The 72,089-nt window shown below is 40.7% G+C and overlaps 1 protein-coding gene across 1 annotated transcript; it reads left to right on the top strand.

Moving 5' to 3' along the window:
- Positions 1-20,142: 20,142 nt before the first annotated feature.
- On the top strand, positions 20,143-52,002 carry LOC125367023 (zinc finger protein 260-like). The gene is made up of 3 exons (XM_048367667.1): positions 20,143-21,861; positions 51,208-51,289; positions 51,719-52,002. Exons 1-3 carry the CDS (start codon positions 20,143-20,145, stop codon positions 52,000-52,002), a joined length of 2,085 nt encoding a protein of 694 aa, XP_048223624.1.
- Positions 52,003-72,089: the final 20,087 nt, after the last annotated feature.

The following is a 72,089-nucleotide window of genomic DNA, read 5'->3' as shown; positions in this document are numbered from 1 at the left end:
TGGCCCAAGTGTTAAAACACCATGCTTGCCTAGAAAAAAACAAAGAACAAGAGAAAAGCATGAGGCTGGATGGAGGAGGCAATGGAGAGTTCAGTATGTGGGGCATGCCCGCCCCTATGCCTTGCATCATTAAGAGGCAGTTCTAGCTGGCCCCACCTCCCAGCCTTGGGACCACGTGTAGCCAAGATGGCACCAGGTGATGAACCCGGAGGCAGTCCTGTGGGCCGTGACATAGAATTAGGCCACCCCTTAGGGAGGTCCCTCGGAGCTCCCCCCTGATGGACAGCTCAGGCATCAAATCCCAGCCCCTACTTAGGTGCAGGTACCCTTCCCCTTCTGCTGCCCTCTGGCCCCTTTAAAAGAACAGCTCATTGCCGCCATTAAACGAGTCTTAGTGCTGACTGGATCCCGCACTGTCTGTGTGTCCTCTGTCGAGAGGGGGGCTGGGTGGCAGTCTGTCAGCCCCCTATATCCTCTTCCTGGACCCATTCGCGTGGGGTGTGCTATCCCATCCCTCCTGCAGGACAGGAGAGCATGGGAGGCTAAAAACCCCTGGCATCAGTGCACTGAAGGACAGTCCTGTAACAAGGCAAAAATGCAATAACACCAACTAAGTATTAATATATTTTAGTGCAGAACAGCAGAAAAGAATTTACCCCCGAGAAACAGCTGAAAATTTCCCTTTCAGACAGATCAAGGAACTGATCCATGTTAGCGCCTGGTTAAACCAGGGACTTGCTTTACACTAGTATGAAAGCAATAAGCTGCACTCCACAACGCTACCAAAATCCCTGTGCCCTGTGCCCAGCTGTAGGTTTGTTACTGTGTTTTGTTTGGAGAAGGAAGGGGAATGTTTTTCCTCACACCTTGAAGAACAAAATATCACCGCCGACATAATGGGTTTTTCCCCACTCATTTAAAAAATTACATTTTTAATTCAAGCAGGTGGCAACCCTGTATTGAGTCTAGGAAGCAACTTTACAAGGGCACCTGCAACTCCCTTTATGAAACAAACCTCTGATAGTTTATATGGACTGAATGTAAGTATAAGAAGCATTAAATGATCCCCCAAATTCTGGGGTGTTCTCCAGATGATGCCTTGACATGTGACCCCTGACTGAATCTGGCCCCTGCATCTCTTGCTGTTTCATCCATCTCATGGAACAGAGAGTAAAGTAATCGAGTGAACATCAGAGTAGACCTTAAAAGCCTGTCTGATGTACATGGGACCGAAGAGGAGTTGTCCTGGGTGTCATGGCTCATGTCTATAATCCTAGCTACTCAGGGGGCTGAGATCTAAGGATCAAGGGTGGAAGCCAGCCAGGGCACGAAAGTCTGTGAGACTCTCATCACCGATTAACCACCAATAAACCGGAAGTGGAGATGTGGCTCTAGTAGTAGAGTATTGAGCCTTGAACACAAAAGCTCTGAGTTCAAGCCCCCAAGATTATTGAAGCTTCACTCAGTAGGGGATGTTGAGAAATCTACAGTTATACAGACATTTGAATTTTTATTTTATGGGAATAAATGCAACTAGTTTAAAGAGATATTAGTCAGTCTCTACAATGTAACCAGGGAACTTTAAAAATCAGAAATGTTTGACTTCAAAGGGAGCTCTCCCTGCTCTGTTCAAACTCTCCAGCACACAGTGAGCCCACTAGATGCTAATTTATTCCAAAGCTCTCTGCACCCAGTCAGTACTTTGCTAGCGTGATACCCGATACTCTGTTTTTGTTGAGCATCATCATTATACATAATTGTTGACACGTCATTTAAAATAGTTCCAAATTTTCTCTGGCACTTAAAAGCTTGGCCTGACAAATAAGAGAACAAGTTAAAGCCAGCCCAATCAAGTTAGTCCATGGTACTTGTTAGCGGCTAGCAATAGTATATCATCCCAAAAACCTATGCCCTTTCAGGACGGAGTAGCCTTATCTCCACCTGCATCATTTGGGGACCTGCCAAATTCATGCACTAATGCTAACTAAAATGATAGGTTGGTTCAAAGAGTTACTATGAAGCAGACTGTAACTCCATTGGCCACCTGCCTGTGACCTGACTTGACTATGCAGTTTCTCTATAAGTGTTCTAACCTCATTGGCCACCTCCATGTGACCAGGCTAGACCATGTGGTATTTCCCAATATAAGCCAACCATGAGCCTGGCCCAGGTTGCTTCTCCCCAGCTCCCGAGTTTGAGCTGTGACCCTGGCTGGCTATTCTGCTTTATATTTCCCCAATAAACCCATCTTTGTACTTATGACTGTCTGTGAGTGCTGGACTGTTGGAGGGATGGATGAGTCCCCACACTCGGACCCCATTTCAATAGCAAACACAAATTTGTCAATGCTTAGCAGTGGATACTAGTGGAGTTGTATTTCTGTGTCAGGCACACTAATAGTATCATTGTTTGTGTTGGGAATACGGCCTATTGCAGGGCACTTGCCTCATATACATGGGTTCCACTCCTCAGCCTCACATATATAGAAAAAGCAGAAGTGGCTCATTGGCTCAAGTGGTAGAGTGCCAGCCCTGAGCAAAAAGAAACCAAGGGAAAATAAAGAGGCCAAGGGACACTGCTCAGATCCTGAGTTCAAGCCCCAGGACTGGAAATAAAACCACTGTTATGCCTTTTGAAATTTAGAAACAGAACATAATGAAACCCTAGTACACAAAGAATTACATGAAAAAGTCTATGGAACAATATTTTTGTTCCTTTCCAACCAGAGACAGTCGTGTGTGTGTGTGTGTGTGTGTGTGTGTGTGTGTGTGTGTGTGTGATATTTGTATGCCCATTGGTTCTTTCTTTTTGTTACTATAAAGATGATACCCTGAAAATCTGCATAGAGACCCTTTGGCTCTATACAAGTAAATAATGACACTACAAATTACTATGCCAGGAAGGAGAGAAGAGGAGCCATAAAGAAAGCCAAGTCAAAAGGCATAGAACTGAATTGTGATGGTACCCTGGCACTGTTCAACTTGGGAACTTGTCACCAGCTTTCAAGCCACTGTCAGCTAGAAAGGAATGGAGGACGAGAAGTCCACAGCCCTCATCAATGCGAAGATCGACAAAAAGGAACCTGAAGACAGACAGCTGGCTACCAAAAGCTATGTAATAAATGGTATAAGACAAAGAAAGCAAGTCAGTTAAGATCCTGAAATCACTCATAGTCTAGATCACACAGTGCCAGAAGACATTATAACGGGGGGCGTCGGTTTGGAATGTGCATCTCGAGGTCCTGAACCTCTTCCACATGTACAGTGAGAGCTTTCAAAGACACCACAATCAAGCTTTCCCCCACATTAGGCCAGGCATATCACAGATGCCTTGAAGTCTTCTAATAGACACAGCCATAAGAGAAAAACATGCCATTCTCCACCTCAGAGCACGTTTGGTGATCATTCAGATGCTGCAAAGAAGCACAGAAAGGAAAAGGACCATCACAGGGACAGGTGCCAGTGATCTTCTCCTTCCTCTGCTCCCATAAAGGCAAGCACTATAACAGCAGCCGCTCAGGACATGGTAGACAGGGGCAGTGACTAACATGGTATTTTTACTACCTACAGCCATGTGTGTCCAGTCACTCAAAAGTAATTCTGACTTGATTTCTTCAAAGTGGGAATCCAGAAATTCTTAGGACATGTTCTTCTCAAAAGAACTATATTAAACTTTTTGACAAATTAAAATAATTGAAGTGTCTAACTGATAACCATGGCCTGCTTCCATTGTACTTTATTACAGTTGTGTGTTGTTTGTAGCAATAAGAACTGGAGAATGAACTCTTAAAAAATGTATCTTATGGGGTTGGGAATGTGGCTTACTGGTAGAGTGCTTGCCTAGCACACAGGAAGCCTTCGGTTTCCATTCCTCAGCACCACATAAACAAAAAAGGCCAGGAGTGGTTCTGTGAGAGAACACACCTGGGACACCTGAATGCAGGTGGAGGAATTTCCTTATTGTGTTATTCAAAGTGCTCTGGTTTGAAGATGTCACATAAAACACGTGCAATGGCAGTTTACTCTCCAATGCATAAAACGTTTATGCTGTCTCTTTTTAAATATTTAATGATACTACAGAGAGGACTAGCGAAAGGCTCGTTTTGAGGAACAAGATTTTGTCTAGAGGTAGGTGACTTGGGTAGCATGCTTGAAGCCCTGGTTGATTCCTCAGTAGCACATTTATAGAAAAAGACAGAAGTGGTGTTGTGGCTCAAGTGGTAGAGTGCTAGGCATGAGCAAAACGGAGTCAGCACAGTACCTAGGAACGTAGTTCAAGCCCCAGAACTGGCAAAAATGAAAAAAAAAAAAGTCTCTCTCTGGATTCTGCCATGGCGAATACTATCCTGCAAGTCATAACTAAGGCATATCTCAGAATCAGAGGGTATCCCTTGTAAAATACCAGCTATTTGACCCTTAACTGCCCAAGTGTGGCAGGATCTATGTGCTCTTATGACGAAGGGTTAAGCCAACTCCGAAGCCTAAATAAGGCCAACTTCCCCTAGGGTGCAGATTGCATTCTGGGAACTGTAGTCCACAGTGCATAAACCCCAAGGAAGTGCCTAACTGGGCTCCTTGTGAGCATGCGCCTGCCCGCCCACTGAGGCTGTTTCCAGTCTGTAAATTCTGGTTCCTCTCACTTTACCTGGCTTCTGGGAAGTGCTGTGAAGTATGCGTTTGCATTCCCACGGTTGGAGCCACCGAGTGAGGGCCCAGCCTGTGTTCAGTGGGCCGTGGGACTGTGACCTGAAGGGATCCCAGGGAGGGAAGGTGTCAGGTAAGAAGCGCGGGCGGGACTCGAGACCGGAGTCTGCCCTCTGCGCGCTCCTCCAGTTGGGCTTCCCGAGTGGGCGCGCCTTCAGCCCGTGCGGCTTCCGAGGCCCAACCTGGCCGCTGGAGCTCTGCTCACAGGTTGGGTGTTTTCCGGAGCCGGAGAGCCAGGAGGTGCGCGGGCACACTCCCCCACTGCGGTTCCGCCGAGCACCCGGGTGAAGGCGTCCACTTTGGCCTGTGGGACCACGAGCATGGGGAAAGTTGCAGTGAAAATGAAATGTGCACAGGCCCTGAGGCTTGCCATATAGCAGTTGTGTTTTCGGGTTCTGGGTGGTTGATTCTGGGTTGTTTTTCTGATCTGCTCGTGCTTTCTTAGTCTTCATAGCAGATCAGCTTTGTCTTCACCCAGGTTTCTTTCTAGAGACTAATCCACACGGTATAATGGAGTACTGTGTGATCGTCGTGTGTTTATAGAATGAAGCCTATTGGTGTTGGAAGGAGGGCAACCTGTGATAGCAATGTCCCTGCTGAAGGAAGAGATCTTGTGAAGTCTGGAAAGCCCAAAAAGTAGAGGGTGAAAAGGATGGGAAGGAAATGATCTATTTATGTTCCTTGCCTTAAGCAAGAGTCAGTTCTACTTTGCACAAGATTCATGAGGTTCTAGATCCTGTAACACTCTCAATCACTTTCTGTTAGAAGCTTTAGACCAACTTTTAGGGAGAGAGATGAGGTGTACTAATAAATCAGATCCTGGATATTAAATGGACTTAAGGCTGTAGTTTGGGTGGAAAGGTAAGATTTACAACTACAAGTATGCATGTAATAATACCCTAACCATCTTCATTTTAATTTAGAGCCTCCTATTCCCATAATCATTTCTAGTATGTAATCTTTCAAACTCATCCTAAAGGTCCTAGGAAGGGATGTACTGATGCTAGCTCTAACTTGTTTGTTTTTCTGTCAGTTCAGAAAGTCTTTCTAACTGTGTTTTGGCCTTAGAAGAAAAATAAGAAGAGTAAACTTATGGCAATGCACTTTTCCCAAGGTTGTTTGATTTGAAGATACCACATTTCCTGAAGGTTTAACTAGGGTTACTCATTATGTCCCTGTTATATGGAGAGGGTTGTAGGGACTAACTCCCACGCAAAGATGTTAGAGGGTCCCAGCAAAAGTGAGTCCAGCACATGAACAAAGTCAGGAGAACTCAAGCTTTTTTTTACAAGCACAGAAGCTGACCGGCCAGGAACGTGGTGCAGTATAGGGAGCTAACATTGTGACACTGAACAGTTCACAGGGAGCTTTCTTTCTTTCTTTCTTTCTTTCTTTCTTTCTTTCTTTCTTTCTTTCTTTCTTTCTTTCTTTCTTTCTTTCTTTCTTCTTCCTTCCTCCTCTTCTCTTCTCTTCTTCTTCTTTTCTTTTTCTTTCTTTCTTTCTTTCTTTCTTTCTTTCTTTCTTTCTTTCTTCTTTCCTCATTCCTGGGGCTTAGACTCCAAGGCTGAGCAGTGTCCCTGGATTTGTTTTTGCTTAAGGCTAGCACTTTACCACTTGAGTCACAGCTCCATTTCCTGCTCTTTCTATTTAAATGGTGCTGAGGAATGGACCCTAGGCCTTCATGCATGCAAGGGGAGCAGTCAACTGCTAAACCACAATCCCAGGAAAATCCACACGCAGGTGGTTATAGATGGCTTGGCAGAGTAGGTTGCAGTTACTAAGCAGTATAAAGCAGGAAAATATGTGGCAAATTCCCAATAGTTCCTTTGCTGACTACCACATTGCCTTTTTTCCCAGCCTTGCTTCCAGAATCTTTTGTTCATTGTGAATAGGAACAGAATGGAGGGATATCAGGTGAGTGCTTTTGGTTTCTCACCCAGTGTTACATTCCATTTTATGAACTTAATGGAGGTCCCTGGTTTAAAATGGAAAAGTAGATTGAGCTTAAGGAAAAAGTACCTAAATAAGACATAGACGTATTGTACATTTTCCAGCTGATAAAAATCTTACATTTTGTCTACATCACCTGCAGATTTGCTTCGATTGGTCTCACACTTTGTAAAATTTTGTTTCTTTGATTTGCCAGTCCTGTAGTTTGAACTCAATGCTTGGGCTCTGTCCCTGAGCCTCTCTGTTCTCAAGGCTAGCACTTGAGCCACTGCACCATGTCAGCTTTTTTCTGTTTATGTGGTGCTGAGGGATGGACCCCAGGGATTCATGTATGCTAAGCAAGTAGTACAGCTGATCACCATTTCCAACCCTCCAGGTTTTGTTTTGTTTTGTTTTATGTGAGACAAAAGTATCACACCTGTTATGTGACTCAATCACCCCCAGGAAGTCACTTCTCTGGGAAAGTAAAGATTTGCTGGCAACTAATCAGAAATCACATCTTCACTAATAATATTAACCTGTTTTAATGATGTTTTACTGGAGTAAGTGAAATAGTGTAGTTACAAATACCTTCAAATGTTCTATAGGAATGAGTAAGCCATAAGTATTTAAAGTACTCTGAGAACATATTTCTTGTTGGTGCCCATTTCCGTATTAAAAGCAGTAGATTTTAGAGTTATATTTCTTCAAATGCTCATCAGTTAAATACCATGACTGCTTTGTGGTTTTTGTTTACTTGAAACTTTAACCTGAACCATACCTGCAACCTGGGATTAGAAATGGATTTAGGGAAGAAATGAAACACAGGAGTTAAAATCACCTGGGAGATGAAGTAGAACTCCATCAATCTTTAGGAACTCTTTTATTTTTCCTTTTTTGTTTCTCATTTTATTTTAATTTTTTTAATTTATTTATTAATTAAAGAAAAAAAATTTGACAAGGTGTTGTGCAAAAGGGTACAGTTACATAGTAGGGCAGTGTTTACATTTCTTGTGATATCTTACACCCTCATTTTTCTTTCCCTTCCCTAGGTCGGTAGACATATATACAATATACAATGTACCAAGAACATATACAATAGCCACGTGGCCTATGCCAAAAAAATTCACCTAGAGCTTTAAATGTAATGTCAACAATAGACAATATGTCGACAGTAGTCTTATATGAACATACATACATAGGATTTGAGCTATTGTGATCCACTGAGAGGTCAATTTTTGACCTTTATATGTTGAACAGTTGTTTGGTTTTAGTTACATAGTGTAGGGTCACTGACCCAAACCTGTGGGAAATACCATTTGACAAGAAGTTTTTGGTTTCACAGACCTGGTCTCTACTGTCTCCCCCCCCCCCACATACCTTAACAGTCATATATCAGGGAGATCATGCCCCTTTGTTTTCTGTGTTCTAGGCTTGCCTCACTCAACATTATTTGTTCAAGTTCTGACCATTTCCCTGCGAATGCCAATATTTCACCATTTCTAATCGCTATGTAGTATTCCATTGTGTATAGGTACCATAATTTTTGGATCCATTCATCTGTGGAGGGGCATCTGGGTTGTTTCCATATTTTGGCTATTGTGAATTGTGCAGCGATAAACATGGAAGTGCAGATGTCTTTTTGATATCTTGGGACCTGTTGTTTAGGATAGATGCCTAGGAGTGGTATGGCTGGGTTATAGGGTAGGTCTATGTTGAGATTTTTAGGAACCTCTATACTGTTCTCCAAAGTGATTGTACTAACTTGGACTCCCACCAACAATGGAGGAGGGTTCCTCTTTCCCCGCACCCCCTCCAGCATTTGTTGTTGCCTGAGTTCAGAGTATAGGCCATTCTAACTGGAGTGAGGTGGTATGTCAGGGTTGTTTTTATTTGCATTTTCTTTACTGCCAGGGATGTTGAACATTTCCTTCTATTTTTTTTTTTTTTTGCCATTTTTATCTCTTCTCTTGTAAAGTGTCTCTTTAGCTCCTTTGCCCATTTCCTAATTGGTTTACTGGGCTTGGAAGGGCTTAGTTTTTTGAGTTCTCAGTAGATGACAGATATTAGTCCTTTGTCTGTTGCTGTGCTGGGAGATTCTTTCCCATATGGTTGGCTGTCTTTCTAGTTTGGTGGCTATGTCCTTAGCTGTGCAGAAACTTTTTAATTTGTAGTAGTCCCATTTGTCGAGTCTCTCCCCTATTTGTTGTGCCCCTGGGACTCTATTCAGGAAGTTCCTTCCTGTGCCTATAAGTCCTAGCATCTTTCCTACTTTATCCTTCAATAGTTTCAAAGATTCAGGCCTTATATTGAGGTCTTTGATCCATTTTGACTTGATCTTGGTCCATGGTGATAGGATTGGGTCTACTTTGAGTTTTCTGCATATGGCTTCCCAGTTCTCCCAGTACCAGTAGTTGATGAGACTCTGTTTATTGCATTGCATGTCTTTAGCTCCTTTGTCGAATATCAGCTGACTGTAAGAGTGCGGTTTTATTTCTGGGTCTTCAATTCTATTCCATTGGTCTTCAGGTCTGTTTTTATACCAATAACAGGCTGTTTTTATACCAATACCAGGCTGTTGTTTTTTTTTTTTTATGACGGCTTTATAGTAAAGCTTGAAATCTGGTATTGTGATACCTCCTGCACTGCTTTTGTGCCTAGAATTGCTTTAGCTATTCTAGGTCTTTTGCTGTTCCATATGAATTTATGGGTTGCTTTCTCTTTTTCAGTGATGAATGTAGCTGGAATTTTGATGAGGATTGCATTGAATTTGTTTAACAATTTGGGCAATATTTCCATTTTCACTATATTGATTCTGCCCACACATGAGCATGGGAGGTCTTTCCGTCTCCTTGTGTCTTCTTTGATATCCTTTATTAGATTTTTATAGTTATCATTTAATAGGTCCGTCACATCTTTGGTTAGGTTGATCTCTAGGTACTTTATGCTTTTTTTGGCTACTGTAAAAGGAATTATTTCCATAATTTCCTTTTCTGCTGGTATATTGGTGGTGTACAGAAAAGATGCTGACTTTTGTGGATTTATTTTGTAGCCTGCTACTTTGCCAAAATGGTTTATTAAGTGTAGGAGTTTGGGTACTGAGTTTTTTGAGTCCTTTAGGTATAAGATTATGTCATCTGCGAATAGGAACAGCTTGATTTCTTTCTTGCTGATGTGGATCCCTTTGGTGTCCTCCTCTTGTCTTATTGCTATGTCTAGGGATTCCAGAACTATATTGAAAAGAAGTGGGGAGAGTTGGCATCCTTGTCTTGTTCCTGAGTTTAAGGGGAATGGTTTTAGTTTCTCCCCATTTAATACAATGTTAGCAGTTGTTCTGTTGTATATGGCTTTTATTGTTTTGAGGAGTGTTCCATCTATTCCTGTTCTCTCCAGAGCTTTTAGTAGGTATGGATATTGTATTTTGTCAAAGGCTTTTTGGGCATCGACAGAGAAAACAATGTGATTCTTCATCTTAGCTCTGTTTATGTGGTGAATTACATTGATTGATTTATGGATGTTGAACCATCCTTGTGACTGTGGGATGAAAGCCTATTTGGTCATGATGTATAATTTTCTTGATCAGTTTCTGGATTCTGTTAGCTTATATTTTATTCAGGCCCTTTGTGTCTGTTTTCATTAGTGATATTGGTCTGTAGTTCTCTTTTTTTGTTGGGTCTTTGCCTGGTTTGGGGATGAGTATAATATTAGCGTCATAGAATGAGTTTGGGATTTCTCCCTGTGTTTTCTATTTCGTGGAAGAGTTTGAGGCGTATTGGTATTAGCTCCTCACTAAATGTTTTATAGAATTCATTGGTGAAAAAGCTGTAGACTTTAGACTTGTATTTCTTCAAAAGCTCATCAGTTAAATTCCATGACTGCTTTGTGGTGTTTCTTTTACTTGAACTTTTACCTGAACCATGCCTGCAACCTGTTTATTAGCTACTTAATTTGAGTTTTCTGCCCAGTCTTGCCTCCAGACCTCAGCCTCCTTTGTACCTGGAGTAGGATAAGATTCTAGGGCCAGAATTCTAGGTGTTTTTGTTTCTTTTTAGTTTTTTTCAATTAATTTATTTATTGTCAAAGTGATGTACATAGGGGCTATAGTTTCGCATGTAAGGTAGTGAGTACATTTCTTTTTTTTTTTCCTTTGTGTTTGCCAGTCCTGGGGCTTGGACTCAGGGCCTGATCACTCTCCCAGGCTTCTTTTTGCCCAAGGCCAGCACTCTAGCACTTGAGCCCCAGTGCCACTTCTAGCTTTTTCTATTTATGTGGTGCTGAGGAAAAGATCCTAGGGCTTTATATATGCGAGTCAAGCACTCTACTACTAGGCCATAATCCCAGCTCCTCTCACTTTGTTTTACATATCATTTTTTGAACTTAATGGGTGTCCAAGATTGAAAATGGAAATCTAGATTCAGCTTTAGCAAAACATTCCTAAGTAAGACAAAGATATATTGTAGATTTTGTGGCTTACAAAATATTACATTCTAAGTTGAGTACAGATTTGCTTCAGTTTCTCTGTAGATTTGTTTATTTATTTATTTTACTGTGCCTAAATCAATCCCTGAGTCTTGTACCTGATCCTCTCTCTAGGCTCAAGGCTAGTAGCCTACGACTTGAGCTACAGCATCCCTTTTGGGTTTTTCTGCTTATATGGTCCTGAGGAATCAAACCAAGGGCTATGTGCATGCCAGGCAAGCAGTCTACCGCTGAGCCACATCCCAGTTCTGTTTCTAGATTTTTGGATGTGAGAAAGAATTGGTCACATTGTTGAGTGATTCAGTGAAGGTACTTGAAGTAAAGTCCATATCGTTCTTGTTAGTGTACATTACCAATAGAAATGCAGTAAACTTTAGAGTTGTGTTTTTTCAAAAGCACAATATTTAAATCCTATGACTGCTTCATTGTGTTTGTTTTACTTGAAATTTAGGCTATATTTCACTCTGTCATGTTTCTACACATCAATCCTGTTTGGCTGCATTAAACATTCTCAACTATGCCATTTACTGATAGTACATGTTGCTTCATTTTGGGCTCCCAAGTCTGCCATCCATTTAGAACATTTCTCATCTTTCATGTGAGAAGCAGTGGAGTCATTGAATATGCAGCTCCTGTTCCTCTCTATTCCATTCTCCAGAACCATCATTCTTTTTGGCCTATGAGTTTGTTGATCCTGGAAAACTCAAGAAGAGACACTATGCCATGGCTGGTCCTTTTTAATTGGTATATTTTACTTAGGTGATTGTATTCAAGACTCATACCTGCTATAATGAGTAGTAATATTTTCTTTTCAGTGCATTTATCTAATGTTTTATGTGTTCCTATCTTTTGTTGGTGAGTAATTGTGAAGTGTTTCTCCAAATAGTTGTTGTAGTCCTTGCTTTCCTTCTGTTGTATAGAAACCTAGAAAAAGAAATCCTGGATTATATGCCAGTGTGTTTCTATGTTTAATTTACTTTATGGTTGTCTATACCATCTTTGACTGTTTTACATTCCTGGCAGATGTGCAACAAAGATCACACTATTTTCACCCCCTTCCCAGAACTTACTAGATTTTAGGGGTTGTTGGGTTGTGTGTTTTTTTTAAAGTATTAGCATATTGACATGTATAAAGTAGTTATTTTATTGTGATTTTGATTGTCCTAAGTTGTGAAGTCATTCTCCAAATACTTGTTTTATCCCCTGCTTTCACTGTTCTTTTGTACTAATCTTTTCTATTTTTCTTTTCTCTGACTTCCTTGTTGGCAGTCTTGGGGCTTGAACTCAGTGCCTGACACTGTACTCAAGGTGCTCTTGCTCAAGACAAGCACTGTACCATTTGGACCACAATGCCACACCTAGCCACAGTCCTAGCCTTTAAAGGGTTTTACATTAGTATTCATAGAAAAATAACAGTTTGATTAAAGTTGTCTACTAATATAGGTGCTGTTTTTCTGCAAGTATCTTGATTGTATGTTTGGTACAATCTGTGGCATTCATAAATATGCAAGGGCTCATATATTCCTTTCAAACACCGATTATGTATTAGCTCTTAACTCCACTGGTAGTTTGACCATTATGTTAATAAAGAAGTAACCAGATATTCATGTATAGAAAAAAAGCCATCCATATGCTGAAGCAGGGCCCTTTAGAAGAAGTGGAACCTACAGAAAAATTGTTATGCTGATATTTAGTAAACTTTATCAAAATAACCTACACATACTATTCCAGGCATCTACTTATACTTAATATTGTCATGTCAGATTAGTAGCACCTGGGAATTTTCATCCTGTTTCTGGTGCTAGCGAAGGGAAATATCCTGATGTAATAGGGGCATTGTGTATTTGTTATTGTATTCCTAGTTATCTAGTTAATATAGAGCCAATATTACTACTATGATATTTCTTCTTTCTACTTTATAGATAATGGAGCAAGCTCCCAAATATTTTGTAAGAAAAACACATTTGTAGAAGAATAAAATTCCATACTTGGTCTTCTCCTGACTCAGAGCTAATTTCTTGATGAAAATGTGCCATTACAGAAGACTGTGTCCTTTGAAGATGTGGCTATGGATTTCAGCTGGGAGGAGTGGCAGGACCTGGACATTGCTCAGAGGACCCTGTATAGAGATGTAATGCTGGAGACCTACAGCAACTTGTTGTCCTTGGGTAAGCAAAAGGTACATTAATTTACAGGGTCAGGTGCTTTGTTTTTAGTAGATCTATGAGTCTTTTTCAAAGGTGCAATGATATTTAGGTATAAGATTACAGAATATGGGAAGTAGTGCATCTTTCCAAGAAAATCCTCTCCTTGATTATATTACCACAGAGGCAATTTTATTCTCATTCTTCAAGAAGTCAAGTTAGCATCAGTTAGGCAACAGTTCTAAGACATGATCTATTACCAGGGGAGTTTCTTATGAAACTTTTGGCCATTGCGATAGATGGATATATAATCTAGAGTAGAATGTATATTTGTACTCAATGTAAAATCTAAAAATCAGTGATTGAAAGTGGGCATTTAAAATCTAAAGCTTCTACGGGGCACTCCTCTTCATACTTGTAATCCTAGGTATGGAAATCCAAACCAGCCAAATGAGAAGATTCTCCAGGAGAATCCTTTCTTCAATGAAAAATAAAAATCCATTTAAAGTGGTAGAACTGTGGTCTTCAGCAAAAGAACTCAGGGGACTCGGCCATTTCTGGAGTTCAAGGGAAAACACTGAGAAAAAAAAAATCCAAACCTTGTATTTCTATGCAAAGTCAACCATGAAGCTATTGAGAAATGAGAAAGTAGAGTTTGGAGAAGTCAGGTTTTTAGCCTCCCGCACTCTCCTGTCCTGCTGTGGAGACGGGAAAGCACACTCCACAAAGATGGGCCCAGGAAGAGGATATAGGGGGCTGACAGACCACCACCCAGCCCTTTTATCCACAGAGGACAAACAGGCAGCCTGGAAGCAGGTCGAGCCAACTAGTTTATTCAGGAAATGATCTGTTCTTTTACACAGGTTGGAGGGCGGTGGAACGGGAGGGGTACATGCACCTACATAGGCTGTGGAAGGACACCTGACCTGCTCATCAGGGTGAAGCTCCAAGGGACCTCCTTAAGGGGTGGCTCATATCTATGTCAGGGCCCTCAGAACTGCCTCGTAATGATGCAAGGCATCTGGGTGGGTGTGCCCCATAGGAGTAACCTGTGTACCAGCACGTCTGAGATCATTATAGCACAGATATCCAGAATCTCCATGAACAATAGTTCTCCACTGTTTCTTCGTAACAGGGCACTGTGTTTCTAAACCCAAGTTGATTATCAAGCTGGAGGAAAGTGCAGAAACATGGATGGGAGAAGCCTCAGGCAAGAATTTCCAAGGTGAGTGAATTCATCCTACACAATGCTGTTGGAGACAGAGCTCAGGTGGTAAGTTCACTTCTTTTTGTTTGTTTTGTTTTTTAATTTCTTTATTAATTAAATTTTGTTGACAAGGTGTTATGCAAAAGGGGTACAGTTACATAATAGGGCAGTGTGTACATTTCTTGTGATATCTTACACCCTCATTTTTCTTTCCCTTCCCTAGATCAGGTAGGCATGTATACAATACACAGGGTACCAAAAACATATACAGTAGCCACGTGGCATACGCCAAAGGAAATTCACTTAGAACTTTAAATATAATGTCAACAATAGAGTTTGCTTGTCCTTGTCTTATATGACCATTCATACATAGCTTTTGAGCTATTGTAATCCACTGAGAGGTCTACTTTAGACCTTTTTATGTTTAGTAGTTGTTTGGATTTAGTTACAAAATGTAAGGTCGCTGACCCAAACCTGTGGGAAATACCATTTGACAAGAAGTTTTTTGTTTCTCAGACCTGGTCTCTACTGTCTCCCACTCCACCCACCTTAACAGTATATATCAAGGAGATCATGCCCGTTTGTTTTCTTTGTTCTAGGCTTGTCTCACTCAACATTATTTGTTCAAGTTCTGACCATTTCCCTGCGAATACCAATATTTCATCGTTTCTAATCACTATGTAGTATTCCATTGTATATAGGTACCACATTTTTTTGATCCATTCATCTGTAGAGGGGCATCAGGGTTGTTTCCATATTTTGGCTATTGTGAATTGTGCAGGAATAAACATGGAAATGCTGATGTCTTTTTGATATCCTGAGACCTGTTGTTTAGGATAGATGCCTAGGAGTGGTATGGCTGGGTCATAGGGTAGGTCTATGTTGAGATTTTTTCGGAACCTCCATACTGTTCTCCAAAGTGGTTGTACTAATTTGCACTCCCACCAACAATGGAGGAGGGTTCCTCTTTCCCCGCATCCCCTCCAGCATTTGTTGTTGCCTGAGTTCAGAGTATAGGCCATTCTAACTGGAGTGAAGTGGTATGTCAGGGTTGTTTTTATTTGCATTTTCTTTACTGCCAGGGATGTTGAACATTTCCTTCTATTTTTTTTTTTTTTTTGCCATTTTTATCTCTTCTCTTGTAAAGTGTCTCTTTAGCTCCTTTGCCCATTTAACATTGGCTTACTGGGCTTGGAGGGGGTTAGTTTTTTGAGTTCTCTGTAGATGACGGATATTAGGCCTTTGTCTTTTGTTGTGCTGGTAAAGATCCTTTCCCATATGGTTGGCTGCCTTTCTACTTTGGTCTCTATGTCTTTAGCTGTGCAGAACCTTTTCATTTTGTAGTAGTCCCATTTGTCGAGACTCTCCCCTATCTGTTGTGCCCCTGGGACTCTATTCCGGAAGTTCCTTTCTGTGCCTATAAGTTCTAGCGTCTTTCCTACTCTGTCCTTCAGTAGTTTCAAAGATTCAGGTCTGATGTTGAGGTCCTTGATCCATTTTGAGTTGATCTTGGTACATGGTGATAGGCTAGGGACTACTTTGAGTTTTCTACATATGGCTTCCCAGTTTTCCCAGCACCAGTAGTTTAAGAGGCTATGTTTTTTCCATTGTATGTCTTTAGCTCCTTTTTCAAATATCAGCTGACTGTAAGAGTGCGGTTTCATTTCTGGGTCTTCAATCCTATTCCATTGTTCTTCAGGTCTGTTTTTATACCAATACCTGGCTGATTTTGTTATGATTGCTCTATAATAGAGCTTGAAGTCTGATATTGTGATACCTCCTTCACTGCTTTTTTTTCCTAGAATTGCTTTGGCTATTCAAGGTCTTTTGCTGTTCCATATGAATTTATGGGTTGCTTTCTCTGTGTTAGTGATGAATGTAGCTGGGATCTTGATGAGGATTGCATTGAATTTGTATAACAATTTGAGCAATATTTCCATTTTCACTATATTGATTCTGCCTACCCATGAGCACTGGAGGTCTTTCCATCTCATTGTATCACCTTCGATTTCCCTTTTTAGGTTTTTATACTTCTCATTAAATAGGTCATTCACGTCTTTAGTTAGGTTGATCCCTAGGTAATTTATTCTATTTTAGCCATTGTAAATGGTATTATTTCCACAATTTCCTTTTCTGCTTGTACATTGGTGGTGTACAAAAAAGAAGCTGACTTTTGTGGATTGATTTTGTAGCCTACTACTTTGCCAAAATGGTTTATTAGGGTAGGAGTTTGGGGACTGAGTTTTTTGGGTCCTTCAGATATGAGACCATGTCATCTGCAAATAGGGATAGTTTGATTTCTTCTTTGCCGATGTGGATCCCTTTTTTGCCCTCCTCTTGCCTTATTGCTATGGGTAGGGATTGCAGCACTATGTTGAAAAGAAGTGGGGAGAGTGGGCATCCTTATCATATTTCTGAGTTTAGGGGAATGGTTTTAGTTTCTATCCATTTAATACGATATTAGCAGTTGGTCTGTTGTATATGGCTTTCATTGTTTTAAAGAATGTTCCATCCATTCCTGTTCTCTCCAGAGCTTTTAACAAGTATGGATCTTGTGTTTTGTCAAAGGCTTTCTGGGCATCGACTGAGATAAAAATGTGAGTCTTGGTTTTTAGCTCTGTTTATGTCATGAATTACATTAATAGATTTATGGATGTTGAACCATTCTTGTGTCTGTAGGATGAAGCCTGTTTGATCATGACATATAATTTTCTTGATCAGTTTCTGGATCCTGTTAGCTAATATTTTATTGAGGAGCTTTTTGTCTGTGTTCATTAGTGATATTTGTCTGTAGTTCTTTTTTTCTTGTTGGGTCTTTGACTGGTTTGGGAATGAGTATAATATTAGCTTCATAGAATGAGTTTGGGATTTCTCCCTCTGTTTCTATTTCGTGGATAAGTTTGAGGAGTATTGGTATTAGCTCCTCACTAAATGTTTTATAGAATTCATTGGTGAATCCATCCAGGCTTGGGCTTTTCTTTGTTGGGAGGCTCTTGATTACCCCCTGTATCTCGCTGTAAGTTATTGGTTTATTTAGTTCATTTATTTCTTCTTGATTCAGTTTGGGCAGTTTATACTTCTATAAGTATTGATCCATTTCTGTAAAATTATTGTTCTTTAGTGAGGAGAAGTTCTGGAAATAGTTCCTTATGATTGTTTGAATATCGTGTGTATTTCTTGTAATTTTTCCAGTAGAGTCCCTGATCTTATGGATATGAGTCTCTTCTCTGCTTTTTTTTTGTAAGTCTTGCAAGGGGTCTGTCAATTTCATTTACTTTCTCAAAGAACCAGCTTTTAGTTGTATTTATTTGTTGAATGGTCCTTCTATTTTCAATCAGATTTATCTCTATTTTAATCTTTGTAATCTCTCTCCTAGTCATTTTAGGTTTGATTATTTCTTGTTCCTCCAGGTGTTTCAGTTTCATAGTGAGGTTATTCACCTGCTCTGATTCCATTCTTTTAATGTGAGTTCTGAGGTCCTCAGCAATGTCTTCGCTGTATCCCATAGGTTTCTTTGTGATGTATTTTCATTGTTGTTGTGGCTAATGAATTTGTTAATTTCATCCTTAGTTTGTTCTGTGACCCAAGTGTTAGATAACAGTGAGGGGGTTTAGCCTCTAAGAATTTGTATAGCCTCTATGGTATCCTTTGTTATTGAGGGTTACCTTGATTCCACTGTGATCAGATATTGTACATGGTATGATGTCAATACTCTTGTATTTGCTGAGGTTCTTTGTGTGGGCTATGACATCTATTTTGAAGTATGTTCCATGGGCTGCTGAGAAGAATGAGTATTGGGTCTTGGTGGGGTGCAAGACTCTGTACAGATTTGTCAGATCCATTTGGCATATGGTATTACTAATGTCTTCGGCTCCCTTGCTAATCCTCTGTGTGTTGGATTTGTCCGTTGGAGAGAGTGGAGTATTAAAGTCTCCCACTATGATTGTGTTTGGGTCTATCTTGTTCTGTAGTTCTTTACGAATTTATTTGTCATATGTAGGGCCTCTTGTTCAGTGTGTATACATTCATCACTGTGATGTCTTGATTCTGGATTTTTCCTTGTATTAATATGTAGTGTCCTTCTTTGTCTTTTTGAGTTGACTTTAATGAGAAGTCCAGCTTGTCTGAAATCAGGATGGCTACCCCTGCTGTTTTGGTAGGTGTGTTTGCTTGGAAGTTCTTGCTCCATCCTTTCATTCGGAGCCTGTTTTTGTCCCTTGCTGTAAGATGGGTCTCTTGAAGACCAAAGATAGCAACTTTTTGTTTATGGATCCATTCTGTCAGTCTGCTCATCTTTGTCGGAGAGTTAATACCATTTATATCAAAATATCTCTCACCTGCACTTGAGAGCTCGAACACAGTTCTGTAATCTCCTATGGATCAATTATCAAGTTCCTGGATCCGGACACCAGTTGTTGGACCTGGGTAACTGCAATTGTAGTCAGGACAAGGGGGATGCAGAGGTGAGGGGACCAATGCACACTTTATTTTAGGAGGGCCAGGGTTTATATAGGGTTAGAAATCAATTCACAACTTTAGTATATTTTTTTTCCAAGTTCTTCCATTTCCTTATGAATGTGGTGATGACATTCTTTCTGATAGAGGCATAAAATTCCATTGTGTATATGTACCATATTTTCCTGATCCATTTGTCTACTGAAGAGCATCTGGGTTGGTTCCATATTTTACCTATGACAAATTGTGCTGCGATGAATGTTGCTGTGATGGTCACTTTAGTGTGTTCTTGTTTGTGGTCTTTTGGGTAGATGCCCCAAAGTGGGGCTACAGGGTTATCAGGGAGCTGTATGTTTAAACTTCCTGAAGAATCTCCATACTGCGTTCCAGAGTGACTGAACCAGTTTACATTCCCACCAATAATGAAGTAGTGTTCCCTTTTGGTCACATCCCCTCCAATATTTGTTACTTTTTTTTTTTCTTCATAATGGACATTCTTAATGGGTCGAGGTGGAATCTCAATGTTGTTTGATTTCCATTTATTTTATCGCCAGTGACGCAGAGCACTTTTTCTTATGTCTCTTGGCCAGTCTCATTTCCTCATCAGATAAGTCTCTTTAAGTCTTTAGCTCACTTGTTGAGGGGGCTCTTGGTTCTTTTAGGTTTTGTTTTGCAGGAATTTAATTTTTTTAGTTCTGATTATATTTTAGATATGAGGCCTTTGTCCATTGTAGGGCTGGTAAAGATCTTTTCCCAATCTGTGGGCTTTCTGTTTACCTTTGCAGCTATGTCTTTAGCTCAGCAGAAGCTCTGGAGTTTGATGCAGTCCCATTTACCCAAGCTTTCTTTGATTTTTAGCATTTCTGGACCTTTATTAATGAAGTTTCCTCCTGTGCCAAGAAGCCCAAGTGTTTCTCCTACTCATTCTTGTAGTATTTTCAGGGTATCTGTTTTTATTTTAATGTCTTTGATCCTCATGTTTATTTGTTTATTTCTTTGATGAATCATTTTAGATGTCCTGGAAATTGATGACTTGATTAAGAGTTGCAAGAAAAGTCCAAAAGAATGGCCATGTGAAGTAGAAATCACCAAAAGCAACCCTGTGGATGAAAGAGTGAGATTAGTGAGAACTTTTCATTTGAGCTCTAAACACATGCCAGAGCTGCATAGGAATAGTAGGAAATCCTTAGGACTGAGGACTGAGGCATCCGTTGCATATCAAAATATGGTTGTCCATTTGGAGCCTGAAGAGATGCATGCTGGATCCAGGCCTGGTGTCTCTCATGTAGATGAAAAATCCCTTAGCAACATGGAGACTTTTAATCAACGTTCAGAAATTCCCAGTGAGCAGCATTATTTCACAGATGGTGGAGAAGGGACGGTATTAACCTCAAAGACCATATACTTTAAAAATAATTGTGCTTCTGTGGGAGAAAATCATTATGAATGCAACAGATATGGAAAGGCCCTCAAACACATGTCAGCTCTAAGAACACATAATAGAATACATATTACTGAGAAAACTTATGAATGTAATATATGTGAAAATTCCTTCAGGAGCAAGAAAATTCTTAGAAGACCTAGCAAAATTGACTCAGGTGAGAGACCTCATATATTTAACAAATGTGGAAAATCTTTCAGCTTGAGGACAATTTTAAATGCACATAATAGAATCCACACAGGTGGGAAACCATATGAATGTAACCAATGTGAGAAGTCCTTCACCTGGAAAACTCAACTCAGTATTCATCAGATAACTCATACGGGAGAGAAACCTTATAAATGTAATACATGTAAAACGTGTTTCATGTGGAAAGTGCCACTACTAATGCATCAGAGAACTCATACAGGAGAGAAACCTTATAAACTTAACATATGTGGAAAGTCATTTCCCCAGAAATCACACATCAGTGTTCATGAGAGAACAAATTCAGGAGAGAATCCTTATAAATGTAAGACATGTGGAAGGTCTTTTGCCCAGAAGTCATACCTAAGTTATCATGAGAGAACACATACAGGAGAGAAACCTTATAAATGTAAGACATGTGGAAAGTCTTTTGCCCAGAATTCATACCTAAGTGATCATGAGAGAACACATACAGGAGAGAAACCTTATAAATGTAACACATGTGGAAAGTCTTTTGCCTCGAAATCACACCTACGTCTTCATGAGAGAACACACACAGGAGAGAAACCTTATAAATGTAAGACATGTGGAAGGTCTTTTGCCCAGAAGTCATACCTAAGTGATCATGAGAAAACACATACAGGAGAGAAACCTTATAAATGTAACACATGTGGAAAGTCTTTTACCAAGAAATCACACCTAAGTCGTCATGAGAGAACACATACTGGAGAGAAACCTTATAAATGTAAGACATGTGGAAGGTCTTTTGCCCGGAAGTCATACCTAAGTGATCATGAGAAAACACATACAGGAGAGAAACCTTATAAATGTAACACATGTGGAAAGTCTTTTACCAAGAAATCACACCTAAGTGACCATGAGAGAACACATACAGGAGAGAAACCTTATAAATGTAACACATGTGGAAAGTCTTCTACCCACAAATCAAACCTAATTGTTCATGAGAGAACACATACAGGAGAGAATCCTTATAAATGTAACACATGTGGAAAGTCTTTTACCCAGAAATCACACCTACGTCTTCATGAGAGAACACATACAGGAGAGAAACCTTATAAATGTAACACATGTGGAAAGTCTTTTGCCTCAAAAAGAGAGCGTATTGTTCATGAGAGAACACATACAGGAGAGAAACCTTATAAATGTAACACATGTGGAAAGTCTTTTACCCAGAAATCACAACTTCGTGTTCATGAGAGAACTCATACAGGAGAGAAACCTTATAAATGTAACACATGTGGAAAGTCTTTTACCCAGAAATCACACCTAAGTCTTCATGAGAGAACACATACAGGAGTGAAACCTTATAAATGTAACACATGTGGAAAGAATTTTGCCTCAAAATCAAGGCTTAGTGTTCATGAGACAACACATACAGGAGAAGAATTTACCCCTGAGTGACAGCTGAAAATTTCCCTTTCACATAGATCAAGGAACTGATCCATGTTAGGGCCTCATTAAGCCATGGACTTTGCTTACAGTGGTGTGAATGTAATCATCTGCATGCTACAGGGCTACCAAAATCCCTGTGCTCTGAGCCCAGCTCTTGGTTTGTTACTCTGTTTTGTTTGGAGGAGGAAGGGGAATGTTTTTCCTCACATCTTGAAGAACAAAATATCAACCTTCACCTAGTGCGTTTTCCCCACTCATTTATAAAATTACATTTCTAACTCAAACAGGGGGAAACCCTCTATTGAGTCTATGAAGTAACTTCACAAGTATACTTGCAACTCCCTTTATGAAACAAAGCTCTGATAGTTTACATGGACTGAATGTAGGTATAAGAAGCATCAGTGGATGGGAATATGGCCTAGTGGCAAGAGTGCTTGCCTTATATACATGAAGCCCTGGGTTCAATTACCCAGCACCACATATACAGAATATGGCCAGAAGTGGTGCTGTGGCTCAAGTGGAAGATTGCTAGCCTTGAGAAAAAATAAACCAGGGACAGTGCTCAGGCCAAGAGTGCAAAGCACGGGACTGGCAAAACAAACAAACAAACAAAACCAAACTTCTGTTACAAAAAGTATCAAAGGATCCCCCAAACTCTGGGGGGTGTTCTCCACATAGATGCCTTCAGTCCTCAGTCTGACATGTGACCCCTGACTGGATCTGGCCCCTGAATGTCTTGCGGGCTCATCCATTTTGTGGAACAGAGAGTGAAGTACTTGAATAAACATCAGACTAGACCTTAAAACCTGTTGGATGTACATGGGACCAAAGAGGAGTTTTCCTGGGTGTCATAGCTCATATCTTTAAGCCTAGCTACTCAAGGGGCTGAGACCTGAGAATCAAGGGTTGAAGCCATTCTGGGCAAGAAAGTCTGTGGGACTCTTATCTCCAGTTAACCATCAGTAAACCGGAAGTGGAGCTGTGGCGCAAGTGGTAGAGCAATTAGGCTAGAGCACAAAAGCTCTGAGCTGGAGCCCACAAGACTATTGAAGCTTCACTCATTAGGGGATGTTGAGAAAGCTACAATTATACTGACATTTGAATTTTTGTTTTATGTGAATCAACTCATCTAGTTTAAAGAGCTATTACTCATTCTCTACAATGTAACCAGGAAACTTTAAAAATCAGAATTGTTTGAACTTAAAGGGAGTTCTCCCTGCTCTGCTCAAACTGGCCAGCACACAGTGAGCCCACCAGTGCTAATTTATTCCAGTTCTCTGCACCAGTCAGTCCTTGGCTAGCCTGATACCTGGTACTCTGTTTTTCTTCAGCATCATCATTATATGTAAGTGTTGTCACTTCATTTAAACTAGTTCCAAATTTTCTCTGGCACTTAAGAGCTTGCCCTGACACATAAAAGCACCAGTTAAAGCCAGTCCATGGTACTTATTAAGGGCTACCGATAGTACAGCAGCTCATCAACCTGTGTCCTTTCAGGAAGGAGTAGCCTTACCCCCGCCTGCATTGTGTGAGGACCTGCCAAATTCATGGGCCAGTGCTAACTAAAATGATAGGTTGGTTCAAACAGTTACTATGATGCAGACTGTAACTCCACTGGCCACCTGCCTATGACCTGACATGACTATGCTGTTTCCCTGCAAATGTTGTAACCTCCTTGGCCACCTGCTTGCGGCCAACTCAATCATGTAATATTTGCCTATATAACCCAAACCTGAGCCCAGCCCAAGGTGCTTCTCCACAGCTCTCAAGTCTGGGCTGTGCCCTTGGCTGGCCATTCTTCTTTTTACTTCCCCAATAAACCCATCTTGATACTTGAGGCTGTCTCTGAGTGGTAGACTGTTAGAGGGATGGAGGGTTTCTCCCACTTGGACCACATTACTATACCAGACACAAATTTGTCAAGGCTTAGCAGAGGATGCTAGAGGAAATGTATGTTGTTGTCAAGCACACTAATAAGATCATTGTTGGGGCTGGGAATATGGCCTAGTTGCAGGGAACTTGCCTCATATACATGAAGCCTTGTGTTCGATTCCTCATCCCCACATATATAGAAAAAGCCAGAAGTGGCTCTCTGGCTCAAGTGGTAGAGTGCCAGCCTTGAGCAGAAAGAAGCCAAGGACAATGGTCAGGCCCTGAGTTCAAGCCTTAGGTCTGGCAAAAAATAGAGGTTTAGATAGGATGTCTTCAAAGTAGGTTTCTAGAATCAGTCAGAGTATTTTTTTGGAAAGGTTTTACATTACCATTTATACAAATTTTAATACCTTGTATTATCTAATTCAAAACCAGAGATGTGATGGGAATATGGTCTAGTGGAAAGACCCCTTTCCCAGTATATATGAAGCCCTTGGTTCAATTCCTCAACACCACATATATAGAAAAGACCAGAAGAGGCGCTGTGGCTCAAGTGGCAGAGTGCTAGGCTTGAGCAAAAAGGAGCCAGGGATAGTGATCAGGCCCTGAGTCCCAAGTGACAGGACTGGCAAAAAAACAAACAAACAAAAAAAGCCACCAACAGCTTCCATTGTACTTTATTATAGTTGTGTGTTGTTTATTGCAATAAGAACCGGAGCCTAAATGCTCTAAATTGTCTTTTGTTTTGCACAAATAAAACTGCAGATTCTGTTCTCTTTAAATGATGGTGAATATTGTACATTGGTTTCTCTCACATGGAAAGATTTTTTAAAGGGAAATAATATACAAATCTTGTTTGAAATTAAAAACTAGAAAGGTAAGAAAAGGCACAGCATCCTGAGCAGAGAAGCTCAGAAAAAAGAGGGAAAAGCAAGAGGGTTATCTGTGTGTCCTAAGCAGAGCCTCTCAATCCTTCAAAAAAGGTGCAGCGTGACTTAGTTCTCTCTATCACTACTTTTTTGCCATTGCCAAAAAGATATTGGTGGCCATGTGACTTCCTGTAGCCCGAATTCTTCATCTTGTTTTGTTCGTTGAAAGTCAGTGTTATTGTAGCTGCTCGATAGTAGGTCAGGGGTTTAATAATCTCTAGTGATGTTTCCATGATTTCTTCACTTTACCTCCCTGGGTACTAGATGTGACTTCAAAATTCCTATGTGCAGGGCACCAGTTGCTCAGGCCTGTAATCCTTGCAGTTCAGGAAGCTGAGATCTGAGGACCTTGTTTCAAAGCCAACCTGGGTAAGAAATTCCATTAGATACATCTGCAATTAACCACCAGAGATTGGGAAATTGCACTGTGCCTCATTGTGCTATAGCTTTAGCCTTTAGGTGAAAGGCTCAGTGACAGTGCCAGCACCAGAGTTCTATCCTCATTATGAAGCAAAAAAATTTCTTTCCATAAAATTTTTATTGTGGTGAAATACATGTAATATTGACTATTAGCTATCTTCAATAACACAACTCAATGGCAATTATTACATTCACTTAGGCAACATTCCTGCTGTCTCCAGAACTTATCTCAAGGAATCTTCCTGCTTGTAAAACAATGCTCCTTCTTATCACCCCAGGTCTAAGTACCTACTATGTCCATGTATTCAACTGTTCTGTTTATGTTTGATGGTCCTAAGTCTTGATGGAGAAATCAGAAGGGAATGACTCATCTAATTACAATCCCCCTGCACATAACAATAAAGTAAGCTAATTAAAAATAATTGTAGTGGTCACCATATTATTCACAGATCATTACCAGGCTGACTCTCGCCACCCTGTTGTTTGCACTAGTGTTTCCACAAGGGCTTGTGTACAGCCCTGTTGTAGCACTCACTGTATTCTTATCTGGTTTCTCCTCTAGTAACTGCCTTAAAAGGCAGAACCATTGTAGCCCAAGAATCTAAAAAATGGTAATAATGAAGCTATATCTTTACTCAAAAAATTCATGAAATTCACAACGATTTTAGGAGCGAACTAAGTCTACAAGCATGTAATGAGCACATTCATAGGTACTAAATGGCTCATTATTGCAGTCATAATATTCAAGGGATATCTTTGCAAATAGAACCTGGCAACTTCGGATGGGTGAGGTTCCTTGCCTTCCTCTCTCCAGTTCTCCACTCACACCTTCAAGCACCAACAACTGCTCTTTTCTGCTCCATAATTAAGCCACAGGTTTACTTCAAAATTTTACTAGCTAATTGAAAATTCGAGTGTCACATGTTTATCTGCCCAGGATTCCTTTGAAATGTAATCCTCAGATCTCAGTCTCTGGAGTAGCTAGAATCAGATATATGAGACAGTGCCTGGGTAGGCTTAGGCTGCTTTTAAAATACATAAAATGTTTGGAGCTTGTTCCATTATCTATATAGTAGAATAAAGAAAAATCTATGTAGAAATATTTGGCTGTATATTACTAATACAAAGTTTCCCTAATATATCAGAACATTTCTCTGTTATTAGCAATGGAGAAAAGATAATTCTGAAGTGCTACAAATCTGGCATGACACCATTAAGGCTAATTCTTCTGAGGCTTCATGCTTCAGCCTAAGGATGGTCCTTGTTCTGTACATAAGATATTTGGTTACTGTTTTAGGAACAAAACATTCAAATTAGCAAAGCAGATAAGACCAAACACATAATGAACTTTTAAAAGAAATATACGAGTCCTTGCATATATGTGAATGTTACAGATTTTACGAAACATGGCATCTAAATGCTTGAAAAAAAGATGACATCTCTATTAAATATGCAGTCTGCAAACCAACTGTCAGTTTTCTATGAATAAGACAGTATATAGAAGAGGATGGGAAAACAGAGTTGTGGATGACTGCTTGACTATCATGCATCAAACACTGGTTGAATAAATCAGTATCACATAAACAGAAACGACAAGTAGTCACGTTGTGGCTCAAGTGGTAGAGTGCTTTCCTTGAGCCAGGGAAGTTCAGGTAATAACTGGCAATAAAATAAAATAAAAATAGGATCAACATTGTAAGGTCCTTCTGAGAGTGTTGCATACAGATGCCCTCACCTGGTTAAGTCTCCACCCTGTTACCTGCGTAACCAAGAGACGAAGAGGCAGTTATTTCCCATTCCCTGAGGTCTCATCCTAATTCCCTTGGCCACACACCCCTGCCCCTGCCCTAGATAAGGCTGGACCAGGTGGAGGTCGCCCCTACTCTCCAGCCAAGCATCAAGTCTGCCATAGGCCTCTCCTGCCTCTACACCGGTGGCGGCATTCTCCTTTACATGCTACCTACTTGAAAAAAATCCTAACAGAAGCCAAATAACAGGAGCCCAAAACAGCTGGACATGGAGCTGCTTGACCTTGGCAAAAGAGAGGAATGAGGAAGACCACTCCAAAGATTTAAGGCTAATCAAGACCTGTCACACCCATAACCAAGAACTGTATTGCTGATTGCTTTGTTTATGGCGTTTACTAGAATAGTAATGTCTAAGAGCAATTCTGCTTCTGTATGTCTGTCAGCTTCCTTTGCCTAACTTGCCAGACCACCTGAATGTGGTAAATATGATTCTTGCCCCATGACTACCTGCAGTACCTGTGATTATTTACTTTTAAAAGGCCAACCCTATGGTGCCCTGGCAGGGTGTGTCACCATCCAGGTAGTGGCAAGTAGATGCTGTACATAAATGAATAAAGACTCCTAGCCCAGGGGCTGGGAATATGCCCTAGTAGCAAGAGTGCTTGCCTTGTACACATGAAGCCTCAGTTCAATTCCCCAGCACCACATATATAGAAAGTGGCCAGAAATGTTGAAGTGCCAGACTTTGAAGTCAGGCCCCACTTTACCACATGAACCTGAGATAAGCAGGCCCTGTGAGCAGACCCAGGACAAGCCCATTAGGGCCCAGTCAGTCTAGAACTCTAACTGCTGGGAATGCTTAACTCTGGCTACCCCCAGAGTGCCTCGAGCCCTGAGCCAATCAGATGTGTACCTGTGTCCTAATTTTGCTTGCTTGAACACCTGATTGTTGTAACTTTGTTTTTTGCCTTTATAAGCCCTGTGTAATCGCAGCTCCAGGCTCCCTCCTAACCTCTGCTGTGCCGGTGGGTAGGACAAGGCCCAAGTTGCAGCTCAATTGAATAAAGCCTTGCCTTGCTTTTGCATTTTGGAATGTCTGATTCTAGGTGGCCTTCTTGGTGGACGTTTCGCGAGTTGGCACAACAGTGTCACTTTGGCTCAAGTGATGCAGTGCTAGCTTTGAGCAAAAAAAAGCCAGCAACAGTACAGTGCTCAGGCCCTGAGTCCAAGGCCCTGGACTGGCACACACACACACACACACACACACACACACACACACACACACACACATAAATACTCCTAGGCCAAATGACTGAGTGCTGGTGACTACTGGGAGTTAAAGGCCCACCTGGGTGTCCCATATACAACACTACCACTTGAACCACAGCGCCACTTTGGCTAATTCCCTTTTTGTGATGCTGTTGTGCCAAGTCATGAAACCACCACCAAGAAGACTACTGAGACTCAGACATTCCGAAATGCAAAAGCAAGGCAAGGCTTATTTAAGCGAGCTGCAACTTGGGCCTCGTCCTACCCACTGACACAGTGGAGGTTAGGAGGGAGCCCTGAGCTGTGATTACACAGGGCTTATAAAGGCAAAGAACAAAGTTACAGCAATCAGGTGTTCAAACAAGCAAGATTAGGATACGGGTACAGATCTGATTGGCTCAGGGTTCGATACTAGGGGTGGTCAGAGTTAAGCATTCCCAGCGGTTAGAGTTCTAGACCGACTGGGCCCTAATGGGCTTGTCCTGGGTCTGCTCACAGGGCGTTCTAATCTCAGGTTCGCGTGGTAAAGTGGGGTTTGTGTGGTAAAATGGGGTTCATATGGTAAAATGGGGCCTGACTTCAAAGTCTGGCTCTTCATTTCCTCCTTTTTCTTTTTGGTACCTTGGGAGCCAATCATGGCTCCATTCTGTCCATTTCAATGGCTTGCATGTCTAGGGGATGATATAGAGATAAGGCATGGGCCAATAGGGCTCAAAGAAGTAACCAAAGGGCCTGTCAAAATTTCTCACAAGTACAGTCTCTGTACCTCTGTTTTGCATGCCTCTAGTTTATCCTGTCTCATCTTCCCCAAAATAACTGGTCCCTCGGTTTTAAAGGGGGGCTGATGGGTGAAGATCATCCATCTTCTGTAACTTCTTCAGGCTGACTCAGGGGCGTTGACCTTACCTAGCCAGGAACCTATAACCTTAATCTACTTTACCAAGGGACTACAGGATTACTGCAAAATGAAAATTAACTTTCAGCTGTACAGCCTTACCATTAGCTCTATAGTGTTTAGTATCCAAATTTAAGCAACAAAATAATACATAAATTTCTCAGCTGTGCTCTAAGTGTTGGGTGGCTATACCCGTATTCCTGAGCAAGCCCAAAATACCTAAAATAAGGGTGTCACCTCACTTTGGAGTGAGCTGTGAAAATAACATCAACATTAGACTGGGTAGCAGGGAAAGAAAGCAAAAAGAAAGTGATAACAATGTTCAGTCTAACTTCCTTTTCTTGAGGCAAAGGCAAAGTGTCTGAGTCGGTGCTTGGAGACCTCCCATGTTCCATCACGGTAGTCATCGTCCAGGGCAAAGGGGCCAACTGGCCTGGCATGGAAGCAATGAACCCAAGTGGCGATGCCATCTAGGGTTACTTCCACCGTGGTTCTAAGGATTTGGGGTTATGCCTCCGGACAAACACTCAGTCCCCTGGTCTGAATAAATGGGGGATAGGGACAGAAGCAGAATCATATAATGCCTTAAGTTGGGGCCACATATTCTTGTTAACACGCTGCAAATAATCAAGCTTATACAAAAATTCAGCATCATCCAAATCAGCAAGCAATTTAGTCTGAAGGCTAGATATAATTGGCGGGGGGTACCCGTACATTATTTCAGAAGGAGTAAAGCCAAGCTGATAGGGAGAATTTCTTACTCTAAGCAGAGCAAAAGGAAGGAGTGACACCCACTCTGCGCCAGTCTTTAAGGCCAATTTAGTTAAGGTCTCTTTTAGAGTCTGATTCATTCTCTCTACCTGTCCTGAACTCTGGGGTCTATGAGCACAATGAAATTTCCAATCCATCCCCCAGTGCAGCGGCTATTCCCAGACTTACTTTTGAAACGATAGCCGGTCCATTGTCTGACCCAATGGTGGATGGGAAGGTATACCTGGGTAGGATTTCTTCCAGGATCTTCTTAGCCACTACATTCCCAGTCTCATGCTTTGTTGGATAGGCTTCAACCCATCCTGAAAAGGAGTCTACAAAAACTAGCAAATATTTGTATCCAAATTTTTCCAGGTTTAATTTCTGTGAAATCTACTTCCCAATACACACCTGGCCTATCCCCACGGAGGTGAGCTCCTTTAGTAACTGGTTGATTGGGGGCGTTGGTGAGCTGATAGTGCTTACAATTTTTAACAATGTTTTCAATAAGCAGATCTTTCTAATTTTCAATTTGGAGTGTCGGAGCAAGTCCTGCATTCTTCGGGTTCCCATGTGAGAAGCTCGGTGGATTCTCTTAAGGATCCCCTTACCCAGCCTTGTGGCAAATTAAGTTTCCCTTCACAAGTTTTCCACCAGTCATTGTTTCCTTCTCTGTCCAGGGGTTTGTGGGACATGGGAATTTTCTTTATCCACTCCAAGTCTTCTTGGGAATACTGGGGCAAAGGAGGCAAAGCTCATGGCCCTGAGTCTACTAAAGACTGTTCCCAGGAACTCTGACATGTCTGGCTGATTTACGCACAGAGCTTTTCAGCAGTCTACGTGCATCTGACAGCCAACGCTTGCTCTCTTTTAATATGAAGCCCAGATTGGTGACTTCAGGTTTACAAATTTGTGCCTTTTAACATTCTGGTTTGTGAAAGCATTTTCCTGACTGGCTGGGGAACTGATTTCTGATGACCTAAAATGTTACCTTTGCAGGCCTTTAACAGATCTCAATAAGGACACAATGTCAGGTCTACAAGCTTTCTTTCCTGAACAGATGTATCAGCTTAAAATTCTCACTGTCAGTCAGAGCTTTGAGTAAATGAGGGGGGTTGAGATTTTAAACTATCCTCTCATTTGACAAATTTACCCTTACTAACCTCTATCACAGATGACTGGCAAGTACCTGCCCAGTAGACAGACATGGGCATTGGAAAGGCATGCTTATGAACTATTCTTCTAGGACTTCCTGGCTTTGATTAACTTTTGAAAGGCCAAACAGGAGTGACTCTAGGATCTGACACCATCTCTGCCATCCAAGCAGCAGCTTACTGCCTCTGGATGCTCCATCACTTTTGTCCCAGGAGGAGTGACTTTCCACTGGACTTGGACTCAGGGCCTGAGCACTGTCCCACAGCTCTCCAGCTCAAGACTAGCACCCTACCACTTTGAGCTCCACATAACTCCGTTCTCAGCACTCTGCTGGCTGATTAGAGACAAGTCTCTCACAGGGACCTTTCTCTGTCCAGGCTGGCTTCGAACCGCAGATTTCAGGTCAGCGAGTCTTACAAGAGGCCACTTTACTCCAATTAGAAGCAACAAGGTGGTCCACAAAGAAGTAGTTTTTAAGCATGCTTTCTTACCTGGAACTTATTAAGGGCCAGTATTAGATCTCGACAAACTTTCAGGAATCACCTGTGCTTCTCTGGAAGCCTGCTGGAAACTGTTACAAAAAACCTACAAAGAAGCTGCAATGGCAATTAAACATTTTGGTAGCCATAATTCTCCTTTTCTCACTTTGCAATAATTATTTAGGACAATTTTACTTCCAAATTTCTTATCTAGAAATGTATTCTTGATTTCCAAAGCCTTTTTAACACTAACACAACATTTTAGCTTTTATCTGCATCAGAAAAACTGAAGCTCACAGGCATTCTGAAACCAGGTGCCTCCCTTTGCCTACAGGCTGCTTGTTTCAAAAGAGCCTCTTTTTTTATTCTTCAGTCCCAGTTACTACATGGCATGAAGACCTTTGAATTTTTCCTTAATGCAAGAATCACAATTAGAAATACTTATCCATTCAGCTTTCCAATATATTAGTGAGAAACATTGGGCTATTTTGCCATTTTCCTACACACATAGAGTTAATGAGAGTTTACTTCTATCCCCATTAGTTTAATATATATATATATATATATATATATATATATATATCCTTTTAAATCCAAATTTCTGACACTTAGCTCTGATTTTTTTTTTAATTTTAATTAAAGAACCCAGAGAAATCCTTTTTTTAACTTTAGTTCCTCTTTAAAACAATGCAATAATACTTTTAAAGCATTTGGTAATGCCCAAACTTGATGACCATTTGAATTTAAACTTAAACTTAGTTTTGCATCATACTGCAGTCTTGAACATGTTCACACTCACACATGCACACACACACATACATTTTCAAAAGATCTTAAGTGCGCTGAATAAGCATCGGCCGTACATTTTAAGACAAAAACCTTTAACGAATGATTTTAGCATTCTCCAGCCTCATTTTCCAGGTCTTGATAGTTTTAGTAAACTTTTTTAATCTTAGTAAAACATTTTAGCACACCAAACAATTTTCTCCTTAAGAAGGCTGGGTGGGTGTCCCCCTAGAGTTCTTCTTTTGCGGACACTCTCACTGATTGACTGATTGTGGGTTGTTACCTGTACATCTTTCCAGTCAGCTAAAGTCAAGTCCAGGGGAGTGGAAGGAACGTTCCCCATCATCCGTTTGTCAGTCAGGCACAGTGCAAGAAAGAAACACACAAAAATAATCACAGGCATTCTTTGCACAACTAACTCAGTTCTTTAGTATTCATTAAGATTAACACGGGCTGGGCACAGGAAAACCTGTATCATACAATTCGTTCATTAAAATTTTGACTCTGAAGACCATAAAAAAAAAATCACAGGCACAAAGACCAGACAACACTTACAGACAGACTTAGGGAGCCACGGCTTACACGTTCTACTGTGTCTCTCCTACCCCTGTGAGGTGGCAGACCGCACAGTCTCACTGTGTCTCTCCTACCCCTGTGAGGGGTCAGACCACACAGTCTTGAGACTCTCTCTCTCCCGTTCCTATGTACAAGCAGACCAGACAACCCCGAATATAGAGTGGACCAGACAGGCGCCCATTAAAAGGGCCTCCTGGTCCAGTCCTTCAGGTTCAGGGTGGTAGTGGGAAGCCTGGGCCCCCTGTGGAGGGCTTGAGGAGTCCCCCAAGTCCTCCAGGACTGCCCATATGAGCGTGTCCACTCTGGCTGGTCCTTCACTACCTACAGGTTCAGATTCAGGCGGCTGGCCAAAACAGAAAACAAAACTACAAATCATATAGACACAGACACACAGAATGAACAGAGCTATTTTCTTACCTTCAGAGTCTGGGGTCTCGGGGGGTCTCTGGGGCCATCCCGGACGAGCCCCCAAATGTTGTGCCAAGTCGCGAAACCACCACCAAGAAGACCACTGAGACTCAGACATTCCGAAATGCAAAAGCAAGGCAAGGCTTTATTGAAGCGAGCTGCAACTCGGGCCTCGTCCTACCCACCAACACAGTGGAGGTTAGGAAGGAGCCCCAAGCTGTGATTACACAGGGCTTATAAAGGCAAAGAACAAGGTTACAACAATCAGGTGTTCAAGCAAGCAAGATTAGGATATAGTTACAAATCTGATTGTCTTGGGTTTGATTCTAGGGGTGGTCAGAGTTAAGCATTCCCAGCGGTTAGAGTTCTAGACCGACTGGGCCCTAATGGGCTTGTCCTGGGTCTGCTCACAGGGCCTTCTCATCTCTGGTTCACGTGGTAAAGTGGGGTTCGTGTGGTAAAATAGGGTTCACGTGGTAAAATGGGGCCTGACTTCAAAGTCTGGCACTTCAATGCTAAGCAATCGAACCCAGGGCTTCATGCATGCTAGGCAAGCACTCTACACTGAGACAAATTCCCAGCCCTCTAATACGATATTTTAAAGGAATGTTTAGGCTTCATTGACTTCAATTCCCAAGAAGTATTTCCTAAGTGAAATGATAAATCTTTGAGAAAATTGTGACAAAAAAGGAAACTTGCTATAAAACTTCAGGATATGTAACTGCAAGAAATCATACAACCTTGGGCAAGATACATGAAGTTTTTTCATTTAATTTTATTGTCACAGTGATGTACAGAGGTGTTACAGTTACATATTTAAGGTAGTGATTACATTTTTGTCAACTTATTACTCCCTCCCTCATTTTTCTTCCACTTTCAGGGCCTTCCCAACTCCCCCACCCCAAGTTGTAGAGTTTACTTCCAACATATTGTCTTATAAGTATCACTGCTGCATTGGGTTACCTGTCTTAAGTTTTACATTGTAACTTTTCTTATAAAGCCAAAAGTCCCTGAGCAACACCTCTAGAATTGCCAGGAAGAACCAATGGTAGAGCTAGGATCAGCACAGCCATAGATGGGACATTTAGGATATGTTTGAGAGATCATACACTAGAAAGGATAATGGGAAGAAGCTGAACAAATTATCAAGAGGAGTAGGGGTTAGTACATAGACAGATATTTTCAGTTGTGACAGTTATCCCCATACCCCAAACCACAGCCTCATCCCCTCGGATAACTAGGCTCTGGCTTATTCTTCAGTCCAGCTTACCCTCACTCCCCTATTAAGAGTTGGCCTGAACCTTCTAACAGAGTGTTGGAGGAAAGAGTACCACATGAATCTTGTTCTCTGAAAAGTAGAACCAATTATTGCATAAGGCAAGAAAGTAGAAACATCTTCACCTTCTCGTGCTTTTCTTCCTCTGCTCTTTATGGCTTGTCAGAAGTTGGCAAGGTGTGTTCTTTAGGAGGGAGATTCCTATTCATAGGGTGCCCTCCCTCAAACATTGCTAGGCTTCATTCCTAAAAACACACAACCACCACTCACTACTTCAATATCCCATGTACGACTGCCTCTAGACAGAAGGAAGTGCACAAACAAACGTGTGAACTGAAGCCAAGATCACTAGGAAGGGTAAGAAGGCAGGAGCAGAGCAGACAATAACTCTAGCAGAAACAACACAGAACCCCAAAATGCAAGTGCAATATCATAAGGCCTGCTACAGAGGGGAGGGCTACATGCAGAAGCCCCCACCTCATTAAGTCTCTATCCAGTTACCAGCAGACCTGAAGGCTGTTACTTCCCACTTTCCTGAGGTCACATCTTAATCCACCTGGTCACACCCTCCTGCCCTAGATAAGGTAGGGCCCGGTGGGGTTCACCCCTTCTCTCTGGCCATGCATCTCAGCCACTGGCCAGCAATTTGGTAATAAACTTTCTGTCCTGCCTGAATACTGCGTGGTGTTCTCCTGAGTAACTAAAAATTGTAACCACCATTTTGTAGTTACTAACTGCTAATTTTGCTTCTGTAAACTACTTTGCGGCTAAGGACCTAGGAAACTCCATATTGTACTAAGACCCCATTCTGTACCTGACCTTACTGTAGGCCCTACTCCCCCGACCCCACCCCTTGCTTTCCAGTAAAGACCAGAAAACACCCTGGTGCAGATAGTTCTCAGAAAAACCATTAACACCCATAAGAGCGACCAGCAGAAAAGTAAAACAAGTTTTAGAGTTGCCAAAACTCCCCCACCCAGGTGTGGTTTCCAGTATCTAAAACCATGCAGCTGTGTACTATCCCACTTGCTACACCCTTATGGCTTAACCAATCAATTTTAAATGTTTTGGTTATTATTTTTGGTTAACTGACACATTCTGCGGAATGTAAGTTATGTCGCTGTTCTGCCTTAAATTTTTAAATATTTCCCTTTTCATTTTAAAAACATATTCACAGCCACAAAATGGGATTCCTGGATCACTTTTCACTGCTCTAATGTATACACTAGAATAAAATAGCAGGATTGATAGGTAGATATGCAGCATAATCCTCGTGTCAATTTAGATTTTTCAAAATCTGAAAAACTCCAAAATTTCATGTAGGAAATCTTAAGGAGATTTTTGGTGACTTGTTTTGTTGTGCCAAGTCGCGAAACCACCACCACGAAGACCACCGAGACCCAGACATTCCGAAATGCAAAAGCAAGGCAAGGCTTTATTGAAGTGAGCTGCAACTCGGGCCTCGTCCTACCCACCGACACAGTGGAGGTTAGGAGGGAGCCTAGAGCTGTGATTACACAGGGCTTATAAAGGCAAAGAACAAAGTAACAACAATCAGGTGTTCAAGCAAGCAAGATTAGGATACAGGTACAAATCTGATTGGCTCAGGGTTCAATTCTAAAATGGGGTTCACGTGGTAAAATATGGTTCATTGTTGGAGAATTAAAGTCTCCAACCAGTGGAAAAATTTAGCCCTGGCACGGTTACTCCGATGCCTCATTAGCACACTAATAGGCCCTTGGGAACACATTCCCAGTAAGGAGTTTCTGGTGTTTGTGGGCCAAAGGAAGCCACCAGTTGTTGTGAGAATCTCCTTTTCCCCCTACTTAGCAAGTCTCCCTGAGGAGACTTGCTTGACCAGCTGCCTTTAATGTCAGATTCTCACTATAAACAGAAAAGTCTCCTCACTGTTATTTTCACAAGTACTTGAAGAAGTCAAGATTGAGATAGTAGCTAGTAGATAATTATAGTTCTACCTAGGTTGTATACAGTTCCTTGCTTTGATATCAACAATCTTTGTAGTCACTACCTCCTGTAATTTAGAAAGGCATTTGTATCAAGTTCCTGCCCTCACAGTAGGAAATTTCCTCCACTTCTGTATTTGAGACAAATGTCATGCTGTATTGATCTTTTACCCTATAATTGTAAAACTGGTTTCTAACCCTATATAAACCCTGGCCCTCTTGGAATAAAGTACGCATTGGTTCACTCTCCTTGCATCCCCCGTGTCCTGATTTCGACTGCAGTTACCCAGGTTCAACAGTTCATGTGGTAAAATGGGGCCTGACTTCAAAGTCTGGCACTTCAGTTTCTGAATTTTGCCTTTCCTTTAAGGTTTTCTTCGTTTCTTTTAGCTGTTGGTCCTGTGGTTTGAATTCAGAGCTTGGGCACTATCTGTGAGCATTTGCTGTGCTCTACTTGCCTTTCCTTTAATAACTTCTTCACCTAACTAGTGAAAAGTTCCCTTACAGGGGTTTCTTAGAGAATGGTACATCCCCTCCATTGCTCTTCAGGGAGGTGGTGGTTTGGGCGGGATCAGGGTGAATGTGGATTTGGGTAGAGGAGTGAAGTTTAGGGCAGGTCTTTGTTGCTGTGAAGCTTAATCACTTGCGCTAAACCAGTCTGGTTTTGTCTTTCTGTGCTGCTTTTGAATTCCTACCTCTTCTCTGATCCTAAATGTTCCTCTCATAACTCTAGGCTACATATCTAAGGGACCTCAGACTGATCTTCCCAGACCTTATCTATTAGACTGTGCAATAAATATTTTGTCTCCCTCTCTCCTAACTGAGATCATATGTTTCTCTCTTAAAGGTTTATTGTGATTTCTGATGATCCTTTACATATAACATGATTGGGAAGGATTGTGTGGGACACTTTCATGCCTCATATTCAGTCCTCCAGGGTATGGTTTCTCCATACCTTTGTGTGTATTTGTGCTATTTCTCAAGAAAATGGAGATAGTAGGGCCTATTTGGATGCAGAGACTTCAACTTCACAGCACCTATAATAATATAAAGGAAAAATTGATAATTTCTTTCTGTAAATTACTCAGAGGCAAGAAGATAACGATCAAGTTAAAAATGGGGTGTTTCGAAAACTAGCTGTGTAGTGTAGTTTTCACTGCTCAAGATTATACTTCTGATAAGTTTATTTCTAAGTATTTTATTTTTCATACTAGTGCAAATAGAATTGATTCCACATTATTTTAAGTTGTTCATTGCTGGCGAGTGTAAGTCCAATTATTTAAAGACAAATATTATTTACTACTACTTCACTGAACTCCGTCATTGGAGTTATTATAACTCCGTTATAATTATGTTTAGTGAATCCTTGTGACTTTCTAAATAAAATACAATGCCAACTTTCGGGGACAGTGGCTATTGCCTGCAGTCCTTGCTATTTAGGAAGCTGACATCTGATGATTGAGGTTCAAAGCCACCACAAACAGGAAAGCATATGCAACTCATATCTTTAATTAACCACCAAAAAGCCAGAAATAGAGCTGCAGCTAATGTCGTAGAGCTCTAGTCTTGAATGAAAAGGTCAGGAACAGCACATAGTCCCTGAGTTCAAGCCCCAGGATGGCACAAATAAAAAGATAGTGTTGGCTACATGTAAAAATAGACTCCTTCCTATCTACATAGATATGTATGCTTACGTTGTGAAATTGACCTTGCTAGCCACTCCAGTAAAATGCACATTAAAGTTGTAAGAGTAGATATATTTATCTTGTTGCTAATCTTAGGATATAAGTACATGTGGTCTCACCCTTATGTAGGATATTGTCTATTAGTTTTTCTTTTTTAGAGACATATTATTATTAATATATATTAGTTGTACAGGGGAATTTTATGGTGACATTATAATACAAGCATGCAATTTACTTTATCGAACTCAACCATTTTGCCTCATCTCCTCTCCTTCTTAAAATAATTTCAATAGATTTCCTTGTTCTGTTGTCATAAATGTTTGTATAGTACTTTTACAGAAAGAGAATACAGTCAATATTGATTATTTGCATGTATGAGCACAAAACAATGAAACCTGCCTAAACTATTTTACAATATAATGAAGGGAGGTTGACAGGCAGTGATGCTAAAGAGAATACATTATACACATTTATGAAACTATCACAGTGAAATCTTAAGAATATAACTAATGTATACACTTTCTTTTGTTTCAATTGTGGCACTGTACTTCACTTTTTATATTCCTAAAGGCTTGCTTACTTGAACCACATCTCCACTTCCATCATTTGATTAATTTATTAAAGATTAGACTGTCACTGATTTTCCTGTCCAAGCTGGCTTTAATCCCTGATCCTCACATCTCAGCCTCCGGAAAAGCTAGAATTACAGGCATGAGCCACCAGTATATGGGTGTATTTACACTTTTTTTTGTCAGTCCTGAACACAGTCGTAGCTCTTCAGCACAAGGCTAGGACTCTACCACTTAAGCCACAGTGCCACTTCTGGTTTTTCTGGTGGTTTAATTAGAGATAGGAGTCTCACAGTCTTTCCTGCCTGGGCTGGCTTTGAACCTCGATCCTCAGATCTCAGCCTTCTGATTAGCTAGGATTACAGGCAGGAGACACAGGTGCCTGTCTGTTTACAATTTTTAAACATACATTTTACACTTAATCACTCTCACCATTTTCACAACCTCTACCACTGGTCTCACCTTCCAATACAAATGGTATATCCTGCCTTTCATTATTACTATTGTTTTAGACTTCAAAATCTATTTAATCTGATAACTGGATTCTCTCACAATAGGCACATTTTCTCCTGCCACTTACTGTCTCTTCACACATCTGATCATTTTTAATGAAAATAGAACATTTAAAATGACATAGTGTAGAGACTATGGACAGGAGTTATTTCTCAGCTTACTTAAAGATTATTGTGGAGAATTCTGCTTTTCTACAGAACTGTTCCAAGGGTCAAGCCTGAGCATGCTCAAGGCTCTTCAGGGTTTGCCCAAAAAGCTGTTTCTTCTATTGTCCTCACCACATTGAGATATTCTGCTAACTACTAGCTGATTGTTGTCTTGCTTGTGAGAGGAAAATGGGAGCCTATGAAGATGAGAGATAGTTGTCCCCACTCTTGGAAGGCAGACATCCCTGCAATTACAGCTATGGGAGGGAGCTGACTCTGTGCCTGTCCCCCACTGCTGTGTAGCATTTTTGTCCCGTCAAGTAGAATACTATGTATATTTGAGAATGAAATCAGACTTTACAGCAGTTACTTGAGGGAATCCCTGTGACATCCCAGAAGCACAAAGGATTTAATACTCACAGAAAGGGGAAGATTATTCACACTGCATCCTACTCACATTTCATCCCTTTAGACCGGCCACCATGAACCACTGTAACTAGGGATCACAGATCTCTTGTGGTAGATAAAGAAGACTCTATGTTGGAAATGAACTTTACAATTGGGGGGGGGGGGAGGGAGGGGAGTCGTAGGAAGGAAGAGACAGAAAATGTTGGAGAGGGTAATAATGTTTGACAAGAAATGTACTCATTACCTTACTGTAACCCCTCTGAACATCACCATAATAATAAAATAAAATTGAAAAAATATTTTGACTGCTCTGGTATGAATATTCACTTAAAATACATAGAATGGAAATTTAATCTCTATTGTATTAAAATTGTGATATAGTCCCTTTTGGCAAGTGTTTAATGCTGCTATAAAAAGAGTGGGAGAGAGAAAGTTGGGTCTCTTTTATCCTTTTGCCTTCTTCCATTTAAGGACATAATGATTGTGCCCTCTGGAAGGCATAACATTTACGGCACCCCCTCATAATCAGAAAATATCACCTGTCAGATGCCAGCAAACTGACCTTGAACTACCCAACTGGCCAAGAAAAATAGGCTCCCTGGCTTCCCTTATTTGTAATAATTGGTATATGTCTACGATAGTCCTAGCAGAGGATCACAATGGCTGTTCTGCCTCTCTGTTTTCATTAGATCCCATAAGTTTCCACTGAAGCAATATTTTTTCAAACATTTAATCAACCAATATGGATAAATCTCCCACTAAACACCAGGAATTTTTCTAGAGGGAAGAATAACAAATTTTAAAAATAGGCTAGGGGGACTTCAAAGTAACAAGAGATAAGCACCCGATACACCTGCTAGGGCTTGTGATGTTCCACGATGAGGAATATTCTCTTCAGATGCATTTCTTGAGTGACTCAGACCCACAGTTCCCAGTTGGGGTGTGAAGAATCAACATGGGCAACAGGTTGTTAGTGGTAGTGGGGTCTATAAAATCACAAGGCCCATACTCCATTATCGATTTATAGTCTGGAAATAGCCTGAGAGCATACAGAAAATGAAGAAAACACTAAAACTTAGTAAGAACTTCTTTTTTTTTTTTTTTTTTTTTTTAGCCAGTCCTGGGGCTTGGACTCAGGGCCTGAGCACTGTCCCTGGCTTCTTTTTGCTCAAGGCTAGCACTCTGCCACTTGAGCCACAGCACCATTTCTGGCCATTTTCTGTATATGTGGTGCTGGGGAATTGAACCTAGGGCCTCATGAATACGAGGCAGGCACTCTAGCCACTAGGCCATATCCCCAGCACCTTTGTAAGAATTTCTGAGATTTTCCAGAGCTTCTTTGATGTTCCAAGAATTTTGTGGTAAAAAGAACATCATTTTTGGCACATTAATAACCACTTGTGTTCTCCCTCTCCAAGAGACAGAAATTTCACAGAACAGTGGGGAACAAGCACATACACATCTCACCCCCATAGCTCTAATTGTAGGGATGTGTGCCTACCAAAAATAGGAACAGGTACCTCCCATCTTCCTAGGCTGTGGTTTTCCTCTCAGATATAAGACAATAATAAGCTAGTATTAGTGGAACTTCTCAGGGTGGTGAAGGCAATAGCAGCACAGCAAAAATGTCTATGTTCATGCTAAGGTTGAACTCTTGGAACAACAGCTCTGTAGGAAAACAGAATTTTCAACAACAGTCATTTATGTAACCAGAGAAATAAATTAGTCCTATCCACTGCTGCTACACTACATCATTTTACATGTTCTATTTTCAGTAATAATTATCAGATATGCAAATAGACAGTAAGTATGACAGTCAGGGGAAACGGTATCTGTCGTGAGAGAATCGAGATATCAGAATAGACAAAGACTTGAAAGTACTAAAATAATAACAAACAAGAAATACAGTCGCTATTGGAATGTGAGACAATAGTAGGGGTGTGGAAAATGGTGAAGGTGACTGAGTATATAATGTACATATAAAAAGTATATACATTATAGCCCCTCAGGAAAATGAGATCTGAAGATCAGGGATTAAAGGCAGCTTGAACAGGAAAATCAATGAGATTTAAATCTGCAATAAACTACTCAAAATGCCAGAACTGGAGGTGTCCTTTAAGTGATAGACCTCTAGCCTTGAACAAGAACAAACAAACAAACAGATAAAAAGGTCAGGGACAGTATGGAGGTCTTAAATTCAATCCCCCGGAATGCAACGAAAGAAAGTGAAAATTATACTAAACAGCTAGTGTTGAAAGTACCCCAGTTCTAACCTGATCCATATCTCCTTGCCCCTGAGGAATTTACTTTAACAGAATGAGATTACATTTTGGTACTTTACATTGTTATAGGTGCTCAGGTTAAAGTCCACACATCCAAATATGCTCTTAGGAGCTCCATTTTCATGAGTCACAGGTGAGGTCTACAGAAAGAGGAATGGAGAACCTATACCCTGGAGGACAGAATATCGAGTACACCCAATCTGTCCCAATAATATTATATATAAAGGATCATCAAAAATCACAATAAATGTTTAAGAGAGAGGCAAAGTATCTAAGATATGAGGAAAGGACACAAAGGATTTATTCCACTGTCTAATGGATGAAGGTCGGGGAAGACAAGTCTGAGGTCCCCTAGCTATGTAACCTTGAGTTACTGAGAGGAACTTTTAGGATTAGAGAAAATGGAGGAACTCAAGCCAAGGTTGGACATACAACACAAAAATACAAAAACAGACTGGTTTGGAGCAAGGCTTCAAGCCTCACATCCTCATAGACTCACCCTAAACTGCATTCCTATACCTACAACCACATTCATCCTGATCACCAGAAACTACCATCTCCTTGAAGAGCGATGGAGGTGAAGTGCCATGCTAGAAGAAATTCCTGTATGAAAACCTAGTTAGGTGAAGAAAATACTAAAGGAAAGGCAGGTAGAGTACTGCAGACACTCACAGACACTTCCATGCTCTGAGTTCAAGCCACCGAATCAACAGCAAAGAAAAGAAAGGTGAGAGAAAGGGAAAGAGGGGTGGGAGGAGAGGGAGGGTGGAGGGAGGGAGGAAGGAAGCCCTTAAAGGAAAGACAAAATTCAGGTCTGTCTTAGAAACAAAGAAATAAACAAAACCTTCTTAAGATTTCATAGATGGAAATTGAGGGTTTCTGGAAAAATAATTGTTTTAGAAGTCCAAGCTTACACAAGAAGTGTGCTGTATATCTAAGAATTATGTTATTTTATTCCACTGGATACATTAGAGCAGTAGAAAAATCCAGTGATCAATTTAGTGGCTGAGAACAATTTTTTAAAGTTTGAAGGGGGTTGCCATGTTTGAAAATTTAAGGCCAAAGAGACATAACATATTCAGCAGAACCCATTTGTTAAAAAAAAGAAAGAAAAACGAAAATAAATGCCACTTATTTCAATTAACTCATTAGAACGAAGAATTAAAAAGCCAACTGACATAATTCTCCGAGCATAGTCCGAAAGCAGGGTTTCCAGGAAGGAACTCACCTTACCCTGCAGCAGGCAGAGCAAAGCATCCAGTTTCCCCCCCCCCCCCCCCCCAACTCGAAGTACCAAGGATCTGTGACTGGCTGAACACCGGAAACAGGTCCGCTTCCTCTAGGATGGCGCTGCGCATTGTGGGAAATGTAGTTCTTTCAGCACAGAGCCACCGGAAATGCGTTTGTTGCTGTTGTTTCCCTTTGGCGCGTTCGCTTCCACGTCCACTATTGGTGTTTTCTGTCTGTAAATTCCGGTTTGTTTCTCTCTGCCTTGCTCCTCACAGTGCTCGGAATTACAGTTTTGCATTCCCAGAGTGGAGGCCACAGGAGGGGCTCCGCATCTCTAGCTGATGTCAGGTAAGAAGCGCGGTCCGGGCTCGGGAACCGAGTCTGCCCTCAGTGACCTCCTCCAGTTGGGCTTCCCGAGTGGGCGCCGCCTTCAGCCCGCGCGCCTGCCGAGGCAGAACCTGGCCGCCGGAGCTCTGCACGCAGGTTGGGTGTTGTCCTGAGCCTGAGAGCCGGGAGGTGCACGCGCTCACTCTCCCACTGAGGTTCCGTGGAGCACCCGGGTGATGGCGTTCACTTTGCCCTGCGGGACGGCGAGCAGGACGACAGTGGTAGTGAAACCGTGAAGTGTGCACGGGCCCTGTGGCTTGTCCTATTGCAGTTGTGTTTTCGGGTTCTGGGTGGTTGCTTCTGTGTTGTTTTTCTGGTCTGCTCGTGCCTTGTTAGCCTTCATAGCAGAAACAGCTTTGTCTTCACCCAGTTTCGTTCTAGAGACGATTCCACACGGTATATTGGAGTAATGTGTGATGGTCGTGTGTTTATAGAATGAAGCCTATTGGTGTTGGAAGGAGGGCATCCTGTGATAGCAATGTCCCTGCTGAAGGATGAGATCTTGTGAAGTCTGGCAAGCCCAAAAAGTAGAGAGTGAAAAGGAAGGGAAGGAAATGATCTATTTAGGTTCCCTTACCTTAAGCAAGAGTTGGTTCTACTTTGCACAAGATTCACAGGTTCTAGATCCTGTAACACTCTCAGTCACTTGGTGTTAAGAAGGTTTAGACCAACTTTAGGGAGAGAGATGAGGGGGAATGAGAAATAAGCCAGAGCCTGGATTTTAAGTGGGACATGAGGCTCTGGTTTGGGCTGGGAAGGTAAGATTCACAACTACAAGTATGCATGTAATAATACCCTAACCGTCATATTTTTAATTTAATGATCCTCCTCTTCCCACTATCATTTCTAGAACGTGATCTTTCACACTCATCCTAAATGTCCTAGGTAAGGATGTACTGATGCTAGCTCTAACATTTTTTTTTCTGTCAGTTCAGAAAGTCTTTCTAACTGTGTTTTGGCCTTAGAAGAAAAATAAGAAGAGTAAACTTAAGGCAATGCACCTTTCCAAAGGTTGTTTGATTTGAAGAGATAACACATTTCCTGAAGTTTTAGCTAGGGTTACTCATTTTGTCTGTTATGTGGAGAAGGTCAGAGGGACTAACCCCCACCCAAATATGTTACAGGGTCCCAGCAAAAGTGAGTCCAGAATACGAACAAAGTCGGGAGAATTCAAGCATTTTCACAAGCGCAGAAGCTGATCGACAAGGAACACTGGTCAGACTGGGGAGGTAACACTGTGACCCTGAACAGTCCACAAGCTGTTTCTTGGTTTTTTCTTTTTCTTTTTCTTCTTCTTCTTCTTCTTCTTCTTCTTCTTCTTCTTCTTCTTCTTCTTCTTCTTCTTCTTCTTCTTCTTCTTTTTTTTTTTGCCAATCCTGGGGCTTGGATTCCAAGGCTGAGCACTGTCCCTGACTTCATTTTTGCTTAAGGCTAGCACTCTACCATTGGAGCCCCAGCTCCATTTCTGGCTGTTTCTGTTTATGCGGTGCTGACATGCATGCAAGGCTCGCAGTCAACCGCTAAGCCACAGTCCCAGCCCTAATCTGGGGTTTATAAAGGCAAAAAACACATGCAGGTGGTTATAGATGGTTTGGCAGAGTAGGTTGCAGTTTCTAAGCAGCATAGAACAAGAAAATATGAGGCAAATTTCCAGTAGTTCTTTTGACTACCTCATTGCCTTTTTTCACAGCCTTGATCCAGAATCTTCTGTTCTTTGCCAAGAGGAACACAGAATGGATGCATCTCAGGTGAGTTGCTTTTAGTTTCTCACTTAGTTTTCCATTCCATTTTATGAACTTCATTGAGGTCCCAGATTTAAAATGAAAAAGTAGATTCAGATTGAGGAAAATGTACCTAAATAAGACAAAGATTCATTGTACATTTTGCAGCTGATAAAAATCTTACATTTTGTCTACATCACCTGCAGATTTGCTTCAGTTTGTCTCTCGGTTTTCCTGTAGTTTGAACTCAATACTTGGGCTCTGTCCTTGATCCTCTCTGGCCTCAAGGCTAGCACTTGAGCCACTGCACCATGTCAGCTTTTTTCTGTTCATGTGGTGCTGAAGGATGGAACCTAGGGATTCATGCATGCTAAGCAAGCACTGTACGGCTGAGCCCCATTTTCATCCCTACAGGTTTTTTTTTTAATGTGAGGAAAAAGTAGTCATACCTGTTACGTGATTCAATCACCCACAGGAAGTCACTTCTCTGGGAAAGTGAAGGTGGCTGGCAACTAATCAGAAATCACACCCTCACTAATAATATTAACCTGTTTTAATGAAGCTTTACTGCAGTGACTTAAACAGTGTGGTCACAAACATCTTCAAATGTTCTACAGGACTGAGTACACCATAGGTATTTAAAGTACTCTCAGAACATATTTCTTATTGGTGCCCATTTCGAATAGGAAAAGCAGTAGACTTTAGACTTGTATTTCTTCAAAAGCTCATCAGTTAAATCCCATGATTGCTTTGTGGTGTTTCTTTTACTTGAAATTTTCACCTGAACCATGCCTGCAACCTGTTTATTAGCTAGTTAATTTGAGTTTTCTGCCCAGTCTGGCTTCCAGACCGCAGCCTCCTTTGTACCTGGAGTATGATAATAATCTTGGGCCAGAGTTCTAGGTGTTGTTTTTGTTTCTTTTTAATTTTTTTCAATTAATTATTAGTTAATATTCAATTATTTATTGTCAGTGTGATGTATGGAGGGGATACAGTTTCGTATGTAAGGTAGTGAGTACATTTTTTTTTTGCCAGTCCTGGGGCTTGGACTGATGGCCTCAGCGCCCTCCCGGGCTTCTTTTTGCTCAAGGACAGCACTCTAGCACTCTAGCTTTTTCTATATATGTGTTGCTGAGGAAAAGAACCTAGGGCTTTATGTATGTGAGTCAAGCACTCTACTACTAGGCCATATTCCCAGCCCCTCTCACTTTATTTTACATATCATTTTTTAAACTTAATGTGTGTCCAGGATTGAAAATGGAATACTAGATTCAGCTTCAGCAAAACGTTCTTAAGTAAGACAAAGATATATTGTAGATTTTGTGTCTTATAAAATCTTACATTCTAAGTTGAGTACAGATTTGCTTCAGTTAGTCTGTAGACTTGTATATTTATTCATTTTACTATGCCTAAATGAAACCCTGAGCCCTGTACCTGAGCCTCTCTAGGCTCAAGGCTAGTATTCTACCACTTGAGCTACAGCACCACTTCTGGCTTTTTCTGCTTATATGGTCCTGAAAAAATCAAATCAAGGGCTTCGTGCATGCTAGGCAAGCAGTCCACCACTGAGCCACATCCCAGTTCTTTTTCTAGGTTTTTGGATGTGAGGAAGAATTGGTCACATTGTTGAGTGAGTCAACCGAAGGTACTTGAAGTACTGTCCATATAGTTCTTGTTAGTGTACATTTCCAATAGAAATGCGGTAAACTTTAGAGTTGTGTGTTTTTCAAAAGAACATTAGTTAAATCCTATGACTGTTTCGTTGTGTTTGCTTTACTTGAAACAGGCTATATTTCATTCTGTCATCTTTCTACACATTAATCCTGTTTGGCTACATTAAACCTTCATAACTATACCATTTACTGATAGTACATGTTGCTTGATTTTGGGGTCCCATGTCTGCCATCCATTTAGAACATTTCTCATCTTTCATATGAGAAGCAGTAGAGTCATTGAATATGCAGCTCTTGTTCCTCTCTATTCCAGTCTCCAGAACCATCATTCTTTTTGGCCTATGAGTTTGTTGATCCTGGAAAACTCAAGAATAGCCAATATGCCATGGTTGTTCCTTTCTATTTGCTATATTTTACTTAGGTGATTGTATTCAAGACTCATCCCCGCTGTAATGAGTAGTAATATTTTCTTTTCAATGCATTTATCTATGGTTTTATGTGTTCCTGTCTTTTCTTGGTGAGTGATTGTGAAGTGTTTCTCCAAATAGTTGTTATAGTCCGTGCTTTCCTTCTGTGGTATAGAAACCTAGAAAAAGATGTGCTGGGTCATATGTCAATGTGTTTCTATGTTTAATTCACATTATGATTGTCTATACCATCTTTGATTGTTTTACATTCCTGGCAGATGCGCACCAAAGATCATACTATTTTCACTATTTTCACATCCTTCCCAGAACTTACTAGATTTTAGGGGTTGTTGTGTTTTTTTTTTTTAAGTATGAGCATATTGACGTGTATAAAGTAGTTATTTCATTGTGATTTTGATAGTGAGAAGTTGTTGTGAAGTCATTTTCCAAGTACTTGCTTTATCCCCTGCTTTCACTGTTGTTGGGTACTAATCTTTTCTTTTTTTTTCATTTTCTGTCTTCTTTATTGGCAGTGTTGGGGCTTGAACTCGTCGCCTGGCACTGTACCAGAACTGCTCTTGCCCAAGATGAGCACTGTACCATGGGGATCACAGTGCTACTCCAAGCCCATAGTCCTAGCCATGCAAAGTGTTTTAGTTTAGTAATCTTAGAAAAATGACAGTTTGTTCAAAGTTGTCTATTAATAAAGGTGTATTCTTCTGCAAGTATCTTGATTCTATGTTTGTTACAATCTGTGGCATTCACAAATACAGAAGGGTTCATATATTACTTTCAAACACCTGTTATGTATTAGCTCTTAACTCCACTGGTAGTTTGACCATTATGTTAATAAAGAAGTATTTATGTATAGATATTTATGTATAGAAAAAGGCCATCCTTACACTGAAGCATGATGCTTCAGAAGAAGTGAAACCTGCAGAAAAATGGTTACGCTGAGATGTAGAAAACTTTATCAAAATAACCTCCATATACTATTCCAAGCATCTACTTATACTTAATATTGTCATGTCAGATTACTAGCACTTGAGAATTTTTTATCCTTTTCTTGTTCTAGCAAAGAGAAATATTCTGATGTAATAGGGGCATTGTATATTTTCTATTGCTTTCCTAGTTATCTAGTTAATATAGAGCCAATATTATTACCATGATAGTTCTTCTTTCTACCTTATAGTTAGTGGAGCAAGCTCCAAAATATTATGCAAGAAAAGCACACATATGGCACAAATTCCAGACTTGGTCTTCTCCTGACTCAGGACTAATTTCTTGATGAAAATGTGCCATTACAGAAGCCTGTATCCTTTGAAGATGTGGCTATGGATTTCAGCTGGTAGGAGTGGCAGGACCTGGACATTGCTCAGAGGACCCTGCATAGAGATGTGATGATGGAGACCTATAGCAACTTGTTGTCCTTGGGTGAGTAAAAGACACATTAATTAATTTACAGGGTCAAGTGCTTTGTTTTTAGTAAATCTATGAGTATTTATCAAAGGTGCAATGCTCTTTAGGTATATAAGATTACAGAATATGGGAAGTAGTGCATCTTTCCAAGAAAATCCTTCCCTTGATTATATTACTCCCGAGGCAATTTTATTCCATTCTTCTCATAGTCAACTAGCACCAGTTTGGCAACAGTTCTGAGAAATGTTCTGTTACCAGAGGACTATCTTCTGAAACTTATAGACATTGTGATAGATGGATATATAATCTAGAGTAGAATGTATGGTAATACTCAGTTTAAGATCTAGAAATCAGTAATTGAAAGTGGGCATTTAAAATTCAAAGTTTTTACTGGGCACTCTACTTCACACTTGTAATCCTAGCTATGGAAATCCTCATCTGCCCAAGCAAAAGATTCCTCAGGAGACTCATTTCTTCAATTAACCATAAACACCCAGTAGGCACACTGTCCTTGAATAGGGTAGAAGACTGGCCATTCCTTGAGTTCAAGGGGAAACACTGAGAAAAAAATCCAAACGTTGTATTTGTATACAAAGTCAACCATGGAGCTATTGAAAAATGAGAAACTAGAGTTTGGAGTAACCTGTATACCGGAATGTCTTGGATAATTGCAGCACCAATGTTCCAGCATAAACAATCGTTCTCCACTGTTTTTTCTTAACAGGGCACTGTGTTTCTAAGTCCAAGTTTATTATCAAGCTGGAGGAAGGTGCAGCACCATGGATGGGAGAAATCCCAGGCAAGAATTTCCCTGGTGAGTTAATGCATCCTACACAGTGCTGTTGGAGACAGAGCCCAGGTGGTAAGTTCTTGTTGAGCTGTTCTGAGCAGTAATGTTCCCTGTTCCCCTGAGCTCTGTACTTCGCAGAAAACTAGGTGTCATTTCTGGAATATCAGATTATGCAGCTGTCTGGAAATAAGGAGGACAATAAGACTGCTGACCTCTAAAGAGGAAAGTAGCTTATTCGTGGTTGTGCGATTTAGCTCCAAAGCTTTTAGTGTAGCAAGAATGATTACCTGGGTGGTGATTAGGGATATCCTTTATCATAATTGGTTCTGAAGGTCAGGAGTATCAGAAATGGAATTTTGGTGAGACATTCTGTAAGAGGTAGAGAAAGGGATTTAAAAATTCCCACATATGGCTATAGTAATTCTTAGAGAGAAGCTAGACCTGAAGAAATCTAGGCATAAATCCATACTCTTGAGAACTATTCTGCTTAGATGAAAGGCATTGATTATATAAAACACTTTTGTGATCTAAGAATTTAGAAAATATTTTTGTTCCTAACCTAATGGTTGAGGAGCCAGGCAGCCAAAATAGAAATTATTTCAAGAAACTAAGTGCAAACAATGCAACTCTGCTCCTGTAATAACACAAACATTTGTAAAAGTAACACAGGTAATGCTAAGGGTAGGTTTATGTAATCACTTATATCTATTGCTGTGAAACAATAATTGTGAAAACTGAGTAAATATTTGTTCTAATATAAAGAGAAAAAGTGAAACAAGAAATACACTACTCTGAATTGTAACATATGATTATGAGGTCCTAAATAAACTTTTGAGGACAAGTGCCTATACTACTTATGCATCAGTTCCTAGTATGGCTATTTTGAAATCTATAATAACTACATTGTTAAGAAATGTCATTATTTTTATATTTAGAAATGTTTGGATACCATTCATGTTTATTTCTTTATTTTTTGATGAATCATTTTAGATGTCCTAGAAATGGATGACTTGATTATGAGTTGCCAGGAAATTCCAGAAGAAGGGCTGTGTGAAGTAGCAATCACCAAAAGCAACCCTGTGCATGAAAGAGTGAAGTTAGTGAGAATTTTTCCTTGGAGCTCTAAACACTTGCCAGAGCTGAGTGGGAATAGTAGGGACTAGTTAGGAATGAGGACTGAGGCATCCATTACATGTCAGAATGTGATTCTCCATTGTGAGCCTGAAGAGATGCATGTTGGATCCAGGCCTGGTGTCTCTCATGTAGTTGAAAAATCCTGTAGCCATATGGAGACTTTTAGTCCACATTCTGAGAGTCCCAATGAGGAGCAGTATTTCACGGATGGTGGAGAGAAGGGACAGTATTAAGCTCAGAGACCATAATCTTTAGAAATAATTGTGTTTGTATGGAAGCAAAAAGTTATGAATGCAACAAATATGGAAAGTCCTTCAAACATGAGCCAGCACTGAAAACACATAATAGATTACACACAGGTGAAAACTTATGAATGTAATAAGTGTGGAAATTCCTTTAGGAAAATGTCATATCTTAGAAGCCATAATAGAATTCACTCAGGTGAGAGACGTCATGTATGTAACAAATGTGGAAATTCATTCAAGTTGAGGACAAATTCAAATGTACATAATAGAATTCACACAGGTGAGAAACAATATGCATGTTACCAATGTGGGAAGTCCTTCAGCTGGAGAATGCAACTAACTATCCATCAGATAAGTCATACAGGAGAGAAACCTTAAGAATGTAACACATAAGGGGGAATGAGGGACAAGGTAACAAACAGTACAAGAAATGTATCCAGTGCCTAATGTATGAAACTTTAACCTCTCTGTAATTAAGTTTGATTATATATATATATATATATATATATATATATATATATATATATATATATACACACATATATATATATATATAAATGTAACACATGTGGGAAGTATTTTGTAACGAAATCACACACTAGGGTTTATGAGAGAAGACACACAGGAGAGAAACCTTATAAATGTAACACATGTGGAAAGTCTTTCACCCTGAAAACAAACCTTAGTGTTCATGAGAGGACACATACAGGAGAGGAACCTTATAAATTTAACAAATGTGGAAAGTCTTTTGCCGAGAAATCATCCCTTAGTGTTCATGAGATAACACATACAGGAGAGAAACCTTATAAATGTAACACATGTGGAAATTCTTTTTCTGGGAAATCAAATGTTAGTGCTCATGAGATAACACATACAGGAGAAAAACCTTATAAATGTAAGACATATTGAAGGTGTTTTTCCCAGAAATCATACCTAAGTGTTCATGAGAAAACACATAAAGTAGAGAAACCTTATAATTGTAACACATGTGGAAAGTCTTTTGCCCAGAAATGAAGCGTTACTATTCATGAGCTAAAACATACAGGAGAGAAATCTTATAAATGTAACATATTTGGAAAGTCTTTTGCAACGATATCAATCATTAGTGCTCATGAGAGAACACATACAGGAGAGAGACATTATAAATGTAACACATGTGGAAAGTCTTTTAACACGTAATCAATCATTAGTGCTCACGAGAGAAAGCATACAGAAGAGAAACCTTATAAATGTAACACATGTGGAAAGTCTTTTTCTGGGAAATCAAACGTTAGTGATCATAAGAGAACATATACGGGAGAGAAACCTTATAAATGTAGTACATGTGGAAAGTCTTTTGCCCAGAAATCAAAAGTCAGTGCTCATGAGAGAACACATACAGGAGAGAAACCTTCTAAATGTATCACATGTGGAAAGTCTTTTAGCCAGAAATCAAGCGTTACTGTTACTGAGAGAACACATACAGGAGAGAAACTTTAAAAATGTAACATATGTGGAAAGTCTTTTGCCAGGAAATTATACCTAAGTGTTCACGAGTGAAACCGTACATGAGAGAATCCTTACAAATATAACACAATTGGAATGTCTTTCACCCAGAAGACATATCGTCATATTCATCAGTGAACACATAGAGAAGACAAACCTTATGAACATAACGAATGTAGAATGTTTTAAACCCACAACTCATATCTAAGTATAGAGAAGAAAATTCAAACAAGTGAAAAACTTTATCAATGGAATCATTGTAGAAAATCACTCACCTGGAGGACACAGCTTACTGTTCATGAGAAAACACATGCATGAGAGAAACATTATAGATGTAACACATGTGGACAGTTTTCATGCAGAAAACCTATCTTCCTGTTCAGCAGCGAATAAACACATGAAAGAAACATGAATGCAGCGAATTTGGAAAGTTCTTCAGAGACAGGTCATCCTTAAGGAAACATAACAGAAGTCACAAATGTGAGAAATCATATGAATTTAAAAAATTGGGGAAGTCTTTCACCTGGAAAGCACACGTATGCAAAAGAAGTTAGCAAGGAGTGTTAGAACTGTTTCAAGAAACACTTCATAATTACTCACCAACAAAAGAAAGGATCACATAAAGCAATAGATGAATGCATTGAAAGGATGAAAATATTACTACAAATTACAGCAGGGACGAACCTTGAATACAACCAGATACGTAAAATATACCAATTTGAAAGGAACAGCCATGGCATGATGTCTCTTATTGAGTGTGCAATAATCAACAAACTCATACACAAAAAGAATGATGGTTCTGGAGAATGGGATAGAGAGGAACAAGAGCTGTATATTCAATGATTCTACTGCTTCACATGTAGAAATGGAAGATGAGAAATGTTCTAGATTCATGGAAGAGATGGGAGCCCAAAATAAAGAAACATACTTTCAGTTTCTTCTGAATACAGAACATCTTTTGGTGTTGTATAATTTTTGACACCCAATTTCTAAAATTATAGCTTTTTTTGTGCCATCCTTGCGGTTTGAGCTCAGGGCCTCAGCACTGTGCCTGGCTTCTTTTTGCTCAAGGCTGGGACTCTACCACTTGAGCCACAGCACCACTTTCAGCTTTTTCCATATATGTGGTGCTGAGGAATCGAACTCAGGACTTCATGCATGCTGGGCAAGCACTGTACAACTAGGACACATTCCCTGCCCCCCAAACCACAGCTTTTACTGATTTGGACCACCTAAATTATCAACACAGTAGCCAGTGAAACTGGACTCAACTCATACTGTCATTCTAGGTACTCTAGAGGCTGACTTCTGAGGATTAAGGTTCGAAATCGGTCCATGCAGAAAGGTCAGAAGTGGAGCTGTCGCCCAAGTCTTAAAGCACCAGATTTTCCTAGACAAAACAAAGAACAAGAGAAGAGCATGAGGCTCTTAGTTCAAGCCCCAGTGCTGGAAATAAATTAATGAACAAATAACTAAAACCAAACCCAAAAGCCAGTGTGTAAAGGAATCTGTGGCTTTGAGCACCCACATCCCCTGCCATGTCCCCTCTGTACCATCATGAAAATGGCACTGTAGTTGATGTGCAGCATTCTGGTGCTTTTCACAGAGGAAAGTGGGGACTCAGAGCACCATCTTTCCTAAGACAGTTCCCCAAAAAGGATTGAGGAGGCAATGGAGAGTTTAGTGCACTGAAGGACAGTCCTGTAAGCAGGCAAAAATTCAATAACTCACCAACTAAGTATTAATATATTTTAGTGCAAAACAGCAGAAAAGAACTTACCCCCAAGACTTCCGGGAAGACGGCGAAGGAGAAGCACAGAGCCTGGCACAGCAACTTGCACTCCACGCAGCTAAAGCACGCAGCAAAGACCAGGGAGAAATACTCCAGACGGCAGCTGAGCACGGACGACCTGAAATCGCAGAGAAAGCGTGAGTACCCCACGAAAGATATTCTCACTCTCAACCACAGAGCAGCTTCTGGAAGGTAGCCCTTCCAGCCAGAGCAAAGTGCCATCTTTGCCACTGGCATAGGGTCAGACCAGATTGGAACTAAAGTGGGCCTGGGGAAAGCGAGGTCAAAGGAGCCATCTTTGAAAATGGCAAGAGGGACCGACCAGTGAGAGCCAGCTCCACCCAGGAGAACGCCCCCTGCCCTGGCGGGAGGCGAGTCCTGGGCCTTGGCTTAGCCAGAGGTGCCCCGTCCTGTCTGCCAGAATTTCCAAATTTAAAGCGCAAGTGGCAAGCAGCTACCAGTGGCACAGAAACACCAGACAGGGGAACAAACAGTTCCTGCGACAGCTAAACTGACCCCTCACAGAGGAAGCCCAATTCCCAGCCCGAAATGGAGCTGCATTCCATAGCCACCTCTGCCAAGGAGGCTGCCTCCCCAAGGCAAGCAACTCTCAGCTGGGTAAAACAGGCCAGAGGCACCCCACCCTGCTGAGTCCACAGCCTATTCAAAGCCAGGCATCAAAGGCAGCGGACCCACAGCAGAAAGAGGAGCCACAGTTCCAGAGACTGCTCACGTCCCCATCTACAGAGGACGCCCAAGGCCTACCTGCAAGCTGTGCGAACCACAAATACCCAGGATTGCACCAACATGGAGAAGGGTCAGAAAAGATCCACCCCTTGCAAACTGAAATCAGGTCAAACCAGTCAATCAGGAAAATAGACTGCAGACCATCGCAAGTAAACCAGAGACTGGGGAAAGACCACCCAAACAAGGAGGACTCCTTTTTTTTTTTTCTTTTCAAACATTTTTTAAACTTTTTAAAAAAAATTTATTTTTAATTTTTTCACTTCTGAAACGTCATTTTGTTTGTTTGTTTGTTTTCCATTTTTACCGGTTTGTTTTATCAAGTCTTTTGTTTGTTTGTTTGTTTGGGTTGTTCCTTTTCTGTTTTTTTTTCCTTATATTTTTTCTTTTTAAAATAATTTTTCTCTTTTTTGTGCATCTGTCTTCCAGTATTTTTACTTTATTTCTCTCTTTGTGTTCTCTTTCTTTAAAAATTACTTTCCTATGAACAACACCTCCACTCTTTTCTGCTAACTCTCCATTGTCTATCATTTTAACCTTGTTCTTTCTACTGATTCTACTCTTCTGCACATTTCCACATGACTGAAACTAAACCAAAATCACCACCACCACCCCCAATACATTTTACTCTATTCTCTTTACTACCTCCAACTTACCCTCCTGACTTACTGCCTGGACCTCCAGGTTCCATTTACTCCTGGTTATTGGATAGAGAATATTCCTGCTTAATCCCCGAGTGAATCAGAGTGGTTCATAGAGAAAGCCAGTCCTAAAAGAACTTAATATAAAGAAAAGAATTGCATATAGGGTTGTAAAAGTAAATAAGTAACTACTGAATACAGGGCCCAGGATCGGTTGTTATATTGAAATTGTATTCTTTAGGAACACCAAATCTAATGTCATAGACAGATATACAAGGTATCTGTATATAATTGTGAACTTGTAAGATTTACACAACAGTGCTTGGTAAGGGCTGCTTTGGGTCTTAAACAGTGCTCACAGGTGCTGGTAGACTGGCATTCCCAATTCTAATGGGCAGAAGGAACACAAAAAAAGATGGCAAACAATGAAGTCTTATCCCCCACTCAATACAAGCAGGAAGCAGAGCAGTCAATCGAAGACATAGAGGAGAACCCCCAAAAAGCTCTACAAAGTCTACTAATAAACATGATAAATGAAAAGTTTGAATCTCTTCAGACAGTTATTCTAGAGCTTGAGGAGGCAAAGTAAAAATTATTGGAGAATTTCATGGCATCCACAAATAGAAAGATAAATGAACTTCAAGAGCCAAATGAAAAGATAGCTACCCAGCTTAAAGATTTGAGAGATAACAGTCAAAACCAAAGTAATGAAGTTAATGAAGTAAAGAAGTCCATACAAGACCTATGAAATGACATGGAAATCATCAGGAAAGAACAGTCAGAAGGAAAAGAGATTCGAAATCAAGTAGCTAGCCTACTGTCCCGATTAACTGAAGCAGAGGATCGAATCTCAGGAGCTGAAGATTCCTTAGATTCTATGGAGAAAGATCAATAATCAGGACAAATCCAGTCCAATCAACAAAACAGATCACTACAGGAGATTCAAGACACGATCAGGAAGCCCAATTTAAGGATAATAGGTATTGAGGAAAACTTGAAGAAAGAGGTTAATGGGATAGGCAATCTATTTAACAGAATATTAGCTGAGAACTTCCCAAATATCCAGAAGGAAAGGCCTATACAGATACAAGAAGCATTTAGAACCCAAAACCGACCAGACCAGAATAGGACATCCCACTGACACATTGTGATCAAAACAGGATCAGTAGAGTACAAGGAAAGAATCCTTAAAGCTGTTAGGGAGAAGAAAACAATTACATATAAAGGAAAAGCAATCAAAATTACCCCAGACTTCTCATCATAGACCATGAAAGCAAGGAGAGCCTGGAATGAAGTATACCAAACACTTAATAAAAATGACTACCAACCAAGAATTCTGTACATACATTCATTCATAGGCGAAGGTCAAATAAAAGTCTTCCACAGTAAGGAAAAACTGAAACAATATATCTCCACCAAACCAGCATTACAGAAAATCCTCAAAGATGTAGTATACAAGGAAAATAATCAAGATCCCAATACAGACAGAGACATGAACCCTAAATAATTAACATCAGATCAAGAAATGGGAAGACACAGCTTAAAACAAGATAGTGATAATGAAGGGAACAAACGATCATCGCTCAATCCTAACTCTCAACATTAATGGACTTAAGTCTCCAATCAAAAGACATAGGCTCATAAGTTGGATCAAAAATCAAGATCCATCTTTCTGCTGCCTTCAAGAGACACATCTATCTAGCAAAAGTAAACATCTTCTAAAAGTGAAAGGCTGGAATCAAATCTATCAAGCCAATGGCCCCCATAAGCAGGCTGGAGTTGCAATCCTAGTATCAGACAAAATTGACTTCAAATTAAAAAAGGTAAGAAGTCACAAAGAAGGTTACTACATACTCGTAAGGGGATCTCTCCTACAGGAAGATATAACCATTCTAAATATCTACACACCAAATGCAGGAGCACCCAACTTCATCAAACAAATACTACTGACTCTAAAAACACTCATAGACCCAAACAAATTGATAGATAGGGACTTTAACACTCTACTATCACCTCTGGACAGATCAATGTGCCAAAAACTGAACAAAGAAACCACAAATCTTAATAATTGTACAGACCAACTAGACTTAACCGACATCTACAGAATATTCCACCCAGCAACAACAGAATACACATTCTTCTCCGCAGCACATGGAACATTCTCCAAAATAGGTCACATCTTAGGGCACAAAGAAAATCTGTACAAATTCAGAAGTATCAAAACCATTCCCTGCATTCTCTCAGAACACAATGGAATAAAATTAGAGCTCAACTCAAAAAGCCACCACAGAAAATCCTACAATTCATGGAAACTAAACAACACACTATTGACCCATCAGTGGGTCATTGAAGAAATTAAAACGGAAATTCAAATGTTTATGGACTTCTACCAAGATGAGGACACAAAGTACCAGCTCCTTTGGGACACAGCAAAGGCAGTACTCAGAGGAAAATTTATATCTCTGAGTACATACATCAACAAACTGGAAAAACAGCAATTCAATAATTTAAGGAAGCACCTTAATTTTCTTGAGAGAGAACAGAAAGCCAAATCCCAAGTCAATAGAGGGAAAGAAATAATTAAAATCAAATCAGAGTTAAATCAATTAGAGACGAAAAAAAACGAAAGAATCAACAAAACAAAGAGTTGGTTCTTTGAACAAATCAACAAGATAGACAGACCCCTGGCAAACCTCACCAAAAAACGAAGGCAGCACACTCAAATAAACAAGATAAAAGATGAAACAGGTAACATCTCCACAGAAATAACCAAAATTCAGAAAATAATAAGGGACTATTTTGCAAACCTTTATGCCAACAAATTCAAGAAGTTGGAAGAAATGGATGATTTCCTAGAAAAAATTCATATCCCCAAACTCAACCATGAAGATTTAAAACTTCTAAGCAGACCCATATCCAGTATTGAAATAGAAACGGCAATAAATGATCTCCCATCCAAGAAAAGCCCAGGTCCAGACGGATTCACTGCAGAATTCTACAAGGCCTTCAAAACAGAACTCACACCAATATTTCTCAAACTCTTCAATCAAATTGAAAGAGAACGTTCACTACCACACTCATTCTATGAAGCCAGTATAACCCTCATCCCAAAACCAGGCAGGGATTCATCACGGAAAGAGGACTACAGACCAATTTCCCTGATGAACACAGATGCAAAAATTCTCAACAAAATTCTGGCCAATCGACTTCAACAGGTCATCAAAAAAATCATACACCACAATCAAACTTGATTCATCCCACGGATGCAAAGATGGTTTAATATACGCAAATCAATTAATGTAATCCACCACATCAACCAGAGCAAGGTAAAGAACCACATGGTTTTATCTCTGGATGCGGAAAAAGCGCTCGATAAAATCCAGCACCCATTTATGCTAAAATCCCTGGAAAAACTGGGATTCCAGGGAACATTGCTGAATATAATCAAGGCAGTTTATGACAAACCAACAGCAAGCATAACTCTAAATGGTGAAAAACTAAAGCCATTCCCTTTAAAATCAGGAACAAGGCCGGGATGTCCACTCTCTCCCCTGCTGTTCAACATAGTACTAGAATTCCTAGCCAGAGCAATTAGGCAAGAAAAAATATAACGGGGATCCAAATAGGAAAAGATGAAGTTAAACTTTCTCTCTTCGCTAGATGACATGATCCTATACCTAAAGAATCCCATAGGCTCTACTCCCAAGGTACTAGAGCTGATCCAAAACTTTGGCAAAGTTACAGGATATAAAATAAACCTTCAAAAATCAACAGCCTATCTCTATGCTAACGACCTGAAGACTGAGGTTGATATCAGGAAAGCAACTCCTTTAGCAATAGCCCCCCAAAACATAAAATAGCTAGGAATAACCTTAACCAAGAAGTGAAAGACCTCTTTGATGAGAACTTTAAAAGCTTGAAAAACGAAATTATGTCACAACTAAGGAAATGGAAAAACCTCCCATGCTTCTGGATTGGGAGGATTAATATAATCAAAATGGCAATATTGCCAAAGGCCATCTACAAATTCAATGCAATACCCATTAATATCCCAACACCTTTTTTTAATGAAATAGAGGAAGCAATCCAGAAATTCATATGGAACAATAAAAGACCTAGAATAGTAAAAATCCTAACCAGAAAGAACAGTGCTGGAGGAATTACAATACCCAACTTCAAGCTGTATTATAAAGCTATAGTTAAAAAAACAGCTTGGTATTTGCACCGGAACAGGCCTGAAGACAAGTGGAACAGAATTGAAGACCCAGAAAGGAATCGACAGAACTACACCTACTTAATCTTTGATAAAGGAGCTAAAACAATTATGGAAGAAAGATAGCCTCTTTAACAAGTAGTGCTGGCCAAACTGGCTCAACACATGAAACAAACTAAAACTAGATCCTTATATATCACCCTGCACCAAAATGAATTCCAAATGGATTAAAGACCTCGAAATCAAAACAGACACCCTGAAAACACTAAAGGAATGAGCAGGAGAAACACTTGGGCTCCTTGGCACAGGATGGAACTTCCTTAACAAAGACCCAGAAAGGCTACAAACCAAAGAAAGTTTGGACAAATGGGACTGCATCAAACTGCAGAGCTTCTGCACGGCAGAGGACATAGCTTGCAAGAGAAACAGAAAGCCCATAGACTGGGAGAAGATCTTTACCGGACATTCAACAGACAAAGGCCTCATATCTAAAATACATGCAGAACTGAAAAAATTACCTTCTTCCAAAACAAAACCGCAAAGAACCAATAGTCCCCTCATCAAGTGGGCTAAAGACTTACAAAGAGACTTCTCTGATGAGGAAATGAGAATGGCCAAGAGACATATGAAAAAATGCTCTACATCACTGGCCATAAAAGAAATGCAAATCAAAACAACATTGAGATTCCATCTCACTCCAGTAAGAATGTCATATATCAAGAAACCTAATAATAACAATTGTTGGAGGGGATGTGGCCAAAAGGGAACCCTACTTCATTGTTGGTGGGAATGTAAACTGGTTCAGCCACTCTGGCAAGCAGTATGGAGATTCCTCAGAAGGCTAAATATAGAACTCCCCTATAACCCAGCAGCCCCACTTTTGGGTATCTATACAAAAGACCACAAACAAAATCACAGTAATGCCACCAGCACAACAATGTTCATCGAAGCACAATTTGTCATAGCGAGAATCTGGAACCAACCCAGATGCCCCTCAGTAGACGAATGGATCAGGAAAATGTGGTACATATACACAATGGAATTTTATGCCTCTATCAGAAAGAATGACCTTGCCCCATTTGTAAGGAAATGGAAGGACTTGGAAAAAATTATACTAAATGAAGTGAGCCAGACCCAAAGAAACATGGACTCTCTGGTCTCCCTTATTGGGAATATTTAGTACAGGTTTAGGCAAGTCATAGCAGAGTATCACAAGGCCTAATAGCTATACCCTTATGAACACATAAGATGATGCTAAGTGAAATGAACTCCATGTTATGGAAACAATTGTTATATCACTGTTGTAACTACTTTCAACCTCCTATGTGTATCTGTAGCTTCTATTGATGATGTTCTTGTATCACCTTCCAGTGGTTGTACCTGCACTGTCACTCTATCTTATCTGAGTATATTGGAAACCATGTATACTGGTATTGGAACTAGGAAATTGAAAGGGAATACCAAATTTGAGAGACACAGGGTAAACAAAGACAAACAACTACAAAAGCAATACTTGCAAAACTGTTTGGTGTAAGTGAACTGAACACCTCTGGGGGGGAAGGGAAAGGGGGAGGAGGGAGGGGGTATGAGGGACAAGGTAACAAGCAGTACAAGAACTGTATCCAATGCCTAACGTATGAAACTGTAACCTCTCTGTACATCAGTTTGATAACAAAAATTTGAAGGAAAAAAAAAAGAATTTACCCCCAAGAGATAGCTGAAAATTTCCCTTTCAGACAGATCAAGGAACTGATCCATGTTAGCGCCTGGTTAAACCGAGGGACTTTGCTTTACACTAGTATGAATGCAATAAGCTGCACTCCACAGGGTACCAAAATCCCTGTACCCTGTGCCCAGCTCTGGGTTTGTTACTCTGTTTTGTTTGAGGAGGAAGGGGAATGTTTTTCCTCACACTTTAAAGAACAAAATATCAACCCCCACCTAATGAGTTTTTCCCCATTCATTTAAAAAATTACATTTCTAATTCAAACAGGTGGCAACCTTCTATTGAGTCTATTGAGCAACTTTACAAGGACACCTGCATCTTGCTTTATGAAACAAAGCTCTGAAAGTTTACATGGACTGAATGTAAGTATAAGAAGCATCAAAGGATCCCCAAAATTCTGAAACTGTTCTCCAGACAGATGCCTTCAGTCCTGAATCTGACATGTGATCCCTGACTGAATCTGGCCCCTGCATCTCTTGCTGGTTCATCCACCTTGTGGAACAGACAGTGAAGTACTTGAGTGAACATAAGAGTAGACCTCCAAAGCCTGTTTGATGCACATGGGACCAAAGAGGAGTTGTCCTGGGTGTCATAGCTAATGTCTATTATCCTAGCTACTTAGGGAGCTAAGATCTGAGGTTCAAGGGTGTATGCCAGCCTGGGAAGGAAAGTCTGTGAGACTCTCATCACCAATTAACCACCAATAAACTGGAAGTGGAGCTGTGGCTCTAGTAGTAGAGCACTGAGCCTTGAGCACAAAAGCTCTGCATTCAAGCCCCCAAGATTATTGAAGCTTCAACCCATAGAGGATGTTGAGAAATCTACAGATGTACTGACATTTGAATTTTTGTTTTATGTGAATAAATGCAACTAGTTTAAAGAGATATTACTCATTCTGTACAATGTAACCAGGGAACTTAAAAAAAAATCAGAAATGTTTGACTTTAAAGGGGGCTCTCCCTGCTCTGTTCAAACTCTCCAGCACACAGCGAGCCCACCGGTGCTAGTTTTCTCCACAGCTCTCTGCACCCAGTCAGTCCTTTGCTAGCTGGATACCCAGTACTCTGTTTCTATTGAGCATCATCATTACACATAAGTGTTGACACTTCATTTAAAATAGTTCCAAAATTTCTCTGGCACTTAAAATCATGGCCTGACAAATAGGAGCAAAAGTTAAAGCCTGCCCAGTCAAGTCAGTCCATGGTACTTGATAGGGGCTAGCAATAGTATATCAGCCCACCAACCTGTGCCCTTTCAGGAAGGAGCAGCCTTACCCCCATCTGCATCATTTAGGGACCTGCCAAATAAATGTGCCAATCCTAACTAAAATGATAGGTTGGTTCAAAGAGTTACTATGAGGCAGAGTGTAACTCCATTGGCCACCTGCCTGTGACCTGACATGACTATACAGTTTCTCCATAAGTGTTCCAACCTCATTGGCCACCTCCATGAGACAATATATAAACCCTGGCCCTCCTGAAATAAAGTATGCATTGGTTCACTCACCTTGCAATCCCCATGTCCTGACTATGGCTGCAGTTACCCACGCCCAACAGCATGGATGCTGTCCCTCAGTTTTTTTCTGCACTCAAGACCTGGTGCTCTGCCACTTGAGCTATGCCTTCACTTCTGAAATTTTGCTAGTTAATTGGAGCTAAGAATCTTTCAGGAGCTTGGCGCTGGTGCCTCTTGCCTATAATCCTAGCTACTCAGGTGAATGAAATCTGAGGATCATGGTTCAGAGCCAGTGAACCACTGAAAAGCCAGAAGTAGAGGTGTGGCTCCAGTGGTAGAACGCTAGCCTTGAACACAAAAGCTCAGGGACAGTGCACAGGAACTAAAGTTCAAGTCCAGACAAAAAGAAAAAAATCTCCGGACTTTCTTGTGCAGGGTGGCTTGAAACTAGGAGCTTCAGATATCAGCCTCCTGATTAGCTAAGGGTCACAGGTGTGAGACACTGGCACCTGGTTAGAAGTTTTTTTTCCTCTTTCTTCTAATATTGGGGAATTGAATTGAGCCCATAACCTTACACCTTTCTCGGCAAGCACTCTACTACTGAGCTACATCTGAAGCCCAAGATCTTATTGAAAGAAAATTGAATTATTTATGACTTGCCATTTCATTAGTCTTGTTTATTATATCGTTACATATAGGCCTTATTAGCCATAATTATGTTCTTTATTATCTATAATTATGAATGGGATTTATAAGTGCCTTATTTGCATATTGAGCTATTCACACATTTATTTACATATTTGCATATGCATCCACTGTACCTCTCAGCGTCATTTCTGTTTTCTTTTTAGGAGCTAAAGATGCTTTCTTACTCTCTGTGAGGAGTTAACCCAGCAATGGAAAACTTCATTGTCTATGAGGAGATTGGCAGGGGAAATAAAACAATTGTCTATAAAGGGCGGCATGAGGGAACAATCAACGTGTGGCCATCTTTTGTATGGAAAAGTGCAAAAGACCAGTGTTGGAGAATTAAAGTCTCCGACCAGTGGAAAAACTTAGCCCCAGCATGGTTACTCTGATGCTTTATTAGCACACTAATAGGCCCTTTGGAACACATTCCCAGTAAGGAGTTCCTTTGTGTTTGCAGGCCAAAGGAAGCCACCTTTTTTTGTGAGAATCTCCCTTCCCCCCTGCTTAGCAAGTCTCCTCAGGAAGACTTGCTTGACCAGCTGCCTTTAGTGTTAGATTCTCACTGTAGATAAGGAAGTCTCCTCACAAGTCTCTTCACAAGTCTTTGGAGAAGTCAAGATCAAAGTTGTCTAGCCTTGAGGAGATAGTAGCTAGGAGATAATTATAGTTCTACCTCAATTGGATATAGTTCCTTGTTTTGATATCAACAATCTTTGTAGTCACTACCTCCTGTAATAGGAAAAGCATTTGTATCAAGTTCCTGCCCTCACAGTAGTAACTTCCTCCACTTTTGTATTTGAGACAAATGTCATGCTGTATTGATCTTTTACCCTGTAGTTGTAAAATTGATTTCTAACCCTATATAAACCCTGGCCCTCTTGGAATAAAGTATGCATTGATTCACTCACCGTGCATCCCCCGTGTCCTGACTAAGGCTGCAGTTACCCAGGCCCAACAGACCAGAAATTACCAATTGGGTAAGTGTACTGTGTTTCCATCTGCCTTGGGAGAGGCAGAGCTCTGATCAGAAGAGCGACTAGCAAAATACTGAGTGTGCTAGTAGACACCTGTAATCGCAGCAGCTGGGAGGTGACAGGATGTCAAGTTCAACAATATCTAGTTAGACCCGATCTCAGTAAACCAAAGGCTAGGAATGTAGCTCAGTGGTAGCGCCCTTGGGCCATCATGCGCAAGACCCTGGGTTTGGCACCCACAAACACTAACAAAACAAAATGAGAGAGAAAGAGAGAGAGAGAGAGAAACAAGTTAATAAATGAGGCCATTGGGCCGGGCACTGTGGCTCACCTGTATAATCCTAGCTACTCAAGTGGCTGAGATCTGAGGATCACGGTTCAAAGCCAGCCAGGGCAAGTAAGCCCTGAAGATTTTGTTATTGTTGTTAGTCATGGGTCTTGAACTCAGGGTTTTGTGCTTTTCTTTCACTTTTTCACTCAAGGCTGGTGCTCATCACTTGAGCCCTGCCTTCACTTCAAGATTTGTGCTGGTTTATGGGAGAGGAGAGTCTCTTTCCATTTGTGTGCGCAGGCTTCAAACTGGGATCATCTGAGCTCAGCCTCCCTAGTAGCCATAACTAACAGGCTGATGTTTGTAAAGATCATGCATTGTTAGCCTGTTTCCCTATGGCCAGTGTTCCTCACCCTGCTTTCTAATGTCTGGAAATAAAAAAAAAATACATCATTAAAAAATTCTCCTGATTACACAGTCAAGTAGGTTTTATGATCAAGAGTTCAAGAACTTTTTTTCTCTCCTCTTCGCGGTAGGTCCGTCTCACATATGAAATTAAGCACAAGAATATTTTGACTTTTTATGAATGGTACGAGACCAGCAATCACCTGTGCCTCGTGGTAGAGCTCTGCCCAGGCGAGAGTGGGCGCCAGGTGTTGCGAGAATTGCTGTGAACGTATTCATATCACAATCTAGTGTATTTCTTGAGTAGATCAGTGACTCTTGTGGTGTTCTTCATGTGTGAACAGATTAGGAAGAATGGGAGCCCATCACAGGCCTGTAATCCCAGCTACTCAGGAGGCTGAGAGCTGAGGATCCTGGTTCGAAGCCTGGCTGGGCAGATAAATCTGAGAGACTCTTCCAATTAACTTACCAGAAGCTGGAAAGGGAGATGTGATTCAAGTGGTAGAGCTCCAGCCTTGAGAGAAAAAGCTAAGGGATAGCTCCCAGGCCCTGAGCTCAAGTCCCAGTACTGGCACATGCACAGTCAGAAATCCATCTCATCTTTAAGATCTGCACTGTTTTTGTAAGGAAACAATCACAATGGCAGCTAATACTTAAATATTCATTGAAACTGTCATTAAAGGACTATTGAGCCAGATGCCAGTGCTCACAACTCTAATCCCAGCATCTCAGGAAGCTGAGATCTGAGGATCATGGTTTAAAGGCAGCCTGGGCAGAAAAGTCCATGAGACTCTTGATCACTGATAAAATACTCAGAAAAAGCCAAAAGTGGTGCTGTGGCTCAAGTGGTAATGTGCTAGCCTTGAGCACAAAGAGGCCCAGGGACAGCGCCCAGGCCCTGGGTTCAAGCCACAGGCCTGGAAAAATAAAAAGGTCTGTTGATTCTAAGAACTTTAATATTAGTGAGGGAATGAAGGAAAGATTCAAACCCCACATGCCAGACTCAGAGCAGTCTTATAAATAATTTCCATCTCACATCTTCAGTGTCTACCAAGAAAGAGGGTGGTTCCTACTTTCAAGTTCTTAGTTTAAACATGTCCTTTCAAATTGGATTCTGGTTGGCTCACACCTGCAAATCCTAGCTACTCAGGAGGACATGTGAGGATCACAGTTCAGAGCTAAACTAGGGTAGAAAAGTCCAGTCAGTGAGACCTGCCATTAACCAGCCAAGGGCCGGAAGCATGTCTCAAAGGGTAGAGCACCAGCCTTGAGCAGAACAGCTAAGCAAAGGTCCTGAGCCAAATCTCAGTGCTGGCACATATTATCCCCCGCCAAAAAAAAATTATAGGACAGAGCCTCATCCACCCTACAATTTTTTTCACCAATCCTGGGACTTGAATTTAGGGCCTGGGCACTGTCCTTGTGCTGCTTTTGCTCAAGGCTAGCATTCTACCACTTGAGCCACAGCACCAATTCTGGCTTTTTCTGTGTATGTGGTACTGAGCAATCGAACCCTGGGCTTCATACATGCTAGGCAAGCACTCTACCACTAAGCCACATTCCCAGCCCATACCCTTTATGTTTATAGTTTGTTAGTATTATTATTATTGTGGAAAAGAGATTTGCACTTGAGAAAAGCTTGAAGACATTTGAGGTAGTAAATGTCAACACCTAGTGGCCGATTCATGTCACAGCAGTTTCTTTGCACAGTTTGCTGGGAATCCAGTGGCGAAGATGGGTGTGTCAGTTGCCTCCTCGGGTTTTAGCTTGAAAGTTTTTATATTTTAGCAGTAATAGAGCGGGGGGGGAGGGGAGTGGGGACAAATGGGACTAGACACCAGTAGCTCATACCCGTGATCCTAGCTACTCAGGAGGTAGAGATCTGAGGATCATGGTTAAAAACCAGACCAGGCAGGAAAGTCTTTAAGACTCTTTTCTCCAATAAACTTCCCCCCCTCCAAAAAAAAAAAGAAAGAAAGAAAGAAAATGAAAAAGGAAAGAAAAAGCTGGAAGCCGGGTGCTGTGGCTCAAGTGGCAGAGGACCAGCCTTGAGAAAAATAAGAAGCACAGGGACAGTGCCAAGGTCCTGAGTTCAAACCCTAGAACCAGCAATAATCAAAGCAGTAAGTTTACATACTTCTATGTATACACTGAATAATAATCAAGGACCATCAAATGTTGAGATAGTTTAACTTCTCAGGAGGCTTGATACCTGAGAATTGAGGTTCAAAGCCAGTCCAGGCAGATAAAGCAGAGAGGCTCTCTCCCCTGATCACCCACCCCACCAGTCCTGGGGCTTGAACTCAGGGCCTGAGCACTGTCCCTTAATTAGTTAATTTATTTTTTTCTGCCCAGGCTGCCTTTGAACTGTGATCTTCAGATCTCAGGTTCCTTGAATAGTTGGTATTACAGGTGTGAGCCGTAGCTTCACTCTTTTGTTAATATGGTAGTGGGTTATGGAGATGACTTTTACTCAACTCCTTGCAGGAGTCTCCTGAGAGACAGTTATTGCTCAGGATGAAAACCTTCTGGAAGATGTAGTCTGAGAATTTGGTGCTGACATGATTGCTGGATTACACCATCTCCACACCCTGGACTTTGTGTTTTGTGACATTTCTCCAGGCAAGGTAAGCCACTAATTTTCATTTCCTAATTGCTTACCTCTCAGCTTACAGATTTTTTTCCCCTTCCCTGTTCTGGAGTGAACACAGGGTCTGGGCTCTATCCCTGAGCTTTTGTGCTCAACGCTGGTGCTCTACCACTTGAGCTACAGTGCCACTTTCAGCTAGTTCTTTGGAAAGAATAGTCTAATGGACTTTTCTGCCCAGGTTGGCTTTGAACCGTGATCCTCTATATCTCAGCCTCCTGAGTAGCTAGGATGTTAGGCATGAGCCACCAGTGTCCGACTATATTATTTTTACTTTTTGTGTGTGTTCAATTTTGTGATTTGCATCTATAACCAGAGAGAGAGAGAGTTTCAGAATTATGTGTGATTACCTTGGCTTCCTCCTGTTTAGTAGCAGAACCATCATGGCATGTTCTGAGCTCCAAGATTCCAGGGAATTTTGGAAGAGCCCTCAGTTGACAAGCAACAGGTCCAAGGAGTGGCCAGCAAATGTGTTGCTCTTTTAGTCTACATTTGCTTTTTAAAAATCATTTAAAATTTGTATTTTTTTCAGTTGTAGGTTGAACTCAGGGCCTGGTTGCTGTCTTGAGCTCTTTTGCTGAAGGCTAGCCCTCAACCACTTGAGTCACAGCACCACTTCTGGTTTTCTGGTGGTTCATTGGACATAAGAGTCTCACAGACTTTCCTGCCCGGGCTGGCTTTGAACTATTATCTATAGATCTCAGCCTCCTGAGAAGCTAAGATGGCAGGCATGAGCCACTGGTGCCTGGCTTTCAATCTTTAGTTTATAATCTTTATATTCTGCTCATGAAAATTGTTATTTTCCTTGTAAAGAAAATCCCACTGAATTGTGCCCTAAGTGTATCAGTGGGGGCCAATTAAATGAATCCATGTTTCTCCTCAGCTATGTCAAATGGAAAATCTGTAAGGGAGTCTATGATGGATGAAAGTCTCATCTTTGTTTCTTTGACAGTGCAGTATTTTGAACTCGGGGCCTGCATGTGCTAGGCAGGTGCTCTATCACTTGATGTAGGTCCCCAGCCCTTTGTCTTTGATGTTTATTTTTTCCTCTTGGCAGTAATTTGATTTGAACTCAAGTTCTGGTGCTTGCTTACCTGAGCCACACCTGTAGCCCTGTTGACTCTGACTTTAAGATTAGGGTGTGTCACCTTTTGCTTAGACGTGAACTGGGATCCTTCTGATGTTTTCTTCCTGGCGTAACAGGCTTAGACTCCCATACTCAGCTTCTTCTGTTACCATGGAGTCTTATAGACTTCTCTTCCTGGGTTGTCCTAGATTGTAATTCTTCTGTTTACATTCCTGTGTGACTGAAATGATAAGCACCAGCTACAACACTCAGATTTTCTTGGTTGAGATGGGATCCTGTCAACCTTCTTTATCCCCAGCTGGCCTTGAACCAAAAGTCCTTTCAACCTCTCAGGACAGCTGAGATTAGAGGAGTGAGCCATTGTGCCCAGCTTGGATGTATTTCTGAGATGTGGAAAACTGAAAACTGTAGTATAGAAGTCCATGGAATCATGAATGTATTCCTTTATTCCTTATTCTCACCAAGCGCAAATATGAAAGTTCCCTTTCAAGTGTTTTCTGAAGTAAAGCTGTACATATTATTCATCTCTTATGAAGTACTTGATTTATTTTATTATGTTCACCCTCCCTATGCAAACCTACTTGTAAAAAATAATAAAACTAGTATTTTAAGGTTTCTAGTTAAAATACACATAGAAAATAACCTGAAATTTGTAAATAAAAAATACAATAAAGGGCTGGGAATATGGCCTAGTGGCAAGAGTGCTTGCCTTGTAGCAAGAATGCTTGCCTTGTATACATGAAGCCCTGGGTTCGATTCCCCAGCAACACATGAATAGAAAATGGCCAGAAATGGCTCTGTGGCTCAAGTGGCAGAGTGCTAGCCTTGAGCAAAAGAGAAGCCAGGTACAGTGCTCAGGCCCTGAGTTCAAGGCCTAGGACTGGCAAAAAAAATGAAGGAGTTGTCTAAGAAGGTACGTGAGAAGAGAGAGATGGAAAAGAATGATAGAGATAAAGAAGGCCATGTAAAAGGAAGGAAAGCCCCAGCTGAGCATACTGACATGTACACATATAGGGGAAAGTAAGAGGTAAATACCCAAGCTTCAGAAAGAAATTGACAAAGAAAGGAAAGCCAAATGCTAGGGCAACAGATGAGTTTCTGGACCCACCAAAATCTAACAAAATGTAAACCGTGGTAAAAAAGAGGAAGAAAGAAACCGAGAGAAACCCTCTAGTTCTGAGTTGACATTAGGAACTAAGCACAAACTCACAGAGGAAAGGTTAGAAAAGAAGATGGAACAAGAAAGAATACGAAAGGCTGTGAGCAAGTTTGCAAGTGGAACTATAAGAACATTCTAATGGCAGCTACAGACAGATGCTTGCCAGGCAGATAGCATAGATTAATGCAAAGTCTTACCTTGAGAAAGAAGATGATTAATACCTAACAATAGACACCCATGTATGCTATCGCAGAATACTGCCACACCTGCAACTTGCTTTGTAAAAACTACAGAGGAGCATACTGACAGGTGTTAACGGTGCTTATGAAGTCACTCATGTTTCTATGTAGTTTTAAATCGAAAGTCAGTCCTTTCATCTTGAAGCGTGATGTATATATCTCCCTATAACTATGATATCCATGGTGGTAAGGAAAAACAGTATGAATGTGCCAAACTGACAAGTACATGGGGACATTGGCTCGGCAAGAGAAAATAACTTTTCTAATGCTAAAAAATAAAAAAGATACAATAAATTAGCCATGGAATAACCTTAAAGTGACCCCAAAATCACAGCGTTATGTAAACAGAAATGAGCTAAAAGCATTTTTATTTTGATGAGACTCTAGATGTTTATTATGCCCTAATATTTTCTTGAATGTAATAATAATAATTATTTGTGTTGGTCCTGGTACTTGAGCTCAAGGCCTAGGCACTGTCCCTAAGATTTTTTTTTTGCACAAGACTGGTACTGGGCTTAGGCTAGAACTTTGGAAAACTGAATACCACTAAAACAACTCTTGTATATTTTCAAGTTCTCGTCTGACCTCAAGAACCAGCAGTGGGGCTGTAAATCCTGAAGACCTTGATCTTAACTCCCCTCAGAAGAGCCCTCCTTTAAACAAGGTGAGTGAGCACTCAGGAGTACTTGTCTAAGAAATAGGCAGTTGGGCGCTGTGGCTCACACCTGTACTCCCAGCTACTCAGAAGACTTGACACCTCAGGATTAGGATTTGAGCTGAGGCAGGAAATCCCGTGAGACTCTTATCTCAGGTGAACTACCAGGAAATCGGAAGTGGCACTGTGGCTCAAGTGATAGAGCACTAGCCTTGAACAAAAGAAGGTCAGGAACAGCCCCCAGGCCACAAGTTCAAGCCCCAGGACCAGCACAAATAAGAAATATGCACTGAGAAAAGAGTAATGGCAAGTCAATGAATGAAATAATGTTCATAGTTACAAAACTGAAAGTTGTTCTATGATCTTCATTGTTTTCCTTAATAGGATTGATAATTGTTATTATGTACTCATAGTTGATTTTTATTTTGGTAAAATTTAACATTTTTTTTCTGGGTTTGTAAAGGTCATACAAAAAGGTTACCATGTAATATGTCTATCTCTGTCCAGTGTTTGTTGTTGTTTTTTTAATTGGCTGTGGGGCTCAAACTCAGAGTCTGGGTCCTGTCCCTGAGCTTCTTCTTTTTTGTTGTTTGTTTTTTTTTTGATGCTAATAAAAATGTAAATGAGAAAAACAAAACAAAGAACAAAACACAAGGAAACTAGTTTTCCATACATGGGAACTGGGAGGAAGGTTAGCCTCTGAGGAAGCATTCTGTTGCTATTCTACAATGTCCCAGTGTCAGAAATACTCCCACCAAGGGAGGGAATGCCTTAATCTGAAAGGATAGGGAGATACAGGAAACACTTTGGCAT

The sequence above is a fragment of the Perognathus longimembris genome, chromosome 18 (assembly GCF_023159225.1).
Source record: "Perognathus longimembris pacificus isolate PPM17 chromosome 18, ASM2315922v1, whole genome shotgun sequence".
Classification (NCBI taxonomy): Eukaryota; Metazoa; Chordata; class Mammalia; order Rodentia; family Heteromyidae; genus Perognathus; species Perognathus longimembris.
Note: the sequence above shows the minus strand (reverse complement) of the source record. Positions and strands in the feature narration are given on the sequence as shown.

What these genes read in the sequence shown, in the direction of transcription:
- LOC125367023 (XM_048367667.1), top strand. Translation starts at nt 20,143, where the DNA reads ATGGTTGTCCATTTGGAGCCTGAAGAGATGCATGCTGGATCCAGGCCT. An exon ending in ATGAGAGAACACATACAGGA is followed by an intron (nt 21,862 to 51,207) that starts GTGAAACCTTAT and finishes GATTACACACAG; the next exon opens with GTGAAAACTTATGAATGTAA. An exon ending in CCATAATAGAATTCACTCAG is followed by an intron (nt 51,290 to 51,718) that starts GTGAGAGACGTC and finishes GAAGACACACAG; the next exon opens with GAGAGAAACCTTATAAATGT.